General features: G+C 45.7%; 1 protein-coding gene across 3 annotated transcripts; it reads left to right on the top strand.

Annotated features, from left to right (window-relative positions):
- The first annotated feature begins 2890 nt into the window (after nucleotides 1-2890).
- SQOR (sulfide quinone oxidoreductase) lies at nucleotides 2891-55543 on the top strand. 3 transcript variants are annotated; one of them, XM_045812254.2, is made up of 11 exons: nucleotides 2891-5378; nucleotides 9434-9664; nucleotides 29755-30005; nucleotides 32469-32639; nucleotides 39532-39585; nucleotides 41667-41861; nucleotides 43900-44109; nucleotides 49261-49444; nucleotides 52956-53023; nucleotides 53529-53707; nucleotides 55226-55543. In XM_045812254.2, the coding sequence occupies exons 3-11, from the start codon at nucleotides 29772-29774 to the stop codon at nucleotides 55281-55283; spliced, it is 1353 nt and encodes a 450-aa protein (XP_045668210.1). In that variant the 5' UTR covers nucleotides 2891-5378; nucleotides 9434-9664; nucleotides 29755-29771; the 3' UTR covers nucleotides 55284-55543. The 3 variants fall into 3 exon arrangements, with proteins under 3 accessions (XP_045668210.1, XP_045668209.1, XP_045668211.1); XM_045812253.2 differs by lacking the exons at nucleotides 2891-5378; nucleotides 9434-9664 and adding an exon at nucleotides 10097-10221; XM_045812255.2 differs by lacking the exons at nucleotides 2891-5378; nucleotides 9434-9664 and adding an exon at nucleotides 13980-14002.
- The last annotated feature ends 15793 nt before the right edge of the window (nucleotides 55544-71336 follow it).

Consider the following 71336-nt stretch of genomic DNA (forward strand, 5'->3'; position numbering starts at 1 on the left):
TGACTGACATTTGACCAAATATGTAGATACTAGGGTACAGCCAAGTTGCCACAGAAAATTAACCTCAGTTAAGAGCTTGAATTGAATCTAGTAGGAGAGAGAGATACAGATATTGAAAACAGCTGTAATAAGAAACTGGATTACATAAGTGTCCAATAAGGAATATGACAATAAAAAGATTAAATTCTGCAATGCAAACATGGCTTGGGAGCCTATAAGCCTCAGGTAATCCAAGTCACTGCTTCCATTAATCATTTAGACTAAAAACGTGATAGCCAGATCTTGGAAATCAAATGAGCGCAGAAATCATGAACGTGCTGTTTAGATTTCTACATTCTCTGTCAACCACGGGCTGTTCCTGTCCCTTAAAAACACCTTCAGGGGGCGCCGGGATGGCGCAGTCTTCGGCTCAGGGCGTGATCCCGGCGTTCTGGGATCGAGCCCCACATCAGGCTCCTCCGCTAGGAGCCTGCTTCTTCCTCTCCCACTCCCCTGCTTGTGTTCCCTCTCTCGCTGGCTGTCTCTCAGTCAAATAAATAAATAAAATCTTAAAAAAAAAAAAAACAAAAAAACCCAGCTTCAGGGAAGGAAGTGGGCTCACCAGACAAACACATTCTGAGTTGTAACCCGATAGAACTCAGATGGGGTAATGCTGCCATCGTGTGGTTCTCTTCGCTCCCCTCGTCCTACGGCTTCTAGTGCTGTCTCTGTCTGATTTGGCCTTAGTGTTTTCAACTATAGTTTCAAGTATGTCATGATTTTCTGTATGGTCTGAACTTTTGTTTAAACAGTGAGGTGTTTGAAAGTGATCGGTGTGACACGTCTGATAAAGTTTACAACTACACTTTTCTAACTTTTCGAGTCTGATTTTTTTTAAATATTATTTTAAAAATTATTATTAAGTACAGTCTACCTCTCGACATAGGTCTCAAACTCATGACCCCAAGATCAAGAGCCATATGCTCTACCAACTGAGCCAGCCAGGGACCCTGAATCTTAGTTTGATATTGGGCTTGAGGGCTTTTTTTTTTTTTTTCCTCTCCTTTTCCAATCATGTAATCACCCGCACTCAGCAACCTGCTCTAAGAAAAACATTCCAGGCCAAAGATCTCGCTGTGGGCAAGTTCTGTGTTTTTATTCCCCTGAACCTCCACATTGGGCCTCAGCTGGTCTGGGGTGGCCACCTGACCCAAAGGCAGCCAACCCATAGTCCAGTGGCTGCAAAATTAGCCTGGTAGGAAGAACTCTGCCTAAACGAGAACCACCGAGAATCTCGCCGGCTTCGTTAATTACTGTGCTGGGAATATGTATTAGAATACTCACTCAGAGTCAGCCCCTTAGTCATTGAAGGAGAAATAAGAAGGCCCGGAAGCAGACAGAGAATAGCTGAGTGTTAAGTGAGGAGTAGGGAACCATGAGCTTCCACTTCTAAAAGGGGACAAGGTCATCAGACCCCTCAAAATGCCATGGATCCTAAGCAATTTTCCTGTAGAAGGCTCTTAGGTTGCTGTGGGATTTGAGTGCTGAGCTAAGTTTACTATTTTCCACAGATATCTTACAGTACCCCCTCCCATCTCCTACCTTTCCCATTTCTGAAGTAACCTCAACAAATCTCTATTCATTGCAACTAGAAGCACCTAACATCGTCATCATCTTTCAGGTGGCTGTAGCATGTTATGTTTTTCAAAGTTGTTTTTTTTTTAATTTTATTTATTCATTTATTTGAGAGAGAGAGAGAGAGAGGAGCAAACGGAGAAAGAGAGGGAGAAGCAGACTCCCCACTGAGCATGGACCCCCCCCCCCCCCCCCGCCGACGACCCAGGGCTTGATCTCGCAACCCTGAGATCATGACCCGAGCCAATATCCAGAGTTGGATGCTTAACCGACCGAGTCCCCCAGGCGCCCCTCAGAGTGTTTTAATATGCACAATCTAATTTAATAATGAGGGTGCTACTTAGGAGTGTATGATCTCCACGCCTGCTCACCCAGGAATTCAAGGAAGAAGACAATGACCGGCACCCAGGCGCAGGCCTGCTGTCAGCCACACATCTGTTCTCATTGCTTCTTGTTTTTTTCTCTTGTTTTGTTCCATTTCTTAGAGTATTTTCATCCCTGGCTGGATTTCTAATCCCAGTGTACTTGCAGCTTATTCTCAGGCCTAACATTCAGAGGCCCAGTTCTGCAGAGCATCTGTCGTGTGCCAGGTGCTGCTTTACACTTGTTACCTGTAACAGCGTGGCGGGAGGTCATCCCCGGAACACTGGATTCTTACTGCCGTTTTACAGATGGGGAGGAGTGGTGGAGCTGGATTTGGTTCAGGGAAAAACCCGAAGCTACTGCATTGCAGGGGAATTTTCTTCGGCTGGAGACCCTAGAAACAGATTAAATAATAGAAGGTAAGCGCATCTGGGAAGCTCAGTCAGTTAAGCGTCTGCCTTCGGCTCAGGTCACGATCCCTGAGTCATGGGATCGAGTCCTGCATCGGGCTCCCTGGTCAGTGGGGAGCCTGCTTCTTCTTCTCCCTCTGCCCCAACTGCCTGCTCGTCTTCTCTTGCTCTGTCTCAAATAAATAAAATCTTTAAAAAAATAAATAATAGAACTTAAGAGCTTTACCTTAACTTTTTTTTTTTTAAGATTTTATTTTATTTATTTGACAGAGAGACAGCCAGCGAGAGAGGGAACACAAGCAGGGGGAGTGGGAGAGGAAGAAGCAGGCTCATAGCGGAGGAGCCTGATGTGGGGCTCGATCCCATAATGCCGGGATCACGCCCTGAGCTGAAGGCAGACGCTTAACCGCTGTGCCACCCAGGCGCCCCTGAGCCTGCATTTCTGGATCTTCAGCCTGCCTCTCAGCTCTATCTCTTCTGTACTGCAATAGCTCTGGGGGAAGAGCACAGCCAGAGCTGGAGGCCAGGTTTTCTCACTGCAGGACCCTAAGTAATTGAGTTTCCCTTGGGAGTAAGCATGCAGACCTGAGGTGCACCCTGACACTTTTCCAGCATGACTGACCGAGCATAAGACACCTCATGTTCTGTGGCCATCAAGGAGCATTGGCTTCTGGACTGTTGTTTTCACTTCATAGTGGCATCAGCCTCTCTGTTCAGTGCAGTGGCCACATCCAGGCAAATGAATTTGTCTCGGATGAGATGTTCCTGGCTGTTGACTGCCTCATGGTCTGGGCCGCAGACAAACCTTGAGGTCCACAACGTACCGTCTGAGAATAGGGGAGCAGAGAAGAGACTGTTCTGAATGAGGGCAGATGCCCCTTTCCCGTCTGGGTTAAAAGTGTAATGGTAAGGGGAGAAGGTGAGGCACACGAGTCACTTCCATCTCTGCAGTCCCTCCTGGAGTCCTCTTACTCACTGACCCAACCCTCCACTCCCCGAGAGAGCTGACAGACTGAGCAGCAGCTTGGGCCACCTTACGAGTCAGACCTGATATTAAGGATGCAGGCTGGCATTTAAAGCAGGCTGTGTCCCCTCCACCCTGTTCCCGTCGTGGCCATGAGACTATGCCTCACACACCTCTACCTACGGGGACCCGACCTAGGGCCCCAGCTGCCATGCTCGGAGGCCTCTCTGCGTTTGCACGGAGGCAGGCTTCCCACAGCTGCTCCTAGCCAGTGGTCTGCTCCTGGGAGAGATGGGCCTTCCCCTGATGGTCAGCTTTGGCTAAAGGACTCCCGGTTGGCATCACTGAAGCTCTGCTCAGCAGTTTAGGATGCTTCCCCCCCCCCAGACTTACTTCCTTTTCTTCTTCGTCCCGGCAGACAGTACAAGAAGGAATAAAGAGGTCAGTTGATGGAAGTGGGCATGTGGGAAGGGTATTTTACGTAAGGCCAGAAGACCCACAGAGAATATGTCCCATGAGAATGCACAGGACACACTGCCAAGAGGGGCACCAATGTCACTAAGAAGTTTCGCAGGCCATGGATGGTGGAAATTCTGAGATGTGATTATAAACTAAGCATGTTAGCATATGTGAAGACTGATCGAGGCCAGGAGTGGTACCTAACTGTTGGAAGCCCCAAGGCCAGAATTACCTCACTCACCAGCAGGCCAGGTTGGGGGGCAGTCAGTGGGCTTTGCCCGCAGGGCGTTGTAGTGATGGTTAATGGAGCGTGGTGTCGTTTTGCATCTGGGGGCAGAATAGGCAGTCAGCAAGCATGCTGCTTAGCATCTGTGACAGGAGTCAGCAAAGTGTTTTGGTAAAGGACTAGGTAGTAAATGTTAGGTGTCGTAGCACAAAAGCAGCCATAGACGCTCTGTCAACAAATGCGTGTAGCTGTGTTTCAAAAACGCTTCCTTTACGCAAACTGGTGGTTGGTTTGATTTGGTTCATGGGCTGTTTACGGATCCCTTATGTATTAAAAAAAAAAAAAAGCAGAATTGGAAGAGCAAGAAGCTGAGGGCAGTCACTTCACTTCAAGTCATGATCTCTGCCAGTTCCCTGACTGAGTCAGTTTTGAGACCTGGATCCCACTGACAAGAGGCGGCTGGAGGAAGGGCCCTGCAACACTCTGGCACGTACAGACTGCAGTAATCCCCCCGTCCTTCCTCAAAGGACCCGATGGCCACTTACTTGGGTGACTGTACACTAGGACTGTTGGACAGAAGGTTCTGAGTTGACACTGTTCCAGAGAGACCCAAAGGAGCATCATGGCCTCCTTGGAAGGGGGGCCTATGAGGACAAGGTGAAAAAGGAGGTTGTGCATAAAGTCCAGTTTACGACGGGTCTGCTGGAGCCACAGCTCTGTCCAGTGGCCATACTGCATCTTTTCCTGCCACTGACCCATCGAGCACCATGGGGGGCCAGCCGGCAGGGCTGACGGCACTGGCTTGAACCTTTTGCAACACCCTTTCCTGCTTCAGCTCTGCTCGAAGCTGGCAGCCTTCTGTGTCACCCGATGGGCCAGAAAATATCCCCAGGGTGGGATATGTTGCCTTTAGAACACAAAGAGGTCTGCAAGGCGCTTCCTTCTTTGTGACAGGACGGTACGATGCAGCAGTTTGTCTGTTGTTTCGGATGGGGATATCCCGGAATACCCCCTGACCGCTAGAACTCTAAAAAAGTCACAGAAATGGCCTATTCCTGACTCTTCATAGAGTTTTCTCCCATCCTCTGAAGTGCATGCATTTTATCGAGGCCTGCAGCACTCTAGCCCCTCTGCTCCTCCTCCCCAGTCACTGGATGTCATCAGTGAAATGGGTCAGCATAACATTCTCTTGGATATCCGAGAGCCCCAGATCTCTCAGACCGTATTACGACAGGAGATGGGAGAGTCAACCCTGAAGCAAACTGTCAATTGAATGTCTGTTTTCCCCGCCCACAGTCTCAGCCAACACTTCGCTCTGGAGGCACAAGCGTCTCATCCACAGGTATGGAATCCCATTTAGCAGAGTGTCCAACCAGGGGCTGTCCTTCAAGTGGAGGAGGGGTAGGAGCGGATCACAACCATGAGATCCTCTGGTTCCGTCTTATACCGCACCACGCAGAGGTAGCTGGTCTGGCAGACCGCTGGAATGGCCTTCTGCACTCACACAGGCGCTCCAGCTCTGAGAGAGCACCCTGAAACGGTGGAGCCTGCCCTTCAGGACATGGCGTGTGTGTTTATTAAGTCAGAGCCCTCTATACAGTGCTGTGTTCTCAGTAAGAAGGATACAAGGCTCTGGAAACCAAGGGCTGGAAGCAGGAATGGCCTAACTTACAGTCATTCTTAATGACCCCCAGGGGATTTGTGCTTCCTTCCCTTGCAACCCTGGGCTCTGCATGGTTGAGGGGCCTGGTCCCCAAAGGGAACGCCCTCGCCAGAGGCACAGCGAAGGACCCATTGAATGAGAAGTTATGGCTGCTGACAGGGCACTTTGGAGATTTGTGTCAGGGACAGGCAGGCAAGAGGGGAGTTGCCACACTAGCGGGAGTAACTGAACCTGATCACCAGGAGCGGGGTGGGGGGCTGCTTTTACACCGTGGGGGCCAGGAGGAGTATGTGTGGAACTCCGGTGATTCATGTGGGCACCTCCGCTACTCCCTTGTCCCGTTATAACTGTGACTAGAACACATGCAGCCACCCAGCCTGAGAAGGGAGACAATGACTATCAAGTGTTCAAATCAGGAATAAAGGTTGGGTCACACCACTGGGTACGTCCCAAGACCTGCCAAGGTGAGAGCAGAGGCTGAAAGGAGTTTGGAATGGATGTTGGAGAAGGGAGAAGGTGAGTATTCACTGTGGCCTTGGGATCAACTGTGATGATCTTGGGGGACTGTTGTTCCTCCAGTAAATTCCCTCTTCTCAGTTGCTCCTCAGGAGGGAGGCCAGGAGGCCCACGGAGGAGCTGCTTTCTGCACCTCTGTGCAGAAGGAGATCTATGTGCACCGGAGGTGGACTGTGGGGGCCAGGAGACCATGCCTCACAGCTCTCCCAACAACAGGAACACAACCGAACAAAGGCCTCAGCTGCTTCACTCTGAATTCCACCACCACATTTTTGCCAAAGTGTGCTTCCTATGGGCTGCTCCTAGCCAATGCCTGAGCTCAGCAGGGAGACTAAGGCAAGCCCAGGGCCCCTTGTTCAAATTTTATTAAGAATTTCAAGATGGCAACAGCAGAGCATTAAACCAGGTATGGGCCCTGTACAGGTTGCAATCTCATTAAGCTGGCTCTGCCTGGGGGATTATAGGTCTCCCCTAATAGCTGACTTTGGCCTGATGGCTTTGCTGAACCTTCTTTAGACTACACAACTGTCTAGAAAGCTTCCATTCAACCGTTCTTCCCTCTCCTTTTTTAGGGTCAGACTTGCATCGTACTCTGATGGTTATCCCAACTTTCTCCATTTCCCTCCTTTTCTCTCGCAAGAGTTTCCCAATAACATCCTTGCATGTTTAATTCTGTACTGGCATCTGCTTCTCACAATGCCTAGACTAACACAGCCCCTTAATCCTGCTATCCTATCACATATGTACGTAACAAACCCTTCAACATGACTTTGAGGGTTTTCTTCCCAACAATAGGAACAATTTAGGCCCTCTGTCTCCTGGGTCCCAGCTGGATGATACCGCTTACCCACAAAATGACCTGCTTGCAAATGGGCAATACAGGGTCTATAGCGGCTAAGCCTTTTTATTCCATTTTAATCATGACTTCTCTCCTGTTTGACAAGGCTGTATTTTGGGCATGAGGTGGTAGTAGAGGTTAAAACTCCTGGGGGAGAAAGAGACTCCGGATAGAAAAGCGAGAAATCAGTGTCAGGAGAGAGAATGCACATAAGAAAGGACAAAAGTAGAGCATAGGCGAGAGGGAAAACAAGCCTAGAAGTGGTATTTCCTGGAGAAAGACCCTGGGCAGGGCCCCCTTTGGATCTTGGATGTTGGTGGCCCCAGGGCTAATGCCCTTGGCTTTTGGAAAAAAGGCTGCTTGCTTTCACCCACTCACTGCTCTCTTCAGGCACGCAGCAACCTTTTCAGGGTTGTGTCAAATGCCCAACTAAATTTAATAGACTTACCACAAACCAGGCGCCAGTTCCCTCCATTCTTCGTGCTGCATCTGGAACCGTGGGAGTCCCCAGGCCCACCAGGGCAATGCTTGTTGCAACTTCATAGCCCCCTAGAGCTCCCTGTGGTGTTCAGAATGTGTAGAAAAGTGGTAAATGGGCGAGTATGAGAATTGCTACCCGCTTCAGGGTTCACAAAGGCCTTAGATCACCATACTCTCCCCAAATTCTGAGTTTTTCCTTGAATTACGAGCCCTCCCAGTGCTTATCAAATGTGAATTAAAAAGAACACCGGTGGAAGAGGGACCGAATGTGCTCTCCCTCTGCTTCAGTTGCTACGGTGCTGGCCTTTGACATAGATTTGGTCAGTGGACACTCCCACCGAGGACTCGAATTCTCATTTCCTTTATATTTGTGTCATTTGTCAGGGCAGTGGGAGCATTCTTGGTGCCGCCGGACGGTATTGTGCTTTCTGGGTTTTGATTCTGCAGAGCCATCTTGATTCCTGCCATCATCACTTCTTCATTTTGATGGTTCCGTGAAGCCCCGAGAGCCTTTAAGAGCCCTTTTCTATGTAGGGTATCCAGAGCTTGTTTCCTGCTTGGGACCAAGAGCGCTGATTGAGATAGAACCCTCTGGAGTTGGTGAAGAACGTCCATACACATCAGTGCTTCTGGTCTGAAAAACAACTTCATCTTCTGTGTAACAGATGGGGAAACTAGCTAGCCTGGAGCCCGATAGCAATTTTGGTTATTATTTGATATGCAGCACATTTGGGAGATGTTGGGGCTGCCTTTTAAAAAATGGGCGTAGTACACAATCATTATGCCCTGTCTGCCCACCCTGCTGCGGTTCTGACACCGCCCGGAGGTCTGGCTGGATGAGCACTGTGCAGACGCGGGAGGAACCGTTCCATCCCCAGCCCCCCTAGAGGTCACTGCAGGGTCTCCAAAGCGGACATCACCTGCCCCCTGCAGCGCTCTCAGCTAGGGTGGGTGTGCTGGGGCTGGAGACTGAGCTTTTTCGCTAGCTGCCCATCCACCCAGGGAAGAACGGGCAGGGACGAGGGTGCGGGCTTGCCGAGGAGCCAAGGAGAGACTGCTATTTAAAGCTGCCCGTTTGCAGGAACAGCCTCTCTACGTGCCCTTCCTTCCCACCGTCCCTTTCTCTTTCGCCAGAGGTCTCTTTCTCTGTTCCATTCCCTATTCCTGCCCATTCCTGTGCTGGCTCTCTCTGCCTGCTCAGGAGTCGGCACGTCTTCCCAGAGCACTGTCAGTTTGCTTTTCCTTCTCTTAAATATTCTTGGATTGGGTTGTGTTCTTTTCAGTGCGAGTCCTTCCTCTTCCCCCCCCCCCTTTAGTGATGCTTTTCCTAGATTCCCATCTCTGCAAGTGCACTTTTACTACTTTGCAAGCCCCACAAGTCAGGTTTTGTCAACAGTGCAAGCCCCACAAGCCAGGGAGCAGGCACAGGACTTCCGTGACACATAGTAGGCAGGGACTGGGGAGTGGCGGTTGAAAGAGGGATTGCATGAGTGAGTGAGTAAACTCTTAGCCCCCTTCCTGGATGTCTGATGTTACAGTCACACCTCTTCTTGGAAGGAGAAGGAGGGGTCTTAGGTGAGACAGGATGCCTCCAGCCTTGTTCTTTTTTCTCAAGATTGCCGTAGATATTCTGGGTCTTGTGGTTCCATACAAATTTTAGGATGATTTATTTTTTTGGAAAAATAACGTCATTGAAATTTTTATAAAGATTGCATCGGACCTATAGATTGCTTTGAGTAGTATGGACATTTTAACGACATTAATTCAACTCACGAGCATGAACTATCTTTACATTTGTGTCTTCTTAATTTCTTTCATCAGTATCTTACAGTTTTCAATGTCTTAAACAGCTTAAAATTGTAGTAAGACTTTTGGGACACCCTATATTTATTACACTAAGGTGCTGCTTGATCTGTTTTGCGGAGAACCGCCCATGCACCCTTTGCAACTCCGTTGAAAGAGCACCCAACTGAAAACGTCCAGTCGTGAAAGTAGGATGGCAGACGGTGTGAAGGCCAGAGGCTGAAGCCCGCTGACCCCAGCCTGCTCCCCGAGCTAAGAGAGCGGCTCCAGCGTTTACCGAAGCCAGTCGTTGGGCTACTCCGGGCCGCGGTGGCCTCATCTGTTAAGTGTGAGTAACTGTTTTCCTGGGACGTGCTGGGAACCCGGCAGAAGCACGCCGGGAGGACCCAACCCAAACTGCCCGGCCTTTATCCAGTGCCCGGCCTCCGCTTTGCCCCTCCCAGTTACGCGGCACCGCCCGGAGGGGGTGGGGCAGGAGGGCGTGGGGGAAGGGGGGCGGGCGTAACAGGTGGCCCCCTTGCCCTCCGCTGACACGCGCTAGGACGCCGCCGCCCTCCGGAGAGCGCTAGGCGTAGGGGCCAGGGTGCCGCGGCGGGCAGCGCCCCGGGCCGGCCGGACTCGCGTCCCTGGCTCTGTCCTCCGGGCGCACTCCAAGCCCGGGTGCCGTCTGCACTTGGCCTCGGGGTCGGGCTGGGGCGCCAGGCGGGGCAGCGGCACAACCTTTCCGGACCTTTCCTGGGGGGAGCCCCACTGTCCCCGCCTCTAGCATCCGCCCGGGGGCCGGGCAGGCGGGCGGGCGGGGCCCCAGCCGAGGCGGCGAGCGGGGCAGGGAGCAGCAGCTTTTGCTGCGCCAACACTGTGGCCGGAAGCTCCGCTCGCCCCTGGGTAAGAGGCCTCCGGCGGCCGATCTCGGGCCCTCGGCCAGGGGAGGGGGACCGGGCGGGGACAGAGGTCACGCCAGAGGCTGGTTGTTGGGCCACTCTGCCCACGCAGCTGGGACTGTGCGCGTACCATCGCGCTTCACCCTCCTTGCTCACGCGCGACACCCGCAGCTCTTGCTGCCCTAGTCTGGAGCTTGGCCGTGGGGGCTCGTGCTTCCTTCCCGGAGTGTCGGGTTTCGGGGGCGCGGAGAGGCCAACCTGAGAGGAGCGGTTGAAAACCGAAGTATCCGTGGTCTTGGTGTGTGGGAATTTCTGACGCGTTCCACTTGTTGAATATGTCACTTAGCGCCGTCCCGGGACGCGAGTTAAGTGCTCGGTCTCAGGGATCGGAGGTTGACACCAGCCCATCTGCCCGCAGTGGGGACCCAGTTATGCACTGACGCCGCGCGTCGGACAGAGGGGGACACTCGAGGAATCAGCTTCGGCTGGAGCAAGCAGAGGAAAGCATTTAGGGCACGTGCTGAACGGGAATTGGTGGAAAGGAGAGAAAGAATTCTCTGGTGGAATTGGGGCTCTTATCGTTTGCTCTTCTCTCTTAATTATGAAAATCCCCACCTCGCTTCGTGCTCAAAGACATAGTGAGGAGAGCTGGGCTTCTCGTTGTATAATGTAGGGTTCTGACCCGTTTCTGTGCCACGTACCCCTTCGGCAGGCCGTTGTGGGGAGACTGAGGATGCCTTCTCAGAACAATACTTTTAAAGCTATAAAATAGAAGGCTGAATATTATAAAGGAAACTATTCCAAAGCACATATCAAAATATTAAAAGAATTTATAATGTAGTGTATGTGCTTTAAAGAAAGCCTAATGCTTTAAAGATCAGCAGCTGATCTAATAGCTACCATAATTTTGAAGTAGTAATGCAGGTAAACAGTATTTCAAGATATAGGCAACACCTGTGATACAAGAACACAGCTGTGCTGTTTTTAAAAAGATTTTATTTATTTGAGAGAGAGACGGAGAACAGGAGAGAGAGAGAGAGAGAGCAGAAGCAGGGTGGAGGGGCAGAGGGAGAAGCAGACTTCCCACTGAGAAGGGAGCCGGAGGCAGGGCTGGAGGCCCAGAATGGTGACCTGAGCCAAAGGCAGATGCCTAACTGACTGAGCCACCCAGGTGCCCCACCGCCTGTGATTTCTATTGGTGGCAATCATAGGTACTACTAATACGGCTGTGATTTTTGCCTATATGTATAATTGAAGAAAATGTTAAATTTCAGTTAGAGATTAGTGAAAATAAAGATGTGATTTTTTTTTTCCATTCAAGTTCACAGGCCTCAGGTTAAGATCCTGCAGAGTGGAAAGGGCACTCCCAGAGGTCAGGTGACATGGCTGTGGTCTTGACACTTCCACTGACTAGCAGCATGATCTTGGCTTTTGAACTTCTTTCCACCTTAGCTTTTTCATTGCACAGTGGAGATAATTGTGTCTTCCCATCTATTTAAGTACCTAGCACCATACCTGGCACCGAGGTGTGAAATAAATACCATTTATTAGAACCTGTCTCCCTCCCTCAAGCTTATGGCCATCATCGTTGGTATCCCCAGTCCTGGTATATGGAAGGTGCTCAATAAATCTTTATTGAATGAATAAGTGGGTTGGAGAGGGTTGCTTATGATTACATCTAAAAAACCCGAAATTCATTAAGGAGATAGCTGGTGATTTGAGATATGACTATTTAAAATTTGGGCGTTTTTTTTTTAACGGGCTAAACAAATATATTAACACATCTGGAGTTGGAGTGTTTGAGATGTCAGGGCTGATAGGTTGTGTGAGTGGGTCTGTGTGGCTGGTGTTCTGCCAGAGAAAATGAAATTGGATGTTGTTGGGAAACCAGGATTCCTCTGCAGAACGGTTTCTCTTCCATCTTTCCTGTGTCTAGGCTTGTTAATCTGATATGTTGTAACACAGGAAATGTCTAATAGGGAATGGAGACAGACTCATGATGAGGCATTTTTGGGCATAGATGCACATTTCTTTTTCCTCTTTTCTTCTTACCTTTCCCTGCCCCACCACCCACTATGTAACTCCTCTCTGACCCTGAAGACTTGGTACATAGCAGCAGTGGGGGGAAGTTGCTAGAAGCTGCCCAGACTAGGCTTGAAGCCAACTAGTTCTTTTTTTTTTTTTTTAAGATTTTATTTATTTACTTAAGGGAGGGTGGGGGAGAGAGAGCCTGCCCATGAGCAGGGGAGGGGCAGAGGGAGAGGGACAAGCAGATTCCCCACTCAGGGAAGCCTGAGGTGGGGCGCTCTATCCTAGGACCTGAAGATCATGACCTGAGCCAAAGTCAGACGCTTAACCGACTGAGCCACCCATGTGCTCCCTAACTAGTTGCTGCTTAATTCCCAGCCTTAAAAGTCTGTGTAATCCAACAAATGTGGATGGTAACAGGAAGATGAAAAGCAGGTCCAGCCCGCCAGCCCTGAGGTTTATTTTGTAAAAGTGCTAAATTGGGGGCAGCAAGATGGGAAGAGAACTTTGAAAGGAGTAGGAAATTTAGAACACACTGGGGCTAATGGTGTTATGGATTGAATTGTGTCCCCTCAAAATTCATATGTTGAGGCCCTAATCCCCAGTGCCTTGGAATGTGACTATATTTGGAAATAGGGCCCTTAAAAAGGTAATTAAGATTAAATGAGATCATAGGGTGGGGCCTAATCCAATATGACTGATGTTCTTAGAAGAGGAAGAGACAGCAGGGGCAGGCCTGGTTATACCTTTGTCATTCTGTGCTGCAATAATTCACAGCTCAGATCAATCTAAGGAGTTAGGAGAACAAGTATTCCCATTTGAGTACCTGCGTGTGAACCTGCATTTCCCTTTCCCCCTCATTTAGAAGATCACAGTGTTTTAGAAAAGGAAGGGACCTTTGAAGACTCCCAGTCCAGTCCTTTATCCATTGCTGAAGACAGCATGGCCCAGAATGGTTAAGGATGAGCACTGCCTGGCACTGCCTGGAATGTGGACCCAGGCTTCTGACTCCCTGACTCCTGACACACCCTCAGACAAAGCTTCACCAGGAAGGGGAACTGCGTCATTTGGTTAGACATAGGACAGACATGAGCTTAGGCGACCTGGCACGCCTGCTACCTAGCCTACCCCTCCCATTAAAGGATTGAGTTTGGCATCTCTTCAATCATGTTTAAACAACAGATATATAACTTGTAATTAGAGTCTTTTCTCATTGTGTTAAGACCTCACACACTAGATTCCAGGGGATAATATGCCTGATTAATTGGCCAGTCCTTGTTTATAATGAAATTCTACCCTTCAGAGCCTTCTTGTATGGGAGACTGAGCAGGAAGCCCAGCACTCCTGAGCCTGATGAGTAATTTTATTGTGATCATTTAACAGATTGAGCCTAAGCCAACCCCCTCTGTGTGACTGGGAACAAATTAATTCCTCATCAGGCCTCCCTCTCCAGTGTGTCCTGTTCTGCGGTCTGGGGTTGGGCACACATAGGCATATGCAGACGTTGAAAGGAAGCCTGCAGTATACTTGACTAGAGGCCAACTGTGAATGATGGACTTGAAGGAGAGCTAAGCTGTGATTATTCACACACCGGAACATGGGTGGTCACACTCTCATTGGCTAACGCAAGCAGAAAAGCAAGGCGCCCCCCCCCGCCCATATTACTCAATCAAAACCACTAACTTTCAGTTGAAATAATCCAATTGACTGACTTATTTCTTCCTTTTCCAAAGTCGGAGTGCAAGCATTTTCCTTCGGTAAGTAGAATTTTTGTTTTCCGCTTAGCTAATATATGGCTTGATGAAATTGTCAGTCCCTCCCTCATTATAAGGCGTTCTCGATTGTAAAATGAGTGTAGGCTAGGGAACCTGGTAGGAACTTTCTTAGCAGCAAAGGGGATCGCTGTTTCATTGCCAAGTTCTCACTGATAACACTATCAGTAACTCTTCAAAGATATTTCTTATGCTTTGTTCCTAAAGAGGGAACTAACGAACCCCAATGTGCTCTAACCCCTGAATCATCAGGGAGCATTACATGATATTTGTTTCCTGAATGATTTTCTCTCGGTCCACCACCAGGGCTTTGGCTCCATGGCTTAATACTTAATGTTAAAATATTAAAATATTTAATTTTTATAACAGCTCTGTAGAGTTCTACCATGGCCCTGCAGCCCTAAACGAAGATTGCTCAATTTTGTTTATTTGCTAACAATATAGTAATCCAGTTCCCGAACACACAGGTGGTGACAGCGCTACCATTACTCAAGAGGAGGTGTGCCAAGAGGCAGGGCGCCACCAACATTTGTCCTCGCAGAACACCACTCGCTGGGCTTTTAGGGGGGGTGGTTTCCTTCTCTCCCACCCTGCTTTGGACCTTGACTGTACCCTGAGTAATCCGACACTGTTACTTACACCCTGTCTTCATTATATCCACCTGAGCAAGGTCCTCGTTCACATTCTTCCTTCTTTGTCCCCTGTCGCTAATGTGTCACGCAAATTTCCATTCGGCACGTGTTTTGTATTTACACCTTCATCTCTGTTCACCTTGTCTATTCCAAGCCCTCACTGCTGCCTGAGTTTCTGAAACAGCCACTTAGTGGGGGCTTGTATCCCTGGTTTCCTGGTAAAACAGACGGACTGTTCTTTTTCACTGTGGTCCCCACAGCATCTGACATGATGCTTGGTGCAGAGCAAACACTCGGAAATGCTGAACTCAACTAAATTGCTCCAATTCATCCTGTGTACTTCCCGCAGGGGATCTTCTCAGGCATCGGGAACTTCCAGGGACTCACTGCCATTAGCAGGGACCGTGAGTTCAAATGCACGCCCGGGCAGGGCAGGTGGCACAAATGAGCAATGTAGACTGGGTGGGGCTGGGGTGAACTGGAACCCGTGACTGCTCAGCTCCAGCTGAGGGCTGATACAGGAGAACGTGGGCCTGGTGCTATCCGGCCAAGAATTTGGAATTTTTTGGGGTTAGATAGCCAAAATTTTTAATGTTAGTGCTAATGAAAAATGTAAGAAAACTATGAGCCAGAACACAGCTCTGGTCTGCGTTTGGCCTGCGGATTGCTGCCCTGTGACCTGTGACCCTTAGATAGAACGGCAGTTGTCTGGGGTTAAGCTCCCAGCCCAAGCTTCAGCTCCATAAGCTTCTCCGATCATTTCTCCCTTCCCAGGGGACACTCGTCTGCTGTGGGTTCCCCTCCTCCTTGCCCACAGTTACGTGATGCTCACTGTAGGTGATTCTGCTTCCCAAACCTCAAACCTAACTCCCCAAAACTAACCCACATAGGCCCTTACCTTGCCTGTCCTGTTGCCTGTTTCACATACTTCCTCTCTCTTCTGCTGCCTAGATGTCAACTTTGACTTTTATCCCAGGGTGCCCTTCCCACCTCTCCGTCAATCATTCTCTTTCCTCTTCTCATTCTTATCTGAATCTTTATTTGCATTTCTAATGCCAGCACCTGATCTGGACCTTATCACTCACACCTATAGCACTGTGCTGGTCTCCAAACTTGACTTCCAGAACTGGTTTGACTCTCCTATTTAAGGTGCTCCCTGAGGGGCGCCTGGGTGGTTCGTCAGTTGAGCGTCCGAGTCTTGATTTCGGCTCAGGTCGTGATCTCAGGCTTGTGGGACTGAGCCCTGGGTCAGGCTCTGCCCTGAGCACGGAGTCTGCTTGTCCCTGTCCCTCTGCTCCTCCTCCTGCTTGCGCTCTCTCCCAGATAGATACATAGATACATAAAGAGAGAAATAAATCTTTTAAAAAAATTGCTCCCTGATACCAATTTCATTTTCTCAAAACTATTCCCTCTGTCTGTCACTTCGCAAAGCTGATTTTCAGTAGAAAGCCTCCGTTCCCTAGTATGGCCCTTCGGAATTGGGCTGTAGTATTTCTTTCTTGTCTACTCTTCTACTCCTCTGAACAGGGGCCAAATCTGGTTGGCCTTCCATTGCCCAAACACGTTCTGGGCCTTTCCACCTTATCAGCCAGGGTCTCTGGGAAGCAGTCGGCACATTCAAACATGTTATTAAGAAGGGTTTAATACAATAACTATTTACAAAGGTGTGGGCAAGGTTAAGAGAAACCAACGAGAGTGGTGAACCAATTGTATCGATGGGAGGCCTGCAAAAGCAAACAGAGGGCGTGATTACCAGAACCCTGAGAGGAGCGCCCGGTTGCCGCAGTCGGTTAAGCATCTGCCTTTGGCTCAGGCCATGATCTCGGGGTCCTGGGATCGAGCCCCGAGTCAGCGGGCTCCCTGCTCCGTAGGGAGTCTGCTGCTCCCTCTCCCTGATACTCATGCTCTGTCCCTCCCTCTCTCCCTCAAATAAATAAAATCTTAAAAAATCCCTGAAGAAAGAGTTGTAGCTGAGGGCCACCCCATAAGAGTTAAGGCTTTCAGATGAGCAGGGGAGTTGATGCCGACCCCCCAGGTCAGCTCTCAGGGCTCAGAGCAGGGCAGAGAAAGCTGCGGTGAGATGCATGGGGCAGTCACCATCTCTGATTCATCCACTTGTTCTCTTCCATTCTCTTGGTGCATCTCCGCTTGTCAACAGCTGCCAGTCTCCTGCTCGGCTTCTGTTTCGCCAACCTTTCACTGATTACTCTTTCTCTCATGAGAACACCTCAGGTGTTTGGCTCGTATTGATTACGTTGCACTTTACTCTGTTGCTAACGGGGAAAGTTAGAAGTATGCGCATCATTCTCTCAGTAGCTCGAGAAGGGGCACATCCTAGAACTTTGTGTTTTCCTCCACACTCTGTACATTTTTTGGAATGAATTAAGTCCCATAAATCTGTTCATCCTTTAATTCATGTTTTAAAGCAAATAGGACTGCTGTGGTCTGAATGTTCGTACTCCCTCCAATATTCATCTGTTGAACTCCTACCCCCCAAAGGTAATGGTATTAGTTGGTGGAGTCTTTGGGAGGTGATGAAGTCGTGAGCCTTCGTGAATGGGATTATTGCCTTACAAAAGAGGGTCCAGAGAGATCCAGAGCCAATTCTAACAGGGGAGGACACAGGAAAAAGGCCCTCAGCTGACCATGCTGGTGCCTTGACCTTGGACTTTCCAGCCTCCAGAACTGTGAGAAGTAAGTTTCTATTTATATCTGTGGCATTTTATAGTAGCATGGACGGACTAAGACAATTACTGAGATCCTTCGTTGTGGCAGGCACTGTGCTAGGTGCTGAGACTAACACGGTGAGCATGTCACATGGGATCCTCGCACTGACAGAACTTACTTTCCAGGGAGAATGGACTACATGGTGCTCCCTTGTCCCCCCATGACTATACCGTCCTGAAATACCCTGAACTCAGCCATGGCCCGACGTCCAGTCTAGGTCGCACTTGCTCTATTCCCTCCAGCTCAAGCCGATTCTATAAATTGTGTTACCTTCCTTGCCCTTCTTGGAACTTTCTTGTGATCACTCAGTTATTTGTTGGCATTTTGATGCATCTCTTTTCCCAGAGAGATTGAAACCTCTTGGTGGTTTTGGACTCTGGTTCTAGATTCCGGCTGTGTCTATCCCCACTGGACTGTTCCTGTCATCCCTGGGATGGTCAAGATGGTGGTAGCAGGCAGAAAACCTCTGTAGTCGACCAAGAGTGTAGCATCGAACTCTCTGGCCACCTCCCTGGGAACAGTTGCTAAAAAACGGGCCACCTTTATCTTCTACACCTCCATCATCTCTGGGTTAGTGGAAGGAGTGTTAGGGTTGATGTTCAAAAATCTGGGTTTATATCCAAGCTCTTAGATTTAACTAGAATGTCACTTCTCTGAACCTCGGTTTCAGCAACGGTAAATGGGAATAACAATACCTACTTCATGGGATTGTTGTGAAGCTTGAGCAAGATGATGCATCGGTTTCCGACTGCTGCTCTGACGGATTACCATGGACTTGGTGACTTAAACAACACAAACTTCCGTTCCTACAGTATGGTAGCTCAGAAGTCCAGCATGGGTCTCACTAGAAAGTCAAAGCGCCAGCAGAGCCACGTTCTTTTCGGAATTTCCAAGAGAGAATCTGGTTTTGTTTTCGTTTTTTCCCTTTTCTTTTCCAGCTTCTAGGTGCTGCCCGCATCTTTGGTTCGTGAACCTCTGCCTCCATTATCATAGCCAGCAGCTTCGTATCTCTCTGACCTTTCTTGCAGAGTCACGCCTTACCTCTGGCCACAGCTGGGAAAGGTTCTTGGCTTTTGAGGATCCATCCCATCTGTACCTGGGCCCACCTGCATCATGCAGGCTGCTTTTCCCCTCTCAAGGTCTTTAACTTAATCACATCAGCAAAGTCCCTTTAGCTTGCAACGTAACATATGCATAGGTTCCAGGGGTTAGGACATCTTCGGGAGGGGGGATTATTCTGCCTGCCACACCGTTCATACTCTGGCCCCCAAAGATTCATGCTTATCCCATATACAAAATATATTCACTCCACGGTCCCCAAAGAGATCCCCGATCAGAGTATTAACTAAGATACAAAATCGACTTTGAGTCTCATTAGGTCCAAAGTCTCAGTTTCATCTTCTGAGTAATCTAAATTATGTATGAGTGAGGCTGTAGGTATGAGGCATCCTAGGGCACAATTCCTGTTGATTTGTGGGTCTGTGAAACCAAAGAAACACGTTATCTCCTCCTAAAATACAGTGGTAGCATAGGCAGAGGATAAAAGTTACATAGGATCTGGTTCAAAAAAAGGAAAAAATGTAAGGAAAGAAAGGAGTCAGTGGTCCCAAGGAATTTTAAAATCGAGTTGGACAAATTCCATTAGGTTTCAAAGCCTGGGAATAATCCTCTACGGCTCTGCGCTCCAGCCTCTGGGCCATCCTTGCTTGTCATGGAATGTGGCGAGTGTTTGCCACTTGGTAGTCCTAGTTCATTTTGGTTGAACACTTCTTCTCTTTTTTTATCTCTTTTCTTTCACATTTTCCTAAAAGCAGCAAGAAGAAATCTGGCTGCACCATCAACACTTGGCTTGGACATATCCTCAGCTAAATGTTCAATTTCTACTTTTCTACATAATTCTACTTTCCACATAACTGTAGGACACAATTATCTTAAGCTTCTGCTCCTCTGTCACAAGGGTCCCTTTTCTCTAGTGTTCAGTAACGTGTTCCTCATTTCATTTTAAACCCTCACCAGCAGAGCCTTTACTGTTTGTACGTCTATTCATCGTCTGTTCGTGGTGTTCTCTAAGGTGATTTATTTTTTTCCCCATTGTGCTCCTCACTTCCTCCTGAACCTTCCCCAACCTGGTTGTTGATAGTAATCATACTTTTACAGAGCGTTCAAGACAATCTAGACTTTTCTATTATGCTCTTCAACATCCTTTCAGCCTCCATCCATTGTCCAACTCAGGCATGGCCCAAAGTAGAGAGAAAATGGGGAGGAAATACCCCAACTACTCTTTCTGCTCTCTCGGCTAACGCTTACCACTGACTAAACCAACCAGAAAGCAGAGGGCAAGGGAGTCCTGGTGATGTTGTCAGCTGTTCAGGGCCTGAGCTGGGCAGAAGTGGGTGTGGAGTGGATGGAGCGGGTTGGGGGCGGGGGAATAAAGACTAGAACAAAAGTTTCAAAAAAGGGGCACCTGGGTGGCTCAGTTGGTTAAGCATCTGCCTTCAGCTCAGGTCATGGGGGTCCTGGGATTGAGCCCCGTGTCAGACTCCCTGCTCAGCTGGAGTCTGCTTCTCCCTCTCACTTTGCTCCTCCCCTCCCTTCCCCTCTACCCCTCCCTTCCCCTTCCCTCTACCCCTCCCTTTGCCTTTCCTCTACTCCCCCTCCCCTCTGCTCATGCTCTCTCTCTTTCAAATAAATAAAAAATCTTTAAAAAAAGGTTCGAAAACTGTTTAAGTATTCAAACCATTGACCTGATTTTTGTTATGCTAAGGTGTTATGCTAAGAAAGGTTTTTTGTTTTTTTTTTAAATCTTACTGATGATGTAAATGTCTACTTAAAATTTCTTCTAGCTTTTTTATGGCTTATTTTAAACATTCCAATATTCAAATTAGACCTTATAATATTTAAAAAAGACTTTCCCCTGAAATTTGACTTACCTTATTCTTGGCCTACGTTAGCATTCACTGGCAAGTCTGCTCTTCTTCCCTTCGCGCCTAAAGCTGATAGACTGGGAATGGGAGCAGGAATGGGATGGGGAAATTTCTGTCCATCAGCACAGGTCCTGGTGTGCAGCAGACACTCTGAATACTGGTAGAAATAGTCTCATCAGCATGTAGATTTCATGGAACGCTATTCTTTCCATAAAGATATACTGACACATTTAGCATAGCTAAATATAATTTAATTTGCAGATCTTTTGTGCAGGAAATAAACGTATAAATAAAGTAGCTTAGATTATGTTTCCTGATTTTGGGTTCTGCAAATTTAGCCACTGTATGACTGAGACAAGTTTAGCATAGGTATGAATATGCACATACATTTATATCCTGTAGAAAACTCATTCCTTAAACACCCTTCTGAGCACCTCTGGCTGATGACCCTTCCTATTTACCAAGGTTCAATGGATAAAAAGGAGGTGAAAAACCTTACCTTGGTGGAGAAGATAGCTCATTTAGGTAGAGCAGGTCATAAGAGTATGACAAAGGAAAGGAAAGTCCACTGCTCTAGTCTTCAGAGTAATTATTGCATTAAAAAAATCACACTGTATCTGTGTTGTTTAGTTGTAAAGCTTTGGCCCAATCACCCACATAATTATAACATTCCACTGTCATATGTAATTAGATTGCTTTTTAAATGCCTGCCACCTGACAGTTGAGTGGATATGTAAGGAGAAGGAGCAGAGAAAAAAATTGGTTGAACATATAAAATCTTCCAACATGTCAGGAGATGACTACTAGGAACAGAAGCACGATACACCACGTTGGGCCACGTGGGGAAGCACCTGGCAGGAAAATTGAGGGGAAGACATGGGCAAAGCCTATATTGTAGTTATTGTGAGGCAGGGGGAAGGGGCTGACCAGGTTTGGGGTTGGCTAAGCCCCAGTGGGGGCTTTGAATAAGTTTTAGTGGGCTTTGGGGCATAGGGGCAACCCCAGTTGTCTGATGTCTGGCGCTGGGATAATTAGGGCGTCGGAATATTGCCTTCTGGAGTGTGAAAGCCAGATGGAGGAAGTGGTGCAACATGTGGGCTCTGGATGGTTTGGTTTACATAACAGAGGTGTGCTCCCAGACAAGTTATTTACTCTCTCTAGGGGTTAGCTAGCACTGGAAGGGCAGTCTCACTAGGATTAGCGAGGCTCCCAAATGTCAAACAATCATAAAATACAATTAAAAACATTATTAATATAGTTGGACTCAAAACACCTCCAGGAAGTCTTCATAAAGTGTCGAATCCTGTGCCATTGATAAGTACTGCAAACATGGCTGCCTCCTTCATTCGTGCGTATTTCAGGGTAAGATGAGACCGTATTAAGGAACCATAGTATTTACGAGACAACGTTTGGCATTTTCTTGAGATCCAAAAATGATACTCATCCAGTCATAGTAACAATTTCCTTCCTGTGATTTTTCCGTATTTGGACTTGCCATTTTATAGGTTATGTCAGGGTATGATAGTTAATTTTATGTGTCCACTTGACTGGGGCACAGGATGCCCAGACAGTTGGTCCAACAGTATTTGGGGTGGGTCTATGGAGGTGTCTCTGGAGGAATGGGTGAAGCAGATTGCCCTTCCAACGTGGGTCGCCTCATCCAATCAGTTGAGGGTCTGAAGAGAACAAAAAGGCTGAGCCTCCTGCTAGGAGAGAATCCTTCCTGCCTGACTGCCTTGAGCTGGGACAGTGGTTTTCTCCTGCCTAGCACTCGAACCACAACATGAGCTCTTCCCGGGTCTCGAGCCTGCTGACTTTTGGACGAAAACCACACCATTGGCTCTCCTAGGTCTCCAGCTTGCTGACCACAGATCTCGGCATTTGTCGGCCTCCATAACTGTGTGAGCCAATTCCCAGGAGAATTCTCCATGTACCAGGGAAAGTGATGATGTTTGCTTTCCTTCTCTCTCTCACTCTTTTCTAGCTCCTCTGGTTGAATCCTGTTTTTATTTTATTTTATTTTTTATTATTATTTAATTTTCCCCCTTTTTTAATTGGCTGTGTACCCTTGAGAAATATAACCAGTCTCCTGCAGCCTTACTTTTTTCGGTTGTAAAATGAAGATAACGTGACCGCCTCCAGTGCCCAGCGCAGTGTCCGGCACATAGAAATCTGCCGTAGGATAGTGATGAACCAGCTTTACAGGATCTAGCTTCTGCTTGTCCAAAGAAGCCATAAGCGAGAGGGGGACTGGCAAAACTCAGGACTGGTAGAAGGAGAGAGTTGTGAGTCCAGAGGGGTGGGTGGGCAGAGTGCCCTAAAGGAGTGCAGTGAGCATTAGAGGTGGATTTCTCCAGAAGCACATGAAGTTTAAGCATCAGGGCCAATCTCTTGACCAGGTCCTTGTGGGTGCAGGGAGTTTCAGGAGGGGAGGGGCAGCCAGGTTGCAACCAGGAAGTATTTCTATGCTTGTATTTCTGATAAATTGCCTCAGGGAGATATCAGAAGAAAGAGTCCTGAGTCACTAAGAATCCAGACAGTTACTGTGATTTCTTCTCTCATTCAAAGTTAATATTAACTGTCCCATCTAATTTTGTATTTGTCATTTCGGTCCCTAAATTGTATAGGCTTAATGACCATAAAACCTGGATCTGCCCTTGCCTAGCGTCCTGCCTCTCTGGGAGATGGTGCGTGGGGCCACTTGGGGTTGTAGGCCTCTTGTGCCTGGCCAGGCCCTGCCAGCAGAGAGGCTGTCTCCAGATCTGGAGCTGCGTGAAGTCCTCCTCTGACTTGCTAGCTTCTGCTCCAGGGGCACTCAGAAAGACTGCTGTTCCCATCAAGGACTCACGGTGGCTCCAGCCCTGCTGCTGACTCATTGTGTGATATTTGGAAGATCACCTTGCCTCTCTGAGCCTCAGTTTGCCCATTTGTAAAGTAGTATCACTACTTCCAGTGGGGGCTCAGGTGTGGGCCCTGTGAGTAGCCGGGAGGGAAGTACGATTATAATTGTGTTGCTGGTTCTCATATCTCTATTATCTTGCTATTTCTTGAAATATGCCCACAACTTACCATTTCAGTGACTAAAAAGTAGAGCCACCGCCCACTCTGAGACACTGGTTTTGATTTTTGTTTTTTGCTGTTTCAGTCATTTTTTTTTATTGTGGAACTTTTCAGTTTATACAAAAATACACTGCCATGGTGAATGCCCTTATATATCCATAGTTGGCTTCAAATTATTATCAACTCATGGTCAGTCTTTTTTTTTTTTTTTAAGATTTTATTTATTTATTCGACAGAGAGAGAGACAGCCAGCGAGAGAGGGAACACAAGCAGGGGGAGTGGGAGAGGAAGAAGCAGGCTCATAGAGGAAGAGCCTGACGTGGGGCTCGATCCCAGAACTCCGGGATCACGCCCTGAGCCGAAGGCAGAGGCTTAACCGCTGTGCCACCCAGGCGCCCCAACTCATGGTCAGTCTTGTGTCTTCTAAGCTCCTACCTACTCCACCTCCCTGTAGTATTTTCAAGCAAATTCCAAATCATTTCAATTTTAAGAATCTCAGTATATATTTCTAAAAGTTAAGGGCTCTTCAAAAATTATATCAATGCTACTATTGTATCTCAACCTTCCCCAGGAAACGTAATGTTTTGTTTTTTCTTTCAATTTGTAGATTCCCTCCCACTCCACTCCACGGGGCAGAAGTTACTTTAAATTCGAATGTCAATAAAATTCAGCTGGTAGGCATTCTCCTTCAATTATCTCTTAGGTCTAAGGCTGTGAGAACTCAATTGAGAAATCAATTTGAATTAAACTCTACTGCTTAAATTAGTGATATAACCTTAGGGAAGTTCTCTAACCTTATACTAAATGTCAGTTTTCTCATCTGTAAAACGGGGATACTAAAATCCCTTTCCAAAGCTATTGTAAGGAGTCTCAGAGACAGTAAGTACAACTAGTAAACGCCTAGTAAAAGTAGCTATTATGAGTTTCTCCCTTTTCCCTATCAAATCCTGTCTTCTGGAAGTAATTTGGTTGAGATGTAACTGAGGATAGCTGTAGGGCCCATAGACGTAAATAAGCCTAGGAAGCCCAAGGGGGAGGAGCATGTGGAGGAGGAGGGGCCTTTCTGGAGCCTCAGCACCTGGGCACTAGGTGAAAGCCCCACCTGTGCTGTGTGGACAAGGCTCACTCGTGTCTCAGAGACTGGGACCCACAGGGATTCAGAGCATCAGGACAAAGCAGCTCAGAGTAAGCTTGGCCCAGGGAACCGGGGCGGAAAGGCAGGGTGGGAGGAGCAGACTGGGTGGCCAGAGCTGGAGGCTGTTCCTTATCTATTTTTCGCTTAGATTTTGGAAGTGTTAAGCTGACAAGTTAAAAGTTGGCTTTGTGGTTATTGAAACTCCCTGCTCGGTGGTAGGCTTGTGGTAAAGCAATTGTGAACCATACAAAGACCCACTGTTTGGGCAAGAGCAAAAGTAGCTGAAAGGTTAACTACAAGTCTTGCTGGCCTGATGGATCTTTCATTAAGAATGCTCTGAATAGGGGCACCTGGGGGGCTCAGGCAGTTAAGTGTCTGCCTTCGGCTCAGGTCACGATCCCAGGGTCCTGGGATGGACCCACATCAGGTACCCTGCTCACGGTGGGGGTGGGGTCTGCTTCTCCCTCTGCCTCTGCCCCTCCTCCCCATTTGTGTGTTCTCTCTCTCTCAAATAAAATCTTTAAAAAAAGAAAAAAGAATGCTCTGAATAATCCTTACTTAGAGGCCAGCTGTGTCTGAACTCAGCCAGGTGTCCTAGCTAACACCCAGTGAGTGGCATGTCACGTGGCATGAGATTGGGGAGATTTTGACCCAGGCGCTGTGCACGGCCACTGCACGAAGGGCCAGCAGTGGAAAGTGTGGAGTCCCAAAGATTTGTCTGGACCAGGGCCCGGAGCCAGCGGCCCGTAATGTAAGTAGGAGATGCCCAGGTTACAGTCATATCTTTCAGTCAGCAGGGATTTTACTTGGCCAGTTAGACTGCAGATAGAACAAAGCATTTATGTTGATCCCTTGCAGGGGGCACTCAAGTGATTTAGGATTAACTGAAGAATTTTTATTTAATTTAGAATCATGAAATTATTTAATTATAAAATGTATTACATGCACTTTTTAAATGAAAGTTAAATTTGCCTTACTTTTTAAGAGTGTGTATGTTTCACCTTGCAAGAATGTGAAGTGGCTGCGTTCTTCTGTATCGTTGGTAGTTAAGTCTTTTTTTCCCCTAGGGGTTGGAGGGGCAGAGAGAGAGGGAGAGGGAGAGAGAGAAAGATGGAGAGAGGAAATCCATCCATAAGCAGGTTCCACACCTAGCACGGAGATCACAGGGCTTGATCTCAAAACCCTGAGATCATGACTTGAGCCGAAATCAAGAGTCAGGTGCTTAACCAACTGAGCCACCCAGGTGCCCCTCATTGGTACTTAATTCTTATTTCCTAACCTAACAAGTAAATATGTTTTAGGCTATCTTCTTGAGAGACTACGAAGTCATATTAGATGTATGCTTCCTAATTATTTTGTTGACAGAAATATTCTGTTTCTTTTCTGATGACTTCAGGGTCAAGTTTGGCCTTTCTTTCTGTTTGCCTTCTGGTTAAGATTGTGTGACAGCTGCTTCCTGTCATTGTGGGGTTTTTTTTTTGGTTGTTGCCATAGATTTGGTTTAGGTCAATGTCAGAAATTCTTATTGGCTCCTGAGTAGTATTTTCTGACACCACTTCTAACATTCTCACACCAAATGTAGGTTTTTCTATCAACCAGTCTCTGACACCAAGGGGGTGTCCAACAATTCTGGCGTTAACTCCCAGAGTTCAGACCCCACAGGTTAAGGGCTCAGCCCCACAAGACTGCCCCCACTTCAGATGTCCTCTGTAAATGCAGTCCCAGGGCACCCACACTTTTACCTGGCTGACTACATATTTGGGGGTTCCCATGATCCCCCCCCTTTAGGTTTGATAATTCACTAGAATGACTCACAGAACTCAGGAAAACACTTTACTTATGCTTACCAGTTTGTTACAAAGTGTATTGCAAGTCAGAAACAGCCACGTTGAAGAGAGCGTAGGGATGGGGCCGGGGTGGGTGGCACAGAGCTTCCGTACAGCCACACCCTCCTAGCACCGGTCACTCACTCAGAAGCTCCCAGCTTCTCCCTCGGGGGTTTTTACTGAATTCAATCCTCAGGACATTCTGCTGATGGCTGTTATTAATGAAGTTGGGAGGACTTTGTGTTTATAAATACTGAATCCAGAAACAGGCTACGGGTGGCTGCTGAAATAGAACAGAACTAGCCGTCTTGGAGGAATGAAGGAAATATTTGTGTAAACTCTTCCTCTTTCAAGAGAAAAACTATGGTGTGTTAGGCTGGAAGGGGACTAGGAGGTTAAATAACCTTAGATGAAGTGCTAGAAACCAGAAACTTAGCCAGGCCTCCTTCTAGATCATTATTGCTTAACCCGGTTAAGATGTAGCCTCAAGACTGTAAAAAAATAGTTTCCCTTTTCTGGGAAGTGAAGAGTTTTGCGGTGATTCTGTCATTTTATGAATAACATGAAAAGGCAGGATGTGATCGCTATCAGTTCACAGTAAAATATACTCTTTCTTGGGGCGCCAGGGTGGCTCAGTTGGTTAAGCTTCCGACTCTTTTTAAAAAAAAATCTTTATTTATTTGAGAGAGAGAGACCAAATGTGTGCACGCATGAGTGGGGGGAATGGCAGAGGGAGGGGGAGAAGGAAGACTCCCTACGGAGCAGGGAGCCAGATGCAGGACTCGATCCCAGGACCCCCAGGATCATGACCTGAGCTGAAGGCAACCGCCTAACCAACTGTGCCACCCAGGCGCCCCCAAACTTCCAACTCTTGATTTCAGCTCAGGTCACAATCTCATGGTCTTGGGATGAAGCCCCACATTGGTCTCCATGCTCAGCGGGGAGTCTGCTTGAGCTTCTCCCTCTCCCTCTCAGCACTCACATGCTCGCTCTCTCTCTCTAAAATAAGTAAATAAATAAATCTTAAAAAAAAAATCTCTCCCCACGAAACAGCAACATCCTACTTGCTGATTTTTCTCCACTCCTCAATCATTAAAAAAATATCAAATGGCACGATTTTCAAAATGTAAAATCTAGAGTTCATTAAAGAAAACGTGAGAAAACCACATACAAAGAAGATGAAAAATCAATTATAGTTATATCAAAACATTAATAGTTAGGTGTCAGTACCATAAAAAGAAATAGTGTCCCTTTTCTGGGAAGTGTAGAAAATATATCTGGCTTTTTTTTTTTTTTTCATTTAACAGTATCATATAAGCAACGTTTTGTTGTTGTTGATAAAGATCACAGAGATAGTAGAGTACAGAGGTTTAGAGTAGAGGCTGTGGCACCAAAGTGCCTGGATTCAATTCATAGCCCACCACGTATGGGCTATATGATCTTGAAGTCACTTACCTGCTCCCTGGCTCGATTTTATCATCTGTAAAATGGGGATGATAATGGCATCCAACTCATAAACCGAATGCTTATGTAAAGGACTTAATACATGTTACTTATCAAAATAAAGATTTTATCATAACATTAATATATGTATATAGCTGACATTTTATAAAACAGAAAAGCAGAAGAAATCAAAATCACCTATTACCATGTATAACCATACTTAACCTTTCCCCCTGATGTTTGACATCCAGACTCGTATTCCTGCCCCTCCACACCATGTTAAATTGAATCAGTCATGAATTAGTGTTGGTTAAAACAGTCTGGGACCCGAGGCTTCCCTGGCCAGTGTGGAGCCTGTGGTTTTTTTCTGTAACCAGGATATAATCAGATCCAGTCCACAAACCAGTTAACTAAGGGTTCACCATATTAGGAATGAATATGTGAGAAATATCTTTGTAAAGGACTTTTTCTTTAGCGTTAGTGGTTATTTCCTTAGCCTCTAGGAATCCCAGAAATGGAAACACAGGGTCAACGGATGAGAAATGTTATTTTCTAGAAGGGTTGCACTGATTTTAAACCTGTAGCTACAATTTCTGAGCCTGCCCCACTCACTGTAGGCGCCCAAATCCCCCCACCCTCACCCCACCTCCCCTTGCTTCTCAGAGCTGAGATATTGAGGAATTGTTGGGGGTGCCAAAACTCTGGAATAGTTAATTCTGATCAAAGTCAGCACTCGGCTCCTCCTCCTTCCCACTGGGTCATTCCTCCCTCCTCCAGGGCCTTTCTTGTTTCCTTTCCCATCCTTTCCCCCTCTTGGCTTTGTTTAATCCCCTCACGTAGCCTTCCTCTTCTTTAGTTGGGGGGAAAATAATATAATTAAATTGTTCCTCTGAAGACGTTCGTGACCTTAGCAGCTAGAAGTGTTATCCTCCAGCTGGATACCTGCATTTTAGTAAAGGGTTCCTGGGGCATTGTTGAACCCAAAGGACTGAACTTGATTTGGGGCAGTGGAATACCCAGAGAGGGTGATATTTTGAGTCTGGGCCCTTCGAGTTATGCAAGTAGATGGTATGCAAGGTGGGAGGCCCGTCCTGTGGGTGGGGTGAAGCCAGGGCCAGTTTCTGAGAAGCCCTCACTTTCCTCACTGGCAAAGCACTAACTGCTCAGCACAGAAACACGGTTTCCTAAAGGTAAAGTGTCTCTGGGAGGAGCTGTGAAGGGGAGTTTGTTTACTGAATTGGACATAATGAAAGACCACCAGCGGCAGGTGCAGATTCTTTACATAAAGCATAACTTTATGATACCAGGCAGGGCTCCTTTTATGGCTGTTTTATCTACTGGTTGAAATTTCCAAGGGTGTGAAGGGCTTTTGCTTACGTGTAGCCAGTGATTTGATTACACTGCATGTCCGTGGGCAAGCAGAGCCAGGAGGCCTCTGAGTGCGGCCAAGGCCCCAATTACCTCGATCTGAGCTCTGAGTTGCAGAAGGTCGGTTTTTTAGGAATGTTTCTGTTTGGTCAAGGTCTTAGGTGCCCTTTATGGCAAGGAATTGTACAGGTGTCTCTCTGTGGACTCCTACATCTTTGAGGGACTAAAAAATCTAAGAAACAGTTAAAGAGGTGAGAGGTGCATGAGAGGAGAATGGGTGGCAGCTGGAAAACCACAGGATGCCCTAGATTTATGGACGGACAAGGATAAGTAGAGGCAAATTATTAGAACTTAAAAGGTGAGGACTACTTAGTTCAAACAAAGTCCCAGGTGACCTGAAAGAAGGAGGATGAGAGAAATGGAAAGCTTAACCAATTGTTAACTATCAGTGGTCTTCCCAGGAGACTTTTGACCACAGTCAGATGGGAAGATGGTCTTGAGAGCAGATGGTGGGAACCAACTAGAGCTGGTCAGACGCCAGCCTTCCCTTCCTCCCCGAAAGAAAATGCTTTGGTCCCATAGTGGTCCCTACTTACTCATAGACTTGTCTATTCCTTTCTAGCCTGATCCAGCCTGAAGATGACCCCACTGGCCACTGTGATGTCTGGCCCTCGAGCCAGGCTCTTTGCCTGTTTCCTCAGGCTGGGCACTCAGCAGGCTAGCCCCCTTCAGCTGCACACAGGGGCCAGCCTTGCCGCCAAGAACCACTATGAAGTGCTGGTGCTGGGTGGGGGCAGCGGTGGGATCACCATGGCTGCCCGCATGAAGAGGAGAGTGGGTGCGGATAATGTGGCCATTGTTGAGCCCAGTGAGGTAAGTCTCTCCATTTTGCGTGCATGCGTCTGTATGCAGGTGCGCGTGTGTTGGGGTAGGGTGTGGATGGCTGTCAGGCCCTGTTGCTGTCATGTTTCCAGCTTAGTGCTTCTTCTTGTGGGTGCAAAAAGGATTGGGAGAAGGTGGGGAGAGGGAGAGGGAGAGAGGACAGATCTCTAGGCTTTTATGTTCTTCTATGTATTAGTTTCTTAGGGCTGTGTGATTTAAAAAAACAGATTTATTCTTTCACAGTTCTGGAAGCTAGAGGTCCAAAGCCAAGGTGTTAGCAGGGTCATGCTCCCTCTGAAGACTGTGGAGGGGAGAGGGAATCTGTCCCATGTCTCTCTCCTAGCTTTGGTGGTTGTGGACAATCTCTGGTGTTCCTTGGCTTATAGCTGGCATCATTCCAATATCTGCCTCTGTCTTCACATGGCCTTCTTTCTGTGTGTCTCTGGTGTCTTCATATGACCTTCTTATAAGGATACCAGTCCTTGGATTTAGGGCCCACTCTAATCCAGCATGACCTCATCTTAACTTGATTATATCTGTGAAGACCCTATTTCCAAATAAGATCATATTCACAGGTACTGGGATGAGGGCTTCAACATATCTTTTGGGGAGAGACAGTTCGACCCAAAAAGCCCTCCCAATTCCAACCTAGTGTCCAGAGGAGGATCAATGGCCGTTGTACTTTCCTTTCTCTGTTCTAGTCTGGACAATGGGTGATGAGTTGAGGGGCAGGGAGGCCTCTAGGAAAGGTGTTAGTGGGATTGAGAAATTGAAGTACAGGGGATTATAAACAGATTGTAAAGCAGAAAAAGGCAGAGACACTGGGGAGTTAGCTGGGAAGGGTTTGTAAGGCACTATTTCATGCAAAACATTTTAAGATGATCCAGTAGCTTTCAGAAAAAATATTGCAGATTTTTGGTGGCTTGACTAATGTTTCCTGAGGAGCTAGGTGTGTACCAGTTGGGATCTGTGTCCTTGGGAGGGAAGCAAAATGGATCTAGTTCCTGTTTGGTGGGGAAGGCAGGTCAAGAAAAGCACATTCCTTTTCAAGAAGTTTACCCGGCCCCCCATGAGGCTGCCTGGGGCTTAGCCGTGGTCTCAGACTGGTATGCTGTGATCTGAGAGTGGAGTAGGGGGGTGTGTTCTCCATCATTTTCCTTCTTAAAATGACTAATTCAGGGTCAGTGTTTTAAATGAAATTGGTCTGAGAGCTCTATCAGGGACCTACGGTGTGTTGTAGCTAACCCATGGGCGGGTCTCCCACTGGGGCTAGTCCTGGTAATGAGAAGGGCTCTTCTGAGGCACTGGGCACCATTCGGGAGGCCAGAGTCATGCTGTCTTCCCCCTTGAGGAAGTGCAGGATGGAAGTCTTTCAAAGGTGCTGTGAGGGGCTCAGGTATTTGGACTTGCTCTCCTGTGTCTGGTTTAGTGATTGGAGGAGCTGATGCTTGTAGTCTGAGCTTGTATTCTTATTCCTTTTTCTGTTCAAGATGGACTTGAAATCAATGAGTTCTCACCACTGGAGACCATTGCCTCCCTCCTCTTTGATCACCTCCATTATTGGCTAAATAGAGATTGCAAAGCCATTTTTCATATCCTCTTTAACATCTCTATGGCTGGCAATTCTGTCCAGCCAGTTTGAGGCATTTTGGCAGTGTTGAGAGTTGTCGATCCCCCAGGCCACTCCATGAGTGGATTGGGATTCTCAGAGGCTGTTAGATCAATCTGCCCTTTGCCCATGAGTCTAGAACTTTCAAAACTAAGTTAGATCAAGAGAGGACCATCTGAAGCAAGAGAATTCTCGAAAATAGTGGAAATTTGGCATCATGGGGTAGGATCTGGTGCCTAGTGGCTTCGGGTATAAAACCTCTGAGAAGGGAAAGGAGGGAGTACGAGGGCAGATAGGGAGTGTCTGCCGTCCTCCATGGGCTTGGGAAACACATTTGGAAGTTAAAGAAGTTTTGAGACTCTTCAGAAGTGGTTGTAAACTTTCCAGACTTAATGTAGTCTCCAGATGGTTCCAAGGAACCATATTTAGGCTGCCAGGCTTAATTTTTCTTTATGTCTGTGCACATAAATATATCCATAATGTATGTGTGTGTGTGTGTGTGTGTGTGTGTGTGTGTACACATATACATGTATATATATATCCATGTACATGTTAAGCATCAAGTCAACTTTGAGCAACAAATAATATAATGGTCATGAAAGATAGTTGATGGCTTTTTTGGGATGATCTTGGCAGAATTCTTGTGTTAGGTGACTGCCCTTCAGAGCCTAACATAATGGGAGACACCAATAGGTGGGGAGGGGGAGACTAACCTTCTAAGGCTTTTTTATGTGATGCTTCAAGGGTTGGGAGGGATAACTGAGAGTCTAGCTCATGTACCTTTAACTGTGACCCTTTTGATCTGTCTCAAATTGAAATGGGTCTCCAAATACTTCGTTTCTCAGAGACATTTCTACCAGCCAATCTGGACACTGGTGGGGGCTGGTGCCAAGCAGTTATCCTCATCTGGCCGTCCCACTGCGAGTGTGATACCATCTGGTGTAGAATGGATCAAAGCTAGAGTGGTCGAGCTGAACCCAGACAAGAACTGCATCCACACAGACAATGGCAAGGAGGTAAGCATCGGGGTCCTTTGGCTTTTGTTAATCAGGGCTTGTGTTAACGCACAGCCATTATCACACTGCACAGCTACATGGAGAGAGAGCAACGTATGTGCATGTGTGTGCATGTGTGTGTGTGTGTGTGTATGTGGATCCTGCACGAGGTGGAAAGGTGTGTGGTGGATGGAGGATGGGATGGATGGAAGGAGTGAGTGATGTTGAACAACTAAGACATGTATTTGTTGAACCCACCCACTGTTGCTCAATTGCTTGATACTATCTTGCATCTGAATGTTTATCCCACAAATACTACCACTACATGTTAAAATAGCAGCACCTCCCTCCTTTTACCTTTGAAACAGCGGGCTTCTCACCAGGACAGTTGACCGCCCAGAGGAAGACTTTGGAAAATATCCATCCTAGTTACACTAGGGGGCGCTATGCCAGAGTTGTAAAGGACGGTGTGAGTCCTGATTGTGCGGGGCCGGGGGGGGGGGGGGGGGGGCTAAGGAGAATTTCTGTTCCTGAAGCTTGAGACTCTTAAGTGCTCAGTACTATTCAGAAGTCTGCTCCTATCACCCAGAGAGCAAAGCCCCTGTCGGGGTGAGAGCGGGATGGTGAGATGCCAGGCTTAGAAGCCATCTGCAGTGCCTTGTCCTCTTGGCTGCCGCCGAGCCCAGCAGTGCGGCAGGCATTTTCTCAGAGCTATAGAATCTGGGACTTGGTGGGGATCTGAAAGGTTTTCAAGTCCAACCCCTTCCTCTAAGCAGGGACTCATTGGCTACAGGCATTTGTACCCCTTCCTTGGGTCATGGATCTTTCTGAGCACCTGATAAAAGACTTATCTAGAAAATGCATATACATAAACCAATTTTTTTAAAAAAAGATTTTATTTTAAAGAGAGAGAGAGAGAGAGCACGTGTGCACACACACGGGGGAGGTGCAGAGGAAGAGGGAGAGAGTCCTAAGCAGACTCTCTGCTGAATGCGGAGCCCACTTGGGGCTCCATCTCAGGACCCTGAGATGATTAAATTTTGCATTTAATTTTGTTGAGTTTAGAGAATCTTTTTAAAAAAAAATTTGAGAGAGAGCACAATTAGGGGGGAGGGGCAGAGAGAGGGAGATGCAGACTCCCTGCTGAGCAGGGAGCCCCACCTGGGGCTCAATCCCAGGGCCCTGAGATCATGACCTGAACGGAATGCAGGTGCTTAACCAGCTGAGCCACGAGGCACCCAATTTAGAGATTCTTTGTAATCTTTTCCTAAACCTTGACCAGGAGTACCTGCCTTACAGCATTCATGACCCTTGGTTCTCTAGCTGGCCTGCCTGTCTGCCTTCCTCTTCCCACAAATATTTAAGCATCTTCCTTCCTTCCTTTCCTTCCTTCCTTCCTTCTTTCCTTCCTTCCTCCCTTTCTTTCTTTCTTTCTTTCTTTCTTTCTTTCTTTCTTTCTTTCTTTCTCTCTCTCTCTCTCTCTCTCTCTCTCTCTCTTTCTTTCTTTCTTTCTTTCTTCTTTCTTTCTTTCTTTCTTTCTTTCTTTCTTTCTTTCTCTTTCTTCTTCCTGTCTTCCTTCCATCCATTCCCCCTCCCTTCCTTCCTTTCTCTTTCTCCCTTTCTCTCCTTTCTCCCCTCCTTCCCTTCCTCCCTCCCTTCCTTCCTCCCTTCCTTCGTTCCTTCCTTCGTTCCTTTTAAAGATCTTATTTATTTGAGAGACAGAGTGAACAAGAGAGAGAGAGCACACGAGCAGGGGCAGAGGGAGAGGGAGAAGCAGGCCCCCTTGCTGAGCAGGGAGCCCAACTTGGGGCTCCATCCCAGGACCCTGGGATCATGACCTGAGCCAAAGGTAGACTCTTAACAGACTGAGCCACCCAGGCACGCCTCCTTCTTTCTTTTTTAAAGTAAGCTCTAGGGGTGTCTGGGTGGCTCAGTTGGTTGAGCCCCCTAGTCTTGATTTCAGCTCAGGTCATGATCTCCGGGTTCTGAGATCAAGCCCCAAGTCGGGCTCTGAGCTGAGTGTGGAGCCTGCTTGAGATTCTCTCTCCCTCTCCCTCTGCTGGCCCCCTCACCAACACGTGCTCTCTCTCTCTCTGTCAAAATAAATGAATGAATGAATGAATAAATAAATAAATGAATAAATTTAAAAAACAAGTAAGCTCTATGCCCAGCATGGGGTCAAACCCAGGACCCAGAGATCAAGAGTTGAATGCTCTACCGACTGAGCCAGCTTGGTGCCCCTATTAAGTGTCTTCTATAAACTAGATATGGTTTTAGGCATATATGAGTGAACAAAAAGAAACAAAAATCCTTACTTTCCTGGGTTTAATCTCGAGCAGGGGAGGGCATACAATAACCAATAGACATAATAAGTACATTATATAGTGCGCTGGAAGGCGACGAGTACCAATGAAAGTAAATAGAGCAGAGTAATTGAAATTGGGCCAGTGCGGGGAGGGATTGAATTTAAAGTGGGTTGGTATTTACACGTTCCCAGGTCAAGGAGTTCTCTGACAACAAGTGATCGCTCTCCATTTTTTTAGACAGACAGGTTACATCAAAATCATGGAGTCAGAATCTACCTTTCTGTAGCCTCTTTCATAGTCTTCCTTGGGCCCCCAGGGTGTTTTTGGCCTTAATGCCTTTCTTGTTCCTTGTTTTGTCCTGTAGCGTGGCCAAGAGTACCTTTCCATTTCTGTGGAGGAACCCTTCAACTATGAGAAGATGGCTCTTATCGTCTGTGTAAATCTAGTCTTCAGGTCGATTTGTGCCCTGTCTCCACTTTCCTCAGCACTTTCTCCTGTTCCATGGTCTCCAGTGCCCTTGTCGTTCTCTCTGCCCTGCTGTGGACATCATCTGTCCTGTTAGTGTCCCCGTGAAAGAGGTTGCCCAGAAGAGTAGGCAACTTTACAGAACAGCCCAGAATAGAGTGACGCTATTCCCTCCCACAACTGGATATAGCCTAAGTTAGCATTTGCCTTTTTAGCAACCGTTACCACAATGCTGATTCATGCTGGGCTTGAGGTCAGTTCAAACTTCTAGGTCTTTTTTTCACATGACCCAATGTCAAGTCAGGCTTTTGATTAGAATATATATAATAGATTAGGATATATATGCATATATATATACACACATACATATTTATAAAACACTTAAAAATTATTTCTCCCTGTTGATGAACTTATTCTCTCCAGCATCTCCAGGAGAGCAGACACTATTAAACGGAAGATTGTTCTCAGTTCACGAGATTGAGCTTTGGGGCTCATTTCCTTTGCCAGTCCACTGTTCTTGGGGCCAGAACACCTGTCTCTGACAATATATATCACCTCCTTGGTACAGCAGTGCCTGCCTCCTTGGTTAGACCCCTTTATATTACACATATAGCCTAGAGCTCTCTGTGGTTGGGTTTGCGCGCATCTCAAGAATCATAAACTTGTCTCATCTCTTGAGAATGAGAGGCACTGGTGGGTGTTCTCACTTCTGAGCCCTGCTTAGACATCTAGGGCTCAGACTCTTAGGAAAGTTGCGGTGTCTTGTTTTAGGGCTGGGGAAGAGGTTGGTGTAAACTGGCAGGACTTTCTTCCAAGATTTTATTAAGCAAAAGTCTGTTATAGCCAGATCTCGGAAATCCGCATATACCAACTCACGGGAAATATCATCTTGTTGGTTTTAGTTCATCTTTCCAACTTGCCTGGATCTTGTGGATTTATGATTCTGTCATCCAGTTACCATTTTTTTTCCCTAGCCATTATCCACGATGGCTTCATTTAAGTTCAAGGTTTTAATTTGATAACATGTCCCTTGAGAGATTTTTCTAGCGTGCATCAATCAACATTGTTTAGTGAATATTTTTTGCTAAAAAGTTACCAAAATTATTCCATGCTTAGTTTATACATTAGTATTTCTTCAAGACAGAGTTGAAAGCATTGCTGAAATCCAGACTCAATGTGTCTCGAACTCTTCCCTGAGGCAGGGGTCTGTTTGTCTGGAATGTGTCCCATAGGCTCTGTGTGGACTGGCCCTTTTCCTTCTCCAGACTTAACCTGGTTCTGGTTCCATTCTTTCTCTCTCTCTCCCTCTCAATCATCATTTCTGCTCCAGCACATTTTCCTCTCATTTGCTCACATGCCTTGGCCTCCTCCTTCCCCAGGACATTTGCACATGCTGAGCTTACCTCTTTTCCTAGCTAACTCCTACTTATCTTTACCTTAGATTTACCCCTTCAGAAAAGCCTTCCCTGACCTACTAGACTAGGTCAGGTTCCCCCTTAACACGCTATCACAGCATTCTATGATTTAGTAATTATTCGTGTGATTATCTGATAATACCTATCTCACCCACTAGACTGAGTTCTTGGAGGGGTGGGAGCAGTCTGGTTCAGTGTTGCATGTCCAGGACCTAGCACAATATGTCGCATAGGAGGTGCTCAGTAAATATTTGTGAGCAAATTGTGTCTCATTTTCTTTATCTGTATAAAATGGGACTAATAAGGAGTGCCTGGGTGGCTCAGTTGGTTAAGCATCTGACTCTTGATTTCAGCTCAGATTGTAATCTCAGGATCATGAGATCGAGCCCTGCATTGGGCTCTGCACTGAGTGCAGAGTCTGCTTGTCCCTCTCTCTCTGCTCCTCCTTCCACTCTCTCCCTCTCTCTGAAATGAATAAATAAAATCTAAAAAAAAGAATGGTAATAATACCACGTACCTCATTGGGTTGTTTTGAAGACTAAATGAATTAAAACATGTGAAAGACTTAGAACAGTGTCCTGCAGCTTGAATGCTCAAGAGATGTTATTTTTTAAAGAACACATGAAAAAAGGAAGAGGATATACTTACTAAGTATCCTCTGTGTGCCGGCATAGTGCTTGAGCCCTGGCTGACTGAGTGCAGTTTGCAATCTGTGAACCTACGTTGCTGTTTTTTTCCTAAATCACCAAGAGGCATTTCTTTAGTGGATGAGTCTGGAACATCCAATTTATTAGGGTGTTAGTATCAGAGTGCACCGCCCCCAATTCCCTGTAGAAAATTAGAATACGTGCCCGTATTATCCTTCTGGCAACGTCTGCACTGTTTGCTGTAATTGCTCAAAAGTCTTGTCTACAAGTTTTTGCAATTCCTTAGAATTTAGATCATCTGGCCTGGAAACTTGAATTTATTCAGAAGGCTTGAGGCTTTCTTTTTGTTCTTTGTTCTCTTTAGGGTTTATTCTCCCTTAATGATTTTGCGTGTGTGTGTGCGTGTGTGTGTGTGTGTGTGTGTGCGCGCGATATTAAGCTTGTCTGTTACTAGCCCTCAAAAATAATCAATGTTATACTCTAATTAAACAATCGGGACACACACAAACCAAAGGTTTTTCTTGTTGACCGTGTTCATGTTCTGTCTGTAGATCATCACCCCCAGACCCCATGTCCCATCTGACCCCATTTACCTTGAAGACTCAGCATAGCTCAGTCAGGTAGCTAATGGGCCTGCTACACTCTCCTGTCTATGGATAGGCAAATCGTACGGAGGAAGATGTGTATATTATCTGTGCACTTGGATAAATTATGTATTTCACAAACAACTGAAACCCATCTATTCATCCAAGAAATATTACTGAGTTCCTCATTTTAGTTTCGGGAATACGAAGACTAAGACATACCCTTGATCCTCTGGAGTATTCCGTGTAGTGAGGGAAGACATTATTCCTGTGTAACACAAGCATTGCTATAAAGCATCATGTGCACTGTGGTAAGGAAGGTCCCAGAAGGGGAATTGAATCATCAGAAGGCCTCACTATGGAGCTGATCTTGGAGCTGAGCCTCCTGGATCCCAGAGCAGGACCTCTGCAGAGACTTGCTGCCCTTGGCTCCTCAGCCTGAGCCAAGCACTCTCTTCAGCTGTGACCTACTCTTCTTGCTACTCTGCTTCTCCTTTTAGTACAAGATCGTGATGATTAATTATAACCCATTACTCCTTTGCTGGGCCCCTGACTTTCATTACGATCGTTCTCCAACTCCAGTTTTCTCGTCAAGTTCTGTTTCTTTATGTCCCTCTTGCTTACACTTTCTGGCCTCAGCTTTCTTCCTTATGATCTTAAACCCACATTTCCATCATGATAAATATGGATACTTTTGCCCTTGGCATGAGTAATCACCATTCATTCATCCATTTATTTTGGAGATTTTATTTATTTATTTGACAGAGAGAGAGAGAGCGAGAGCACACAAGCAGGGGGAGCAGCAGGCAGAGGGAGAGGGAGAAGAAGATTGCCCTGCTGAGCAAAGAGCCTGACATGGGGCTCGATCCCAAGACCCCAGGATCATGACCTGAGCCAAAGGCAGACACTTGACTGAGCCACCCAGATGCCCCACAATACCCATATTTAAAGAAGGGACTTTTAAGTTCTAAATAGATCATTAAGTAAGGTCATGTACATTATATCACATCCTTTTCCATGACCCTCAAAAGAGCAGTTTCTCACTTAGAGTATCGATCCAATCCGTATGGCAGGTCAGATTTGCCTGGGAGTCACACATGACTCTACAAATTTTAAAGTTGATTGTCTTTCAAGATTAGGAAGTGCATCCCCCACCCCTCAGCATGAGGAGGTGTTAATAGAAGCACCACACAAATAGTTGTGGCTTCTTTGTATCCCTTTCCACTGTGTAAAAACACAGGACTCTCAAGCCCTCGGGGCCCGGCAGGTCATACAATACTTGTGAGGCGCTGAGGCCTGAGAAACCGGGAATGGCAGACGTGATGGCAGGCGGGAGCGTGCCTCCCTCCCTGTCCCCTGCCCATCACCCACAGCCTCAAGGTGTCCACAGTAGAAAATGGAGGCATGGGGGTGGCCACATGGGGGCTGGGGCTGGTTAGCCCTTGGGCTGTCACTTCTGGGATCCTGGTCTAAAATACCATTGTTTTGTGTTGCAGATCTCCTACAAATACCTTATTATTGCTCTCGGAATCCAGCTGGACTATGAGAAGGTACCATGTGAAACCACTTCTGTGTGACGCTGGCCTACTTATGCCAAGATCAGATGCTGCCTTTAGTTGCCCTGTATTCATTCTGGCATGAAAGAGTTCTAAGGGATCCTCTTTCAGTTTTTCTTTTCTCAGCAGTCTTTTTATGGTTTTTAAAAAAATCTTTTAAGATTTTGTCAACGATGTCAACAATGATGATATGTTCTAGCTTTACGCTTTAATCCAAATTTAGCGTGTCCATGCCCTAATGGCAGTTCTTGCAAAAGAGCAGGCTTTTCCAGACTCACGAGAAAACTACCTTGCTGTGTAGGACCGAGTTGCCTCTTTTCTCCCCTCAGTTCCACGGCGTCCCTGCAGCATGATGTCCTGCTCCCTGGCTGGTCAGCCAAAGGGCGAGTCAGATCTCCTCTCTTTCTCTGACTCTCCCTGCCTCCCTCTGCTCCAGAGTTCCCAGGGAAGCAACTTGAATTGGATGAGGGGTCATAAACTGTCCTTTGTCACCAGTCTTCCTAAAAGGAACTTGGTTACCACTTTATGGCACCTTTTTCCTTAACAACAACCTCTTCAAACTAGAGAAAAGTAATGAAGGAAATAAGAGATCAGCTGCTTATCGCTTGGCTAGTGTGTTTTGCTTTCGGAACCAGGAAGTAGGGAGGTTGTGTGAGGAGAACCCGAGGCCATGGTCAGGAGTCTCGGCATCTGGTTCTGTAAGAGTCTAGGTGGGTCTCTCAACCTTGCTGTCCTTCAGTTCCCTCATCTGTGCCTAGGAGTCAGTACGATTTCCCGCAGCGAATTATCCACTGTCAGCATGGGCTGAGACTTTAGAAACAGTAAGATACAAGGAGATTTTATAATAATAATAACAATAATAATAATAATAATAATAATAATAATAATAATAATAATTCTGTTGAAACTGCTGATATTACAACTACTTAAACTGTAGCAGGAGATAATGGTCTGTAATCGGGGGAATAGTTGCTTTTCACACTGAGCGTCGTGGACGAGTTCCTGGCACTGCTTCCTTGACAGCTGAGGGGCGGGCGTCACGTGGTCGTCCTACAGTCTGGAGAAGAGCCTGTGAGGGTTCCGAAGGACCAGCCCGTCTTCTGGGTTTTGATGGTTCACTGCTCTTAATGGAAGAACCGGTGCTTGAGTCTCAACTCCGTCTCCGTACCTTCTAATACCAAAGACAGGTGTCCAGTTAATCTTACTGGCAGGAATACACTGACACTTTGTGGGGCACTACCGTGTGGGTGCCATTTTTCTAAGCACCTTATGGTCTCATATCTTCCTGCCAACAACCCTCTGAAGCAGTTACTTTTACCCCCATTTTACAGATGATGAACATAAACTCGGTGTGTGTTAGAACCACCCAGAGAGCCAGGCAGATTGCTGGACTTGCCCCTGAGTTTCTGAACCAGTAGATGTGGGTGGGGCCTGATAATTTGCATTTCTAGCAAGTTCCCAGGAACTGCCCTTTGAGATGTGCTGGCTTAGGAATATTGGGTAATTGACCCAGGGTCACAGTACTTGTAAGTGGAAAAGCTGGGACTCGAGCCAGATCTGTGGGGGTCCCAAGTCCATGTTTTTAATTACCTGCCTTTACTGCCCTTACCAAGAGTTCGATTTGGCACAACCTGATAAAGGGTAGTTCAAGTGTGTGATTATTGACAGTATGGCTCTCGGTTCTGCCTGTCCTTCTTCCCAGTAAGGCAATTGATTCGCCAAAACGGAAGCATGGCTGGCTTCTTGTCCTCATCTTGATGGTGGGAAGAGATATGTTCAAATCATGGTGTCAAGGCCAGGGAGGCAAAGGGGTTCCCATGGGCCGAGTCCATTCTGCAGTTTGGTAGTTGACGCCAAGCACCATAGTCCTGATCTTAGCAGATCCCTCGCCCTCCTGCCTACTCCAATGTGTGTGAGTCCTGGGGGCTGATGATTGGACTGAGATACTTGCGAGATTATAGAAATGGCAGAGAACGGAAGCTCTAAACAAGAGTTTTTGCACTTTTCTTAGAAAATTTACACTCATGAATTTGCACTTCTGTTTAAAAATAATTTCCTTGTGTGCTTTCTTGCAGATTAAAGGCTTACCTGAAGGTTTTGACCATCCCAAAATAGGGTCCAATTATTCAGTGAAAACGGTGGAGAAGACATGGAAAGCTCTGCAGGACTTCAAGGAAGGCAATGCCATCTTTACCTTCCCAAATACCCCTGTAAAGTGTGCTGGAGCCCCCCAGAAGATCATGTATTTGTCAGAAGCCTATTTCAGGAAGGTATGCTTCCTTCCCAGGGATAGAGACAAGGAGGGCAGATGGCGTTAATCCAGTGATGCCAGAATTCCATTTTATCCATGTCAAAATACCTTTTTTATTAATAAATTTTTATTACATATGTACAAAATTATATAATTGGAAGTTTATAAAATAGAAAAAATGAAGTCACTATAATCCAATTACCTTAATATAGCTGCTGTTATCAATTTGACCTGTCCTATTTTGTTCCCTATACATGTGTGTTTTGTTTTGTTTTAGAGAGAGCATGCAGTGGGGAGGGGCAGGTGGAGAGGGAGAGAGAGAATCTTAAGCAGGCTCCACACCCAGAGTGGAGCCTGGTGCCGGGCTTGACCTCATGACCCCGAGATCATGACCTTAACCCGAAATGAGGAGTTGGACGCTAACCGACTGAGCCACACAGGTTCCCCTATTTCTTTTTTTCTAATGGTTACAATCATACCATACAAATTTAGCTGTACTACATTTTATTAAATAGTCTTTGTAACATACTTTTAATGTGTACATAGAAATCTTGTGGGAAGATATGTTAGCGATTGTTTAAATATTTCCGTATAGTTGGACAATTGGTTGTACATTGTTCTTTCATATAACAATATCCTCAATTGCTCCCACTCAAGTTCAAGATTATGAATATTTTCTGGCTCTTGATAAACATCTTTGTTTATTAAGCGGGCAAAATGCCAATTCTAAAGGCAAAAATAAAAAAAATGTTGACATAGAAGTTCAGACCTTGGTGGAAAGAGCTATTTGGGTGGGGACACTCTGCATTCCTCATGCGTGTCAGAGCCAGTGTCCGCAGCTCGAGCACCCCCGGTGCGAAGCTGTGGGGAAGCTGCTTCCACCCTTCTGTCCTTGTGTGGGTTGTCACATTTGGTTTCTCACAGTGTGGTTTGACCTGAGGCAGTGGCAGGATTCAAGCAGCCGGTAGTTCTGTAAAGGGACAGGTGAGAGAAGGGGAGGGGCAGGTGGGACCGAAGAGCCACCTGAATGTGTGCTTGGAACCCACCCTGGGAAGCCTTCACCTGAGTTATGCAAGCCTATGCCATCCCCCTGGGGAACTAAGGAACAGTTCGAGTCATTGTTTCTGTTTCTAAGAAATGTCATTCTGGGCCACGAGAATTACTGGATGGCACAGCCTTTTGAGGTTTTTACCCACCTAACTTCTTTCAAATAGTGTGATTCAGGGACGCCTGGGTGGCTTAGTCAGTTAATCATCTGACTCTTGATTTTGGTTCAGGTCATGATCTCAGGGTCGTGATCTCAGGGTCGTGAGATCGAGCCAAGGTCGAGCTTCATGTCGGACTCCGCGCATGGCATGGATTCTGATTGAGATTCTCTCTCTCTCTCCCTCTCCCCTGCGCCTCCCCCAACCTCCCTCTTTCTCTCTCTCAAGACAAACAAAGAGTGTGATCCAGGTGAGCAAATCCTAAAAGGAGCTGAACAAAGGAAAGGGGAGACTAGCTGTTTCTTCCCACCTGGAATTCTCTTCGCAAAACTCTTTTCTATCTAGTCTTAGATGGCTGAGAGGAAGTTTCTCTTTCAGGCCCTAGGAGATCTTAGGCATTTGGGAAAATACCAGCCTCTGAAACATATGAACAGTATGAATGTATATGAGCCATTGGGACGGGAACTTTGTTCACCACTGTTCCTGCAGCACCTAGAACAATACCGGCCAACTCTAGGACCTCATGAAATACTGAGTGGATGAACAAACGAGTATATGAATATACAATTCAGCTTGTCTTTCCTGGACTTGACCTCCATCTCTGCCTTCACATGAACGGTACCCTCTTTAACCCCTGACTCAAATGTGCACTTATTTTTCTATGTCACTGACAGAAAATAAGAAGGAGACGGTGTATTGGTTCACACCTCTCCCCGCCGGAATATAGTGATGGAGAAAGCTGGTGAGCTCTCTTCTGAGGGTTTTAATTCTTGTCTAGGTTAAAAAAAAAAAAAAAGTGGCTGAAGTAATGCTTTGATGTTGGTTGTTTTTGTCCTTTCCTTTTTTCCCCAGACAGGGAAGCGATCCAAGGCCAATATCATTTTCAACACTTCCCTTGGAACCATTTTTGGGGTTAAGAAGTACGCGGCGGCCCTGCAGGAGATCATCCGGGAGAGGAACCTCACCGTTAACTACAAGCAAAACCTCATTGAAGTCCGAGCTGATAGACAAGAGGCTGTTTTTGAGAATCTGGACAAACCTGGAGAGACCCAAGTGATTTCAGTGAGTGGTCAGTTACACACGGCTGTAGGTGCCGGCGACACTGTAGCTCCCACCTCCCGGCTGCCATCGCTGTGCTGGGGGGGGCTGGTTATACTGAGGGTATCAGGGCAGCGGTAGGGGAGAGGGTGGGGGACGAGAAAGAGGTGAGAGACAGTGTCCCTGGGAGCTGAGGAGCGTTGATCTGGTATCAGGTGACTTTCGATCCTATTTTGCATCTCTATTTTTCTTCCCCTGAGTCACTTGAAGTAGCCCAAAATATTTGATGACTTCAGGTCTTGCCTAGAGTTCAGGACGGGCTTCCTTCAATGGGCTATTTGGTGATTGTCTTGATTTATGGACAACAGCCCTGCCTGTGAGTTGTTCACGAGTGACATGTGGGGGGGTGTCTTTAAACATCTTTGACCTGTGCACAAAAGGAGGCACTTCGGAATCCTTGAAAGACCTTGGGGAGCCATACCCTAACTTGGAAAGATTGTGGGCTTGGATTCTGCGTGTGCGTTCCTTCTTCCGTGTGCCAGGAATCGTCCTTATGTAGAGGCGTATGAGATTAAGAACGAGATGTCAAGGCATCTGGAGAAGCATCCATGGGAGAATCGCTTGTTTATGGCACTCTGGCAGGAGCTGTTAGCAATGAGAGAACGGCTCACGGTGACATTTTACTCATTCCGCAGTTTTAGAGGAACGAAGGTTTCCATGAAAAAAGGAATTTTGAAGTGAGCCAACAACAAATCTTTTAAGCATCAAAACTTCGCATCTTAAGCTTTTTAGTGCACGCTTTTTCTAAAATGTATTGCACACATCTTTCCTTTCTTAAGTGGTGTGTATTGACTCTCATTTAAGATGTTACTGATGACTCAAGGTCATAATTTTAAACTTTTATTTGTGAATAATCTCAAATGTAGAGAAACTGCAAACATAAAACCAGTACAAAGAAAACTGTACGTTGTGTAGCCTTTACCTAGATTTGTTTATTTTAGAGTTTTACCCTTTTGGCTTTATCATTTGACCTCTCTCTGTCTCTCTCTCTCCACATATAAAATATAATAGAATATATTCTCAAAGCCTCTAAAGGTGACTTATCTACTTCATACATCATGGCCCTTTACCTAAATACTTTACTGTAAATCCTTTAAGAGATCCCTGTTCTTCTACATAACCACAGTACAGTTACCAATTTAGGAAATTTAGCATGGGTACGATATTTTAATCTATCGTTTGTATTCTGATTTTGTTGATTGACCCAATAGCATGTATAGTGCTTTTCTTCCTCCAGGGCAGAACCCAGTCAACAGGCAGGTATTGCCTGTAATTGTGATGTCTCTTGAGTATCCTTCGATCTGGAACATTTCCACGGCCTTTCTTGGTTGATATTTTAGAATACTACAGCCTGCCTCCCACCGCTTTATTTTTTAATAGAATGCTCCTCATGTGGGGTTTGTTTATGTTTTCTTGTGATCAGTTTTAGGCTGAGTATTTTATTTTTTTAAAAAGATTTTATTTATTTATTTGACAGAGAGAGAGGCAGCCGGTGAGAGAGGGAACACAGGCAGGGGGAGTGGGAGAGGAAGAAGCAGGCTCGCAGAGCAGGGAACCTGATGTGGGGCTCGATCCCATAACGCTGGGATCACACCCTGAGCTGAAGGCAGACGCTTAATGACTGAGCCACCCAGGCGCCCCTAGGCTGTGTATTTTAGACTGAAGTATTGCATGAGTGACGTCATGTCTTTCTAGGGCATCACATTTGAGAGCACAGACTGGTCCCCTGCCCCCACTGATGATGTTCATTTGGACAACCAGTTAAGAGATGGCCCGATTTCTCCACCGTTTAATTATTATTCTTTCCCCCCCTTGCTAACAATAAGAAGTCTGTGGGGAGACACTTTAAGACCAAGCAAACACCATACTCCCTCCTCATTAAGTTTCCCACTGGATTTGCCACCCACTGATGATTTTTGCCTAATCCAGTCTTTACCATGGTGGTTGCAAAATGATGATTTTTCCAACCAAGCTTTCTCTCTACCTTTAACAGTAGGCTGTTAGGATTCTGTGTGCAAAAGCCCTCCCTTCTCTCTTAATTCATTATTTATTGGTATGAACTCATGAATTTTGTTTTTACCCCTAATGGTTTATAATTCATTACTGTCCATAATTATTTTGATGCTCACGTTGTCCCAGATTTGGTCAGTAGGAGCCCTTTCAAGATGGCGATGCCCTTGTGACTTGTCGCCATCATATTTTTGAGCATTTTCTTGCTTTCTGATGACACAGGATTCCCAGGCTTATCTAATGTCTGCTTGCTGCAGCTCAGGGTCATAATTTTGAATAACTTTTCTATAGTTCTGCTCCTAAGGCCTCCTAGGGCTAGTTATCACCTTATAAAGGGTCTTAGACTGCTCTGTTATTTGATTTTGTGTGCGTCCTTTTGTAGCTCTCCGGTTTTCTTCTTTCCTGGCTGTCAGGCAGTTGTAAGTGACTTTAGCAGGTCCCTCCAGCTTCAGCTCTTTTAAGCTGCTGCTGCTAATTCTTTATTGGCTGGAAAATGAGATAGCCAAACTTGTTCAGTTCTCTGTAAAGTAAAAGGGAATGGGCTACAAGGGAGGGCCCACAACATACTTTATGAGCAAAGTGTATGCGCTTGAGTGCATGAACTTAATTTTGTTTTTTGGTCTTTTTTACTTTGGTTCTCGGCTGTGCTGTGGATAGTTGAAGTTGTGGATGGGGACTTGGATAAATAAATGGTTATTGGTCTTCTAAACGGTTTGTAAAGAAGAAGGATATTTGTGTCCCCTTTGAGTGATAGGATTTCAGGTCAGATTTTCTTTCCAAACCCAATCCCACTCTTAAAATACGAATTTCAAAAAATCTACCAAAAGGTGTTGAAGTAGTGACTTTCAGCCCTCACTGCACACTGGAATCACCTGGGGAGATTTTTAATGTTCTGATATCTGAGTCTAACCCCCACAGATTTTAATTAATTAGTTTGGGGGGGCTGATGATTGGGAGTTTCAAAAGTTCCTCTGATAATTCTCAAATACAGGCAGGATTGAGAACCACCACTGTAAAGAATTAAAAAAAAAAAAAAAAGAGAAAAGAAAAGAAATCCTATAGCCTAACCCCTGCCTTGTTCAACAGTCAACTGTAAGATATTTCTTTATAGATAAGGAAAGGGAAGGCAAGGGACTTGTCCATGTAAATGACATTCTGTTTTCCATTGCAAACGAACCTGTTCCTTCAAGCCAGGTTTCATGTGTCAGAATCTCCTAGGGATTTTGTTTAAGTGCAGAGTCCTGGGTCTCTCCGAGACCCGCTGGATTGGGATCTCGGGGTGGTGGGGCCCTGGAACCTGCATTCCCACAAGTCTCCCAATTGCTGCTCCTAAACATTAAAGTTTCAAAACCAGCATTCTGAATAGATTATTTATGTTCATGAAGAAGATCCAAGTTATTTATCATACATGGTTTGCAGAAATAACGTATAAAGGATAAGCTACAGCTAAATGCCAATGTTAATTTTCAATAAATCTATAAAGCAGATTTTGGCATGTCTTTTGCAGGATGTTAGCTCAAGTAAAGCTTCATGCATTTATGATGATTATATGGAAATATTTAACTTTCCTCCAGCAAAGATGTATGGAATTCATGCGTACTTGTAAAATTTAAGCAGATTAATGCCAATAGATAGAGATGACTCTGGTAAGATTTTGCCCTCGGCTAAAAAAAAAGTGGTTCTGGTTAACTATAGAAAAAATAGACCTAGCCTTAGTAATTTGGTGGATGATGGTTGTTGGCCATTTCATACATTATCCTGCAGACACGTGCTCAGGCTCCACGTTCATTAACAGAGCCAGGCTCAGGGACCTTGCAGAGGAGCACTGGCCATTTACAGCCCTGTTCTACCTTAGGGCTAATTAAACTTATAATGGTCTGAGAGTGGGAATGAAGACAAGCCACCCCCTAACTCCTTCCACCGCCCGTGATTGCCGAGCACTGACCAGGGCATGGACCGCCTTATGGAAACCAGAAGTTATTGACTATCACAAGGCTGGGATTGTCTTAAGATGCTAAAGTTTTCACCTTAGTGAAATGTTTTTGGGACCCTTAAATCAGTTTGAAATTGCTAGATGGAGTTTTTTTATTTATGTAATACTTCGTTTACATCATATTTTTGTAGTTTATCCTTTTTAGTCTTTTTATTATTATTTATAAATAAAAAAAATTAAATGAGCCATCCTAATTGATCCGAGTGGGTCAGTGCAGTGTTGCTAAGGGTAACGCTGCTATAGGGTTTTTTTTGGGGGAAAAAATCCATCCTGTCCGTTACACTGTTCAGTAAACTCTCTACTGAATCAGATCCCTCTCTCCTCCAACATGCTAGCTAATAGTCTCACTACTCTTATTTCACCTTAAATTGGCATTCTGATGGTTTCCTTTATGGATTTTGAGAGGCCACCCCTATTTGGGAATGGTTCTCATTTACCAGCTCTGAACACAGACTATAGGTTTCAGGGATTGCGAGCACCTTTTTGCAGAATAAAAGCCAAGTACCAGACTTCACATGCGGACAGCTAAGGATCAGGGAGAGAGCCACTGAGAAACACCACGTCCTTTGTTTTAGGGATAACAGAAACGTCAGTGCGTTCTTTCTGAAGGTCAGTGAGGTCCGTTCCAGTGTTTCTTTTTTTTTTTTTTTTTAAGATTTATTTATTTATTTATTTGACAGAGAGACAGCCAGCAAGAGAAGGAACACAAGCAGGGGGAGTGGGAGAGGAAAAAGCAGGCTTCCAGCAGAGGAGCCTCATGTGGGGCTCGATCCCATAACGCCGGGATCATGCCCTGAGCCGAAGGCAGATGCTTAACGACTGCGCCACCCAGGCGCCCCCGTTCCAGTGTTTCTGATTCCCCCATGCCTCCTGCCCAGGAGGATCATTTTGACCCTATACGGGGAGACACATCAGGCAAGAGAATGGTTAGTCGTTTTATCACAACGCTGCATGGGGGCGTGTAAGATCTTGGAGAGGGTGTGGAGCAGAGCCCCCACGAAGTAGATGGTGTGCCAAGCAGCCGTAGTACGGTAAGGGAGATCAGGGGACAGCTTGTGGGGCTGGAGAAATCCTGGAAAAAACACAAATGTGGATGCTTTCCTTCTTTGTAGTATGAAATGCTTCATGTGACACCACCAATGAGCTCGCCAGATGTCCTCAAGACGAGTCCGGTGGCTGATGCTGCCGGCTGGGTGGATGTAGATAAAGAAACTCTCCAACACAAGAAATACCCGAATGTGTTCGGGATTGGGGACTGCACTAACCTTCCCACGTCGAAGACCGCTGCCGCAGTAGGTAAGAGAATGAGCTGGTTTCCTCCTCTCTCAGAATGATGTCACCCTGAGGCACCATCATAACAAAAACCAAAGCTTGGCACAAATGGCATCGCATTAATAATGAAACTTTTGTGGCCTAAAAATGACTTCAGCCTTCCTAACACAGAAGCAAGTTGTCTGTGAGCTTAGTATTGTGTGAAGAAGAAAGAGTAGCCTGACCTCATCTGCCTTTGTTCAGGTCCGAGTAGCTGTTTGCAGGGGAGGGGGCATTAGGGAGAGGGTACCACTTTCCCAGCTCTCTGGAATTCTGTTACTTCTCATACTGCCACGCTCCGCTCCTTGGCCTTTTTTGCCTGTGACACTAGGCAGGTTGGCTATTTTTCTTCGGCTTGAAACACCGTGAAGTTGGGGAAGTGTTTGTTTCCACAGAAAATACATGCAAGTCAATGAAAGCTTGCAGACCAGAAAATTGTTCTGTTAGGACAAATACAGTGGAGCGTGCCCTGATTGGTACACGATTAAGGCCTTAGACTGGAAAACTAAATTCTTTACCTCCATGTTCTGCACTAGCAGTGACGAGGAGAATTGCCTTTTAGATGCTGTCCTCTCTAGACAGGAACTGTCTTCTCCAGATGCTATGAACACAAGTGTTTTGTGTGAACAGATTGTGTTGCTTTCACTATTGCAACCCACGAAGGGCTTTCTAGGAAACGTACTCAATGTCTTTTTCATTATTAATAATCCTTTCCCCCAACTCTTGAGTTAAGAAATCTCAAACCTGTGAAAAATTGGAAAGTACAATGAATATCCATGTAGCCTTCAGATATTAACCAGTTATCATCTTTTGTAACGCTGGCTTTATTACTCTATGTACATTTTTTTTGCCGAGCCATTTGAAAGTGAGTTTTGACATAGTAATACCTCACCCTCCAGTGCGTTGACCTGCATCTCTCAAGAGAACTTTCTCCTCTATATCCACAAGACCATGAGCATGTCCAAGGAATTGAACATTGAACACTATATTATCTCATATATAATCATCTCATATACAAGCCAGTTCCGATTTCTCCAGTTTTCTTAAAAATGGCCTTTATTACCCCCCCCCCCCCCGATATCCATGAGCCAGTTAAGGGTTCTACACTGCATTGGATGTCATGTCTCTTCGGTTTCTTTAATCTAGAATAGGGCTTCTGACATTTGTTTTTTGACTTTCATGACACTGGCGTTTTTGAAGAATCCAAGTTGGTTGTCTTGTAGAACATCCCATAATTTAGAACTGTCTGGTGGTTTTCTTAAAATTAGATTCAGGTGATCCATTTTGGCAAGACCCGCCACACGTGAGGCTGTGTTCCTCCCGCTGCCTTACCTTAGGAGCCCGCCATGTTAGCTTGTCTTATCCTTGGTGAAGCTAGATTTCATTGCTGGGTGCCTGTTGGTTCTCTCCACCGTAAAGGTATCTTTTCTCTTTCTGATTTATAGGCAAACTGCATGATGGTACTTTACATTTACATTTCTCTTACTGTAACCTGCTGAATTTATGTGTGGAAAATGCCTGTGGATGCATGCGAAGCCCAGATTACCCAGTGTGTGGCCTACTTCAAAAACATTTCATTCATTGTTCTGAAGAGATAATATTAAATATGATTACACAAAAAGTTATATGTGAAAAATCTTGCTCCCAGCTCTGTCTTGCATTTGCTGCTTCTGCATTCCCCCTAACCATGTAGAGAGTGTCCCCATTGTTTTTACATCTGCTTTTTTCCCGTCTATATTCTATTGTATGGTTGCTCCAGAATTTATTTAATGAGTCTACTGTTAAATTATATTTATGTTGTTTCCAATCCGTTTGTATTTCAGACAGTGTGAATGCTTTCATTGCATTCATGTTAAATGCACGTATATATGTGTGTGTGTCATTTCACATTTTAGCGATGAAATAACAGTAGTCCCAGTGTTCCCCAAGTGGATGCACATTTCTCATTAGATTCCCTTCCCCAGGTGTTCTGAGTATCTCTAGCAAGGTTTTCACTTGTTCCATAACCCATTCTTGGGTTACTTGCCACCCAACCAGGTGTCTTACCTCATTCCAAACCACTGTGCTACTGTGAGTGAGACCCCCATCTTGCCACATTGATTCCAGCTTTCCTGTAGCTCATGCCTCTTTCTCTGCTCCAAGATGCTCCCTTCATTACCCACACCACAGTCAAGACCAGGATGTGACATTTAACAAGTTAACTGAAGGTCTGGGCATAACAGAAAGAGATTATAATATGGGGAAAACCCACAACTCACATACACTTTCATACACACACACACCTTAAACCTGGACAGTGTGACTGCTTCCTGGGTCCCAGCCTTTCTGCTGGTGGCACCTGCTGGCCATTGTTTCTCCTTATCTGTTGGCCCTGATGCCCTGCTGCAGAGGCCTCCTCGGGTCTTCTCAGTAAAGATTCCAAGCTCTCTATGACCTTCAAAAGGGAACAGAGTTTTCCAAAATGGAAATAGGACCTTTAGAGATGTTAAAACAATGAGGACAGCCAGTTTATATATATAAAATAAAAAAATAAAATTTGTATATATATTTTTCAAGTGTAGAATTTCCCTTTACAGATAAATTTTGTTGACTCTTGACTTTGGGGATCGCAAAATAACTTCCTTACTGAACATTTTACAGTATAAACATAACCCATCTTTTCTCAGAAGTAAATCTAGTTTTCTACTGCTAGAGACACAAACTGCCTGTATTTTTAAAAGGGCAGTCTTGATTATTCAAAATTGAACACAGTCTGGGAATTAGATGATATTAAGGAATTATTGCTAGTATTTCAGGTGGAAAAATGCGATTAGGTTTGTATTTAAGATGTTTCTCATTTTTCAGAGATATACACAGAAAAAATTATGGGTGAATTGTTGTGATGTTTGCTCTGAAAATACTCCAGAAAAAAAAAAAAGTGGTCTGTATGATGGGATAGATGAAACAAGAATGATAGAGTTTGAATATTTTCAAAATAAAAAAGGCAGTCTCCCACTCTTGCCATCAAAACCCAAAAATATCCATCTACGTGTCTGACTGTCTCTATCTGGTCCAGACCAGCCTCAGCCAGGGCATTCCAGTACAGGGGACAACTCACTGTTTGGCCTAATTGGATATACCTGAGGCTGTCTGAACAAGGACAAAGGGACATCTGAATAGGCTAGGGGATTCTGGACACACAGACCAAGTTGACAACCTTTGACCTCTAGGATTAGGGGGAGTGGGTTTGGGGGAGGGCCATCCTTAGGGTTCTCTTGTTGGAGAGAACTGGCTCTTGAGTTTTGAACTTATAGAGGCATCTGTGTGGGCCTTTGATGAATTAAAGAACCCCTTCTGGTAGCCAGAACTTCGAGTGGTAAGGCGAGTTATGTTCTAGTTAAAATCTAGAGGGATAGGGGAATAGAGGCTTCCTAACTTGTTTGCATTTATTTGCAAATTAGTTTTCTTGGAAAACCTAGATGCTTATATTTTTCTAACTTTTCCATTTCTCTTATAGCTGCCCAGTCGGGAATACTTGACAGAACAATTTCTCTAATTATGAAGAATCAAAAACCAGTGAAAAAGGTTTGTATGCCTTGTACAAAGCCCTGTCTCAATTACCATCTCCTATTCTGTGTGAAAGCAGTGTTTTCCCCAATTCTGCCACTTTCTTAATTGGTTTCTTTCAAAGGGTTCTTTAATGTTTGCCTTTTTTTTTTTAATGATTTTATTTATTTATTTGACAGATATAGAGACAGCCAGCGAGAGAGGGAACACAAGCAGGGGGAGTGGGAGAGGAAGAAGCAGGCTCATAGTGGAGGAGCCTGATGTGGGGCTCGATCCCATAACACCAGGATCACGCCCTGAGCCGAAGGCAGACGCTTAACCACTGTGCCACCCAGGCGCCCCTAATGTTTGCCTCTTGCATATATTTTTGTTAGATAATTTCCACGTTTCACTGTATAAAAAATGAAAATATACAAGAAAGAATGAATATTGCCACTATTTAGAGTAAATAATACATTCTAAAGTATTTCTATAATACCATGAAAAAAGCCACTTTCCAACTCCGTCTCACATGCAAATGTAGTATGACGGCTACACCTCGTGTCCACTGGTGACTGGCTACAACCGTGTGATTCTCGCGGAGTTCGATTACAATGCTCAGCCACTGGAAACCTTCCCCTTTGACCAGAGCAGAGAGCGACTTACCATGTACATCATGAAGGCCGACCTGATGCCTTTCCTGTACTGGAATATGATGCTGAGGTAAGGTCATGGCCCAGGGTAGAGACGCGCTCACTGGCTTGTGCAGGTGGTTGTTTCAAGGAGGCCTTCAAGCTACAGGAGAGATCAGGACCCGCAGCAGAACCGGCAGGTGGGATCTGCTTTGTTGCACTGTTTCTCATGGATGAGTGATGGCAGCCTAGGATCTGTGACCTCAGCCATGCGTGGTGGGAGAGCGGCTGCTCTGGGCGAGGAAAGGGAGCCATCCCACATCTGCCAGCCCCAGGGGAAGCAACCTCTTCTCTTCTTCATTATTGACAGTGACCAAGTCTTCTGTCTTCCATGCCCTGGCTCTCTCTAGCTGCTGGATGAATAGTAATAGTAATAATAATAATAATAATAATAATAATAATAATAGTAAATCACTTTCACGTGTCCAGTACTTTTTCATCTGCCAGCTTTTGTTTTTATTGTGTTCCAGGAAAAATAAAACCTAGTGATTAAGAGCATAGCTTTGGAGTAGACTTGTGTCGGATTCCTGCCTCTGCCATTCACTAGCTGTGTGTCCTAGGGCAAGTCGCTTAAACAGTCTATGTTCAAGTTTCTTTCCTTTTTTTTAAGTTTCTTTTTTTAAAAGAAGATTTTATTTATTTGAGAAAGAGACAGAGATAGCGACGGAGATCGTGAGTGGGAAGGAGAGGGAGAAGCAGACTCCCCGCTGAGTAGGGAGCCCGATGCGGGACTCGATCCCAGGACCGTGGGATCATGACCTGAGCTGAAGGCAGAGGCTTAACCAACTGAGCCACCCAGGTGTCCCTATGTTTAAGTTTCTTATCTGCAGAATGAAATGAACATTGCCCACCTCATGGGTTGAGGATTAATGAGATGACACATAGAAAGACAGCGACATAGTAGGCATTCAATAAGTACATAGAGAAATAAAAATAGAGTTCTTAATAGAGTTCTTCTTTGTCCAAAGGATGGCCATCTCATTTCACTTGTCCAAACCCTTAAGAGATAGTTAAGTCAGGATGTGTACAGCAGTGGTTTTTAAGCAGGGGTGGCTTTGTCCCCAGGGGACAGTTGGCGATAAGGGAGACATTTGATTGGCACAACTGGAGGGGATGCTTGGGAGCGTCTAGTGGGCAGAGGCCAGAGATGTTGCTGAGCATTCTAAGATGCACAAGACAGTCCCACCACAAAGAAATATCTGGTCCAAAATGTCAGTAGGGCCACGGTTGAGAAACCCTGACCTATACCTAATTCACAAGCAAATGAGAGTAGAGAGGATTGCGGTTTGCAGGCAGTGGAGGCTTCACACCTGTTTGCTGAATTGAGTCCCCATGTCCAGGCTCCCCTAGCAAGTCTGCGTCAAAGCCAGGATCCAAAGTACGTTGTCCCCTCCGGGTCATGGGATCTTTCTACTTCACTAGACAAATGTTGCTTTATGTGCTGAGAAGCAGGCTCTGTGTGCAACCTGGCTTCCCGTTCAGCTTCCTGCTGCTGAAATCACCCTCAGCTTTTCTGATGCAAATAATCTTCTCCGGTCATTTCTTCCAGGGGTTATTGGGGAGGACCAGCTTTTCTGAGGAAGGTGTTCCATCTGGGTATGAGTTAAGGAGGGCTCAACCCTTGCTCTCCTTGGATGGCTTCTGAACCCAAATCACAGTCGCTGATTGACCAAGGGCAGCGCGAAGAACTTAAAACCTAACCCTGTGCAAAGAGTTTACTGCTGGATCATGGTGACCAAATGCCTCCCTTTTCAGTGCCTCTGGATCGCCACCATGTGGTCGCCCAGGATGAGTTCGATTCTTTGGAGATATTCAAATGAAAGAATAGATTTCTATTTTTTAAATAAAAGCTTGCCATTGATTGAGATTCTGTGAGGCAGTTTGATCTTGACTAGTGGAATGAGAAGTTACAGCAGTTGGGAGCAGAAGTTGGTGGCGGTAGCTTACCTGTTGCCTCCTGTAAGTGTTCCTGGCATGATTTCACCAGAGCCTGTTTGGATTCACAGAAGGTCACTCCAGGGAAAGCATTATTTCAAACGGCGTGTGTGACGCCCTGAACACGTGATGCTTAGAACGCCTCTGCGGGGGCATGGAGGCTGCTGCCCCGTGGCTCTGCCACCACATTTGTGCTGAGGCCACAGCTCCCCCGGGCTAGTGACGGACGTGGTGCTGGCCCACCACTGTAGGAGGTGGGACTCCGCAGGCAGCTGGCTCCAGGATTCCCCCTCAACCTGGCTGGAACAGTCTTACAACTGTGTCGTCAGAGGTTCTCTCTCCCGGACCCTCCTACCTTCCCCTCTTCCTGTCCCAGGCGTCCCACCTGCATCATGGTCTGAAAGCCCTCCCTGCCCCTCCTGTTCCTTCTCCTTGAGACTTCGCAGACATTTCCCCCGCTGAATGTTTTGCAAATCTTACTGTCTCAGAGCCCCCCCTCTTCAGGGAACTTAGGCACACGGAGGATGAGGGTAGAGGAATTCTGAGTGCGTGGTGAACATTGGTTTGACGCGGTCCCGATTTTGGCCAGTAACATTTTGAATGAGTTCACATCGGAAATATTGCAGGAAATCGTTCATTTATCTGAAGCTCAGCAGTGGCTTCAAAGTCATTTTTTCCCAATCTGTTTATTTGTAGAAACTTCCAGTTTCAGTTCAGTCTGGTATTGTAAACCTTTGTACATTTCATATTTACTTATAAACTCCACCAAAAGGAAATGCATAGCAGTCTAGGTAATGCTTTAGATTTTACAGCTGTCCTGGGTTCAAAGCTAAGAGTTACCTAGTTTAGGCAACAGTGTTACCTAGGACTGCCAAGTCTTTCTGATTTCCTGGAGTTCTGCGGATGACTTGAGAAACGCTCAGGCATTCATTCATTCATTCAACAGATATTTACTGACCACGTGCTACCTGCCAAGTACGTTTCTGGCCCCGGGGAGATTTAGTGTGAACTGGGTGGAGAGTGCTGTGCTCATACTTTTGTGGTTTGTTTGATTGTTTCTTCATCTTTTCCTGGGATGCCAGGGGGCTTGCTGGTTGAGGTCTTGATTGGTTTGGAAAGGAGACTTTCTTTGGTGGCACATGTTCTGGGAGAGAACAACGCACCCACCACTCCAGGAGCAGACCCCTGGCAGCAGGAGCGGAAGGAAGATGTTTTCTGTGGTAACCACATATCTTGTCTGCAATATTCCTGTTTAACACCTGTTATCCTGGCATAGCTATTCATAGTTGCCCCTTTCATTCCAGAATGTCCTGTTTGGACAATTTACTGACCACTCTTGTGGGTGCACTCACCGCCCCCCACCCCACCCCAGTTCTAGAACAGGAGAGCAGAGCCACAAAAGGTGCTCGTCACCTCATGTGCATTCACACGGTGCTTGTGAAGCAGACAGCGGTGGGATTATTCCACCGTGAACTCCGAGTCCCTCCCTGAGATGGCTGCAGCCTGGCTCCTGGTGGGCTGCCCATGCCAGCAGGCCTGCGAGAGCAGAGTTGGGTGCTATTCACCTCACACGATCTCCCTCTGCAAGATCCAAGAGGTCCTGGGAATAGCCAGCCATTACTTTCTCCCTGGATGTGGACAGAAGTGCTGGTGAAGCTGGTTTCTGCATTTTTAGGGATGGGCTGGGATTCTGGGAATGGCTGAGGAGGCTCTAAGTCAAGTCACTTTGAAATCCCTCGCAGGGTGGAGCGGAGCCTCCTGGACTGTTCATGATCACGTTTTCTGAATAAACCTCCAAGCATCAGGGAATTGCTTTTGGATTCACATTATGCTGGGCACAATTTATTGCCAAGGCTGGAAGGAGCGGTAAACAGTATTGGCCAGAATTCCAGAAAAGCTTGGCCTTTGAAACCTTATCTCCTTAACCACAACTGTGGGGTTGGCCAAGGGATGGACCTTCCCTGGGACGGCCTCTAGTTATTGGGATCGGGCACCAGGATAGAGACGAGGGTGGGTGGTTTCTCCAACGGTGGGGCCTCTGGCAGAGTGAGGCTGCAGGTCCCACCCTGTGGAGAGCTTTGTCTGACTCAGAGGCTGATGCCTTCAGAATACAGAAGTGACACCAGGCTACAACTATTGACTTGAGAAATCTCTCCTTGGTCCCCTCCCCTTGTCCCTGGAGCTTCTTCCTGGGGACTGAAATTCCTGCCTTGGCATTAGCCCTGGGTGAGCTATGGCTAGGGTGGCAGCTTAGGGACCACTGGGGTACAGGGAGGGAAGTGAGACTTGTCACCAGGGGGAACATGGTTTCAGATTTAGATTTTTTTGCTATTAAAAACAGTTTTAATGTTTTTTGCTTATGTCTAACTTAAAAAAAAAGATTTAATTGATTTATTTGGGAGAGAGTGGGAGCAAGAGTGAGAGACAGAGAGAAAGCACAGAGGGAGAGGGAGAAGCAGACTCCCCGCTGAGCAGGGAGCCAGTTGCGGGGCGCTCAGTCCCAGGATCCTGAGATCATGACCTGAGCTGAAGGCAGAGGCTTAACCAACTGAGCCACCCAGGCGCCCTCTTATGTCTGACTTTGGTAGAAAACTTAGAGAATAGAGATAAAAAATAAAAATTATTCCAAATCCATCCCCCAGTTATAGTAACTAATAAGTCTTGGTGTCTTTTTCTCTGTCGACCTAATATCATCACATATAAACTTTTTGAAAACAAAAAGCATCACATTGCAAGTGCTGTCTGTGTTTTATACTTCTTACGTGTTGCATACCCAGAGGTTGGTTGGAGAGAGGAGTAGATTGGTGAGTAATTAATTATAAGAGGAACACAGATCCTTTGTGTTGGCTGAGAGAATTGCTAATTAATTAATGTAACAAATGTATGTCCCGTACCTAGTAGAGAATTGGGGTATAGTCAGTCCTAGATACTTTTCTCACATAACCCTACAACAATCCCACAAACAGAATTATCAAAGACATGGACTATTTTTCTTTTTGAGGAAGATAGCTTTTGTAACCCAACATTTAAGAATAGCTTCTCTAATTGTTTTAATGCACTGGATAACTCCAGTCTGATTTTAAAACAAAGTTCCACATTGAAGCCCAAGACCACTCTTGGAGCTTTCAGTCAGGATGAACGCATTGTCACCATCTCAGGGAAGGAAGGAACAAGAGAATTGCTTTGGATAAGCTGAAGCTTTTTGTTTGTTATTAATTTAAAGATTTTATTTATTTGAGAGAGAGAGACAGAGAGAGTAAGTGGTGGGGGGAGGAGCAGAGGGAGAAGCAGACTCCCTACTGAGCAGGGAGCCTGATGGGGGGGGCTCGAACCCAGGACCCCGAGATCACGACTGGAGCCGAAGGCAGGTGCTATACCGACTGAGCCTCCCAGGCATCCCAAGCTGAAGCTTTTTGAATGGATTAATGAAAACCAGGTCTTTCTAGTTAGGTTAACTGCCAAGTAGCTAAGGAGAATGCTTGTCTCTATGCAGGAGAAAGTCAAAGTTAATACTTTGCAACAGATAGGTAGAAAGATCACAAAAGACAGTTGAGAAAGATGGATGGTGAAATATTGGACAGTTTTCTCCCTCAATATTGATTTCTAACATTAACTTCCTTGGAGTAGAGCACACTTGGAAAACCCTAAATTCAGTGATAGCTTTCCATATTTGCATGCAGCAGAACTGCGACTGCGTCCGTCGCTTAGGGTTTGGGGCCCCATCTAGGCCAAAAGGGGGCAGAAGCTGCAGAAGGGCAGGAACTCCGGTTGCTGTGCTGGTACCCGCTGGCTTCAGACCTTGAAGGACAGCCCGACGGAACACAGGACTTGGAACCACAGACCTGGGCTCAAGTCTGGGCTCTCCATTCACTAGCGTCTCAGCATTCAACTCAAGCTTTTGAACCACTGCCTTGCCACCTGTCGAGCTGGTGGTAACACCTACTTCGTAGAGTTGAGGTAAGCACTCCATGAATCACGGTACAGCTTTCAGCAGTTTGGCACGGAGACTGAAGATTATGTTGTCGTTAACTCTGGTAGTTGAATGAAGCACTCAGAAATACATCTCCTTCAACTAGGAATTCCTACCTGCCTGGGAGAACCGGGCTCGTGACACGGGTCTTCAACATCCTTGTTCTAACTGGAGGCCAGGTGGATTCTGTTACTCGATACTACATCTCCCTGCCTCCTTTCGGCAGACTTTCAGGTTGGAAGGTTCCCGGTGTCAGAGATTAGCCAACGTGCAGTAGTGGCTGAGAGCGCAGATCTGGACCCAGCCAGGGTCTCACTGGCTCTGGATCTGGGGGAAACTCTCTGGGCCCTGTTTTCTTGCCTATAAAATGGGAATTGTAGTAGTATTTACCTTCCTGGGTTATTGTGAGGACTCTTAACCAGTGCTCACCAAATAATAAACATGGCTCTCGATATAAGTTGTTAATTGCCTCAAGTCAATAAAAAAGTGGACTGGCTGTTTCCTAGTGATTTGTTATGAGTTATCCCATAGAAACAGATGGGTTCCTTTCCAGGAGGGGTCCTGTGGGCAGCCGGTCTGACCTAAGTTGTGTTGTGTTGATTCCAGTTAGTTTAGATCATAGAAGGCCCTTTGTATTCAGTCTCTCTTGATCTCAATCAATCCCTCTCTCCAGGGATTCAATAACTTCAAGAATTCATTATTAATTACTCCCACAGACATTTTGGAAGTATCTAATATATACAAGGCCCTGGGGATTCAGAGATGAAAGTCTTTGTCCTAAGTGAGCTCTGTTTAATTACTTATGTCAAGTGCCAAGAGTGAGGTCCCATTTGTATGTGCTCATAGAATTCAGAACATGCCACTGACTATACTAGTCATTCAGGGAGAATGTCCAGAAGAAAGTAAAGTTTGGGCTGAGTCCCTGTATTAGTGAAGACTCATTTGGTTGCAAGTGACAGAAATCCAACCCAAATAGGTCTAAGCAAAAAAGGGGAACTTAACGGCTCATATAGCTAGGAAATCCAAGGGTAGACTTCAGGCTTGGCTAGATCTAGGAGTCAAATAATATGGTCAAGGTAATTTCTCTTTCCATCTCCTAATTCTTTTTCCCGCTGAGTCCATCTTCTATGGCAGACAAGCTTTCTCAGTGTGGCTAGGAAAGAGCGCTATATACATGTCCTCCCAGCTTGGCTTCCCTAGAGGGAAAAGAGGAACTTTGCTTTTTAAATGTCCATTAGCCAGTTCTGAGGAAGGATTACGATTATCATCTAATAAGCAAATGTGTTTCCCCGATCTGAATGACTGCAGGGATTTATCTTCTTTCGTTCAGTGCTGTATTACTAGTACCTACAAGAGAAGGATCTAGAAGAGCACGAAGTAAGTTCTTAGTAAATATTTGCTAAGTAGCTGAACTAACCGGCTGAATTTTGACCCTGTGCTCACTCCACATCTAGGGGAGTGGGGTTTGCTACCAAAAGGAAATTGGTAGAAAAATATTCTGAGCACCCCCAAACCATTAATCTTTATGGTCCAGAAACATGGGCAAGACTTTCCCGGAAGAAGAACCATTAATCTCTACGGTCCTGAAACATGGGCAAGACTTTCCCGGAAGAAGAGTGGAAGCTTCCCAGGCATAGGGAGTACTATGTGTAAAGGGATGGAGGTGGGGGTCTGAGGGAGCTATAGATAATTTGGTATTGGGCCACAGGAAGACAGGGTAGAAAACGGGCTAGTGGAGGATCTTGGGCTGGAACCTTTTTTGTCTTTTTCTTTTTCCTTTTGTGGGCTAGTTTTTGAAATGGAGGTATAATTGACATATAATATCATATTAATTCAGGTATATAATATAATGATTTGATATTTGTATATATTGCAAAATGATCACCACAATAAATGTAGTTAATATCTTGTCAGCATACGTAGTTACATAGTTTTCTTGAGACGAGAACTTTAAAGATTTACTTTCTTAGTAACTTTCAACTATACAATACAGTATTATTAACTATAGTCACCATGTTGTACACTATATCCCCATCGCTTACTTATTTTGTAACTGAAAGTTTGTACCCTTTGACCCCCTTTACCCATTTCACCCACTTCTCACCCTCTACCTCTGGTGACCATCAATCTGTTCTTTGTATCTATGAGCTTGTTTTTTATTTTTGGTTTGTTTTCATTTTAGATTCTACATATAAGTGAGATCATATGATATTTGTCTTTTTCTGTCTATTTTCACCTAGCATAATGCCCTGAAGGTCTATCTGTGTTGTCGCAAATGGCAATATTTTTTTCTTTTTTGTGGTTGAATAATATTCCATCCTGTGTGTGTATGTGTGTGTGTGTGTGCGTGCGCATGCACGTGCGTGTGTGATCTTTATTAATTCATCTATCAATGGACAATTAGGCTGCTTCCATGTGTTGGAGATTGTAAATAATGCTGCAATACACATAAGGGTACATATATATTTTTTGAATTAGTGTTTTTCTTTTCTTGGGGGTAGACACTGAATTGCTGGATGCTACTCCCTCTCCCTAGTGGAATTGCTGGATCATGTGGTATTTCTATTTTCAACTTTTTGAGGAACCTCCATACTGTTTTCCACAATGACCGTACCAAATTACATTCCCACCAACAGTGCACAAGGGTTCCCCTTGCTCCACATCCTCGCCGACACTTGTTATTGTCTTTTGATACTAGACATTCTGGCTAGTGTGAGGTAATACCACACCGTGGTTTTAATTTGTGTTTCCCTAATGATTAGTCAGGTTGAGCATCTTTTCATGTGTCTGTTGGATATTTGTATGTCTTCTTTAGAAGAATGTTTATTCAGATCCTCTGTCCGTTTTTATTTATTTGTTTATTTAAGACTTTTATTTATTTAAGTAATCTCTACACCCCATGTGGGACTCAAACTCACAGACCCAAGGTCAAGAGCTGCATGCTCCCCTGACTGAGCCAGGCAGGTGCATACCCCCCCCCATTTTTAAATTGGATTTTTTTCTCTTTTTGTTGCTGTCGAGTTGTATGCATTCTTTATGTATCTTGGATATTACCTCCTTATCAGATATATGATTTGCAAACACCTTCTCCCATTCAGTAGGAGGCCTTTTCATTTTGTGGATGGTTCCCTTTGCCGTGCGGAAGCTTTTTCGTTTGTTGTGGTCTCACTTGTTAGTTTTGCTTTTGCTGCCTTTGGTTTTAGTGTCAAATCCAAAAAATCACCACAGGACTGATGTCAAGGAGCTTACTGCCTATGTTTTCTTCTAGTTTTATGGTTTCAGGTCTTAACACTAAAGTCTTTCATCTGTCTTGAGTTCATTTTTTACGTGGTGCATAATAGTGGTCTAGTTTCATTCTTTTGCATATAGTTGTACAGTTTTCCCAACACCATTTATTGAAGAGACTGGCCTTTCCCCGTTGTATATTCTTGGCTCCTTTGTTGTAATTTAACTGACCATCTATGTATGGGTTTACTTCTGGGCTATTTTGTTCCATTGTGTCTCATTTTATGCCAATGGCATCCGGTCTGGATTACTATCGCTTTTTTGTAACACAGTTTGAAATCAGTGAGCGTGATGCCTCCAGCTTTGTTCTTTTTTCTCAAGATTGCTTTTGTTATTCAGGGTTCTTTTTGCGTTTCCATACAAATTTTAGGTATGTTTGTTCTAGTTCTGTGAAAGGGCTGGGATTTATGTTGCTTTTGGTTCCTCCCATTCCATCCTTACCTTTTGCACCCTGTCCTCTGCCCTGGGAGACTGACCGGCATGGGCGGTGTGGGGAGCGTCTCCTGCTGTCTAGTTTCTGCTTGGGTTTGGCCAGGGGAGGTTGTTGGTAGGGATGAAACAGAGGGATGAGAGCTCCAGGTGCAGCTGGCTCCCTCTCTGCAGGGATGTCTTGGCCTCATGATGAGATAATAACAGAAATTGAGAGTAAGAGTTTATAAACTTTTATAGCAATTTGACAGATATACTTTATATCTGTTGAATCTAATAATAAAAAATTGAACTTGTGTTTTATATGTTTTCAAATATCATTTTTTCTTCTAATAAATTTTGATTGTATTTTACCAAAGTACTAGTCTGAGAAGAGTTAGATTAAAAAAAAATCAAACAACATGAAAACAAAAACTCCAAACCTGGTCTTTCTGCACGACTCTTTTTGGGTTCTGATGACCAGTCCTGCATCATCCCTATGGGCCTAAAGGTGGAAACAGCCCCACCATACAAACCCCAAATGACTGTACTGTGCCTGTGGCTCCTGCAATCCAGGCCGCCCGTGTAAATAAGCCTATCCTGAATGATCCTAACTTGACCTTATCATGTGCTCCCTATTATGACCCTGACTGACACAAGGTAACTTTTTTTTTTTTTCAAGATTTTACTTATTTGAGAGAGAAAGAGAGAGAGCACATGAGTGGGGAAAGGGGCAGAGGGAGAGGGAGAAGCAGACTCCCTGCTGAGCAGGAAGTCAGACACGGGGCTCAATCCCAGGACCCCAGGATCATGACCTGAGCCGAAGGCAGACGGTTAACTGACTGAGCCACTCAGGCACCCCGACATAAGATAACTCAATGGGAGGCAGAGACATTGAAGTTTACACAAGAATGACAGGGAATTGTAGCAGCGTGAGTGATGTGTGGATTGAGAAGGCTCCAGATGGAGTGACCAAAGCCAGGGCCAACTAACTTCAGTAAGAGATGATGATGGCTTGAATTAAGGCGCTAACGATGGAGGGTAGGGAAAATTCAGGAATATTTAGGAAATTGTATTAGGCAAATAGAAGCCACTGTATAAATAGTTCAGGCAGAAAGAAACTGAAGATTACAGAGGTCACAAAGTAGGATCTGTGAGCCAAATTCAGGCCACTGCTTGTTTTTATAAATAAAGTTTTATTGGAACACAGTCAGCCGCCTCTGTTCATGTATTGCTTAGGGCTGCTTTTGCACTACAATGGCAGAGCTGAGCAGTTGTGACAGAGACTGCACGTGGCCCTCAAAGCCTAAAATATTTACTATTTGGCTCTTCACAGAAAGTTTGCTGACTCCTGGAACATTGGGAAGTAGGTATGTACAGAACTGCAGGAAAAGATGGGGGAAACGAACATCATGGAAAACTGCTGTTGGATTTCGGGAGATCAGGAGGCTGAGAAATGGCACGGAATACTGGCCCCGTGGCTCTCAGCTGTCTGACCCATCGAAGTAGGCGGTTGCCTGTAGATCTCTGCAAGCCTCATGTCTACAAACACACAGGCCCGCTACTGCCGGAGGGGGGACGGTTCTGCTTTTCTGTTTTTCGATCTGGTGCAAGTGCCCCTCCCTCACTGGCCGACTCTAAATGAAACTGGTTGTCTTTTCCCAGGTTTCCTTTTTAATAAAGGGGTGAGTATAAAAGGGAGAGGGTACATAGCCCAGAGCTTTGGGATGACTCCCAAGGGACGAGGGATATGGAGGCTGGGGTGACTCCCAGGCTTGGGTGACTGTGATGGATGATAATGCCAATCATGGCGAGGGAGAAGAGCTGAAGAGAAGATTCTGGACAGAAAGGGAGGCACTGTCAGCAGGTTAGATTCCAAACCCCTGCCAACCGTGGAGTTGCAGCCATCTGCCCTAGTGGGATTTTATTCAGACCGCTTCAGTTAGGGATTTTCATGGAATAAAACCATAAAGTACTTTTGACATAAAAAAATTGGTATTCCAAACCTGGGATTAGCGGATCTTTCCACAGCTGATGAATATCCAGCTTTCAGGCAAAAGCAGTTATGAATCTTCCTTTTGGTAGATTTATGGGATACCTTCTAGGACTTGGAAAATGTTGGCAATCTCTTTGGCCCAAGGGCCCTGCTGGCCTGCAGAGTATTGCGAATGGCAGAGGGAGGCCTGAAGCAAAGCAAAGAAGTGAGAAGAACAGACTGGATGAAGAAGTCCTGAGGCCAAGGGTGGAGAGGAGAGAAAGTGGTGCACCTGGGCATGGGTCTCTTTAAAAAGGTGAGAGGTCATCAATCCCTGTATGGGATGATGGGAGGATGTGAGGAGAGGGTGTTGGGGCAACTGCTGACCAGGCTTACACCTCTGTCCCCACCTTGTTTACAATCTCAGTGGTCAGCCAGGGCCCTTCCTCCCAGAGTGGATGCCCTACTGTTGACTGGGGACCATACTCTGAAATTTAACAAGATTGTGGTAGAAAACTCTCCTTACCCTACTCCTTCCTTATCTGAGCAAATGGAAGCAATGAGACTCAAGGACCTCATTGTGTGCCATTTTGCTCCAGCAAAGCTGATTTTATTAGCTTACTTTCTCCAAATTGGTACCAGTCCAACTTGTAAATATATCCTTACATTCTACTAATTCATCTTAGATCTGACTAATTAGTGGCTGTCTTCTAAACGAGGAATGCCTTCTAATGGTTTTTATGTGCAAATACAAGACTGTAGGTTTACTGCTTAAACATTAATAACTGTAAAAACATAGTAATTTGAATGGTTATGTTTAAGATGAAAGTTTTGAATCCAATTTTTAAATCTACAAATGGGCTGTCATCCATGTCTAGGAACTATGTGTTCATTGTCCAAAGGCCTGAAAGATTTTCAAAATCACATAACAAATAAGAAGCAGAACAGGGATCTGAACTTCAGTCTGTTTTCAGTGTCTTGGAAAAATTGTTGATATTGGGATTACACTGGAAGGCGTCTTATGGTTCAGCCTTATCACATTTCTGCTCAGGAGTAAAAGAAAAAGGAGACATGTATTAGTACAAATCCTCTCATTTTCCAAGTAGCAAAAAAGCAATTTATTGGTTTATGTATCTAGAAGTCTGAGAAGGAGATCAGGCAAGGCCAGATCCAGAGGCTCAAGGCTCAAAGTCCTCCTCTCTCTCTCCCTCTCTCTCTCTCTCTCTTTCTCGTTCTTGTTTGCTTTTCTCTGTGCTGGTTTCTTCCTCAGGTATACTGGGCAGGCTTACCTGGTCCTTAAAGCAACAGTCTCTCTTTTCTGTGGAAATGGGAAAAATCTGGGAAGAGATTTGATGGTCCAAGCAGGCTTACCTGGTCCTTAAAGCAACAGTCTCTCTTTTCTGACTGTGGAAATGGGAAAAATCTGGGAAGAGATTTGATGGTCCAAGCTGGGTTTATGACTTTTCTTGAACCAATCACGTGCCCACTCTTGGGAAAGAGGATTGTGTCCGCTCTGTGTGAGCCACACCGACTGAGAATGAGTGTGGAAGGGGAGTGATTCTCCCATGAGATGCTAGAGTTAAAAACCTAGCTTTATTACAAGGATAACAAGGTGGATACACTCTGTTTTTTACCCCATCATCAATGTTAATCTATTTATTCATTCATTCTGCAAATACATATGTGCGAGGCTTGGCCAGCTGCGGGGTCCTCCGGTGAGTGGAATGGGTTCGGCCTCGGAGGAGCTTGAGCCCAAGGGAGTGTGAGTTCTCAGGATGGGCCCTCTGGGTCATTTGCAAAGCATTCTCCTGACTAGGAAGGGGGGACTGCAGCTCTTCCAGGAAGTCGCTGAGAGCAGGGGTTCCCGCCCGCACCTGCCAACAATCGCCCTTTCAGCCTCATGGGGCTTCTCAGTGGGTTCTGTGACAGAACCAAGAAGTAATAGCCGGTGGAGAGGAGCGGGAAAGGGGAGAGCACGTAGCTCTCCTTCCGCCCGGGCTGTGGCGCCCCCTGCAGGAGGACCGGAGCACCTGCGCCCCGCGGACCCCTGCTGGGCTCCGCAGGCGTCTTTCCTTCCCGATCCGGTAATAAACTGGGCCTAGGAACGCCGGGTTTGAAGCGATGCCAAGCTGTGTATGTTTACCACCTGCGCCTGGTTAGCTGGCCGCCTCGTAAGCGCAGAGTAAAGGAGCCCAAGCGCGTCACGGGGCGCTCCTGCGCGTGTCTCCAGCCGCCTGGCCCACCACCCCACACGGCTCAGGGTCGGCGCCGCGAGCGCTCGCCTCGCCATGTCCTGCTCGGGTGAGTTTGCTCAGCCGCAATCCTAGCCCAGTCCTCACCGAAATAATACCAACTGCTACAGTTTCGAGTACTTTGACGTAGACACCGGCTAGGCGTTTTGCATCCAATTTCTCGTTTAATCTTCACAATCACCCTACGGGAGAGCGTTTTACCCGAGTTTTACCGACGACTGAGGCTTAAAGAGAAGCAACTGGCCTCCGCTCTCAGGGTTAGGAAGCGCCAAGGTCAGGTCAGAGCCACAAGAGGGCGCTCCTCATTTTTCTATGCTCTACGGGTCTTGCTTTTCCTGGCGGAAACACACATTGTGTTTTGACTGCTGTAAAAACCCACATAAACACTATATGTCTGTCTGTCTGTATGTATATGTATGTATGTATGTACTGGAGGGACTGGGCAGCATTGGGAAACGGGCTGCAGGTATTACGAGCACATTTCTGGAACTGGAAATTATGCTACATCTGTTGTGACAGGAGGCAGAATTTTTAAATTAGGCGTCGTGTACGATTTGGGAAGTTGGTCATCAGTAGCATATGGGGTGAAACTGTAAAGCTACCAGAGGCCTTTGTGAGTTATGGCTGGCAAGCCACATCATGTGTGTATGCATGCAAGCTTGCACACTTTTCTAGATCTTCCCGTCAGGTTAGTCCTGGGTTCTCCCTTGCATTGGTAACATTTAGGATTAAAGTCTGGAGCAGCTGCTTTCCTCTGCCTAAGGTAATGTAAAGGCACCAGCCTTCCTCTGGCACTACCCCCCCCCCCCGCGTGCAATTTCCCCTTGCTCTCAAGTGTTGGTCTGACTGAGGGTTCTGCATGTCTAAGTGGTACTTACTCTTTAAAAAAATTTTTTTGAGTGTAAATATTTATTTTGCACACCCCCTGCTTTTATCAATAACACAAAGGAATATATAGACATATATAATCTGCCCTTAAGAATACTTTGTAATTAGTTTTTTTATTGAAGTATAGTTGACGCACAATGTTACATTAGTTTTAGGTGTACAACATAGTGATTTGACAACTCTATACACTTATGCAAGTGTAGCTACCATCTGTTTCATTAAAGTACCGTTATTAAAATTATTAAACATTATCAAAATACCATCGACTATATTCTTTATGCTGTACCTTTTATTCCTGTGACTTAGTCATTAGATAACTGGAAACTTGTACCTCGCACCCGCCCTTTTACCCACTTTGCCCATCCACCCCAGCACTCTCTTCTCTGGCAACTACCAGTTTGTTCTCTGAATTTATGGGTCTATTTCTGCTTTGTTTGTTCATTTGTTTTGTTTTGTAGATTCCACATACAAGTGGAATCATATGCTATTTTTCTTTCTCTGTTGGACTTATTTCACTTAGCATAATACCCTCTAGGTCCATCCATGTTGTTGCAAATGGCAAGATCTTGACTTCCTTATGGCTGAGTGATATTCCATTGTATATACACCACATCTTCTTTACCCATTCATCTATTGATGGACACTCGGGTTGTTTCCATATCTGGGGTACTGTAAATAATGTTGCAAAAGCATAAGGGAGCATATTTTTTGAAATAGTGTTTTTGATTTTTTTGGTTAAATACCCAGTAGTAGAATTACTAGATTGTGTGGTATTTCCATTTTTAATTTTTTGAGGAACCTCCATACTATTTTCCAAAATGCCTGCACCAATTTACATCCCCACCAACAATGCACAACGGTTCATTTTTCTCCACATCCTCACCAACACTTGTTATTTCTTGTCTTTTTGATACTAGTCATTCTGACAGCTATGAGGTGATATCTCATTGTGGTTTTGATTTGCATTTTCCTGATGCCTAGTGATGTTGAGCATCTTTTCAGGTGTCTGTTGGCCATCTGGATGTCTTTGGAAAATGGCTATTCACATGTTCTATCCATTTTTAAATTGGATTCTTTTTTTTTTATATTGAGTTGTGAAGTTCTGTATGTATTTTGGATACTAATTCCTTCATCATGTATGTGATTTGTAAATATCTTCTCTCATCCAGTGGGTTGCCTTTTCATTTTATCAATGGTTTCCTTTGCTGTGCAAGAGCCCCGATAGTTTATTTTTGCTTTTGTTTTTCTTGACCGAGGAGACCTATCTAGGAAAATGTTGTGGAGGCTGATGTAAAGAAATTACTACCTATGTTTCCTTCTAGGAGTTTTATGGTTTCAGGTCTCACAGTTAGGTCTTTAGTCCATCTTGAGTTTGTTTTTGTGAAATTCCACTTATTCTCTCGTATTAGTATTGGGAGAAGCCATTTCTGATTGCCTCATTTCAATAGGCCATTTCTGTTTATAAGTACTGTAATCTAGTTTCTAATTATCAATTGATTTAAAGTGATAGTTTTAAAACCTTCATTAAAGAAGTTTGTATCCACTGATCCCCACCCCCCTCCACCAGACTTTAGGCTTCTGGAGGGCAAAACCCTATTTATGCACTGAAGCCTTACCATGTAGCTGTGTTGGGTCTCGATGCTAGGTACCTGCATATCTATGGTTCCCAAACCTTGTGGTACATCACAAACAACTTTTTCTTTCTTTTTCTCTTTTTAAAAGCCTTTGCTTGGGGATTATGCTTAGATCAGTTTGGGTTGAAGCCTGGCAATCTGTGTTACATGAAGAGGTGGCCCCCATCCCCGTGGCGTCTGCCCCTGCCATACTGATGCCTCCCCCAGCTCGTATCATGGCTTCATGAGGTGGGGTGGGGTGAGGAGTTCTCTATGACACTGGGAGAAGAGCTTGAGTCTGTTGGTAGGGGTTGAAAATGGATTACTCTCACACTGCCGCTCCACTCAGGAGTGGCCTTAGGGACTGTGGTGAAGGAAATCCTTCCAGTGGGCAGATCTGTGAGCAGTACGCTTGTTTGTCCCTTCCCTGTGGAGGGAGAGGTGGCCTGAGGTAGTTTACATGGACTCCTAGGCAGCAGTGAATAATTTGGTTAGGAGTCTGGAAGGAACAGGTGTGGAAGATCCGAGACCAGGATTCTGGAGAAGCATATGATTGAACCACAGGAGTGGGCACAAAGCACGTAGATCTTTATGTTGACCATCAATACCCAGCGGAAGAGTCACTCTACAACCAGGTAGACAAGATGACTCATCTGGTAGATGTCTGTCAGCTTCTGCCCTTGGTCACCCCAGTGCTCACACAACGGGTCCTTGGATGGTGGGGCTATAATAGCAGGGATAGAGGCTCTGCAGGGATTGCCCCTGACCGAAGCTGGTCCAGTTACTGTCACTGCTGAATATCCAGTCTGTTGGTGGCAGAGACCGAAAATGAGCTCTCAACATGGCACCACTTCTTAAGGAATCTAGCTAGATTTGCTGGCAAGTTGATGCCACCAGGCCTTTATTTTTTATTTTTTAAAAATATTTTATTTATTCATTTGACAGAGAGAGACAGCCAGCGAGAGAGAGAGAACACAAGCAGGGGGAGTGGGAGAGGAAGAAGCAGGCTTCCAGCGGAGGAGCCTGACGTGGGGCTCGATCCCAGAATGCCGGGATCACGCCCTGAGCCGAAGGCAGCTACTTAACGACTGAGCCACCCAGGTGCCCCACCATCAGGCCTTTATCACCCTACAGGGGACAGTGGTCCATCCTTTATGGAACTGACCCTCTCAGATATCTGTTTTCCTTTCTGTGCTTCTGATAGTATCATCAGGGGTTCACAGAGTGTACTGTGGGATGAGGGGTCCCATGTAACAGCTTTTCATACCAGAAGCCTCTTTTTACAGTGAAGGAGGTGTGATAATGAGCATTTGAGCATAGAATCATCTGGGCCC

This window comes from Ursus americanus, chromosome 36 (genome assembly GCF_024610735.1).
Source record: "Ursus americanus isolate L20-20 chromosome 36, mUrsAme1.1.p, whole genome shotgun sequence".
NCBI lineage: Eukaryota > Metazoa > Chordata > Mammalia > Carnivora > Ursidae > Ursus > Ursus americanus.

Bases quoted from the DNA above. Each gene is read 5' to 3' on its own strand.
- SQOR (XM_045812254.2), top strand. From the start codon at position 29,772: ATGACCCCACTGGCCACTGTGATGTCTGGCCCTCGAGCCAGGCTCTTT. The intron at 32,640-39,531 runs GTAAGCATCGGG...TTTGTGTTGCAG, and splicing joins ACACAGACAATGGCAAGGAG to ATCTCCTACAAATACCTTAT. The intron at 44,110-49,260 runs GTGAGTGGTCAG...CCTTCTTTGTAG, and splicing joins GAGAGACCCAAGTGATTTCA to TATGAAATGCTTCATGTGAC.